The 72,089-nt window shown below is 48.1% G+C and overlaps 1 protein-coding gene across 1 annotated transcript; it reads left to right on the top strand.

Moving 5' to 3' along the window:
• The first annotated feature begins 22,187 nt into the window (after nt 1–22,187).
• TGM2 (transglutaminase 2) lies at nt 22,188–54,445 on the top strand. The gene is made up of 13 exons (XM_068524390.1): nt 22,188–22,252; nt 25,746–25,925; nt 30,727–30,969; nt 34,653–34,771; nt 37,478–37,606; nt 38,652–38,829; nt 41,143–41,278; nt 41,930–42,033; nt 43,994–44,236; nt 46,003–46,275; nt 50,575–50,735; nt 51,727–51,863; nt 52,571–54,445. Exons 1-13 carry the CDS (start codon nt 22,243–22,245, stop codon nt 52,719–52,721), a joined length of 2,064 nt encoding a protein of 687 aa, XP_068380491.1. The 5' UTR covers nt 22,188–22,242; the 3' UTR covers nt 52,722–54,445.
• Nucleotides 54,446–72,089: the final 17,644 nt, after the last annotated feature.

The raw sequence follows: 72,089 nt of genomic DNA on the forward strand, positions 1-72,089 counted from the left end.
AGCTGGACCTGAGGCACAAAAAGAGACTGGTGGGAATTGAGGCAAGTATATCCAAGCGCAAGCAGAGAGGGCAAACTAGCAGGGGTGGAGGGGTGGATGTTCCAGATACAGACACCGATTTTTGACCAAGCTACCATCACAAAATCAAGTGCACACTGTCAGAGTCAAGTGTCTCTCTGGGAGAAGCATCAGGGCTTACTTATGTAATGGTGATCAACTTGATATTCCCACTCGAAGCAACTCAAACTTCCCACGTCCCAAATCAAACTTCTGGCCAGCTCCTCCCACAGCCGTCCCATCGCAGACAGTGAAAACTTCCTCCTTCCTTAGGTCAGAACCTTTGGAATCATCTTTTCTTTTTTTTGGCTGCACCAGGTGGCATGTAGGATTTTAGCTCCCTCCGACCAGCGATTGAACCCATGCACCCTGCAGTGGAAGCGTCTTAACCACTGGACCGCCAGGGAAGTCCCCCTTGGAATCATCTTTGATGCCTGTCTCTCACAATCTGTTAGCAAATCCTACTGGCACTACTTCAAGTTATATCCAGATAGGGACTTCCCTGGTGGTCCAGTGGTTAGGACGCCACACTTCCATTGCAGGGGTCACAGGTTCGATCCCTGGTCGGGGGACTAAGATCCCGTAAGCTGCATGGTGCGGCCAAAAAAAAAAAAAAGATATATCCGAATATATCCAAGATATATCCAGATATATCACCACCTCCCGGACTACCACCATCATTTCTCACCCAGATGTTGCGGTAGCCCCCTCAGCGTCTATCGACTTCAAGCTTTCACCCCTGCAGAATCCAGAACACCTGTTAAAACCTAAGTCAGATCTCTTGTCTCCTCTGCTCAAATTCCTTCAAAGGCTCCCATCAAACCCCGGGTAAAAGACAGTGTCTTTGGAATGTTCTAGGTGGCCTAAACAGTCTGGTCCTCCTTGTTGGCTCCTTATAATACCCCTGGGAGGTAAGCAAGGGAGGAGGGATTGCTCTCACTTTACAGATAGGGAAATAGAGGACTGAAGGATGGAGACTCAGCTTGGGTCACCTGTCCTGGGACTCTGTCCACCACTCTGTCCCGGATGCCTGAGCTGGCGGCTGCTGGTGTCTGTAATCTGATGAGTGCTCACCCCACACTCTCCATGGAGCGCTGGCTCCCTGCCCATTCTCCAGAGACAAGCCAGATGCCAAAATAGACTTGCAGACACGGTGCCCTTGGCTGGGAGAGGCCCCTGGATTCCACCCCTTTTTAGGCCAGATCAGAGCAGTGCATGGTCCACCCTGGGCTGCTTAGTAGCCATTAGAGGAATGTAAATCTTCTGGAGCCTGGAGTGTGTCAGCCCTGGGGCAGCCAGCTGTACCCCGTCTCTGACCCTCATTTGCCAAGTGACCTTGGGCAAGTCAGTTCTCTGTTCTGAGTTGTGCTCTTTCCACTCCTAGGAAGTTGTAAAATGTAAACATTCTAAGAAGAAACTGATGCAATGTGGGTTGCATCCTGTGAGACCACAAATAACCAGCAGCCAGAAGATGTTAAATATCAGCTCACCTCTGGCCCGAGGTCTAGAGTAGATTGTCACAGGGTTCTGTCCCAGCCCCATCCTGTTCAACTATCTATCCGTCATTTTAAGATGGAAAGATGGCCCTTTACAGTGTGGCTGGGAAGGGCAATAGGACATTGAGTATCAGAACCAGAGTGTCCAAAGACCTTGACAAGCAGGACCAATGGGCTGAATATAAGAAGATGAAATATAATAGGGGTGAATGTCAAACCCTGTACTTGAACCCAAATACCAACAAATGAGTTTGGGATGAAGAGGACAGGATTGAGATGAAGCAGATTTAAGCCAGTAGTTCTCTAGGGGGCATTTTACAAATTCATGGGGTCATTTTGGGCTGTCACTAACAATTGGGGGGGCCCTTGTGACATTTAGGGGCAAGGGCCAGGGATCCTGGGCATCTCACAACGCACAGAATAGTCTCACCCTGTTGGTAATTGTCCTGCATCCTTCACAACTTTCAAATGTCCACCCGATGAAAACACAAGACACATATAAATAGGTCAGGCTTTAGTGCATCACAGTACTGAAAGGTTTTCATGAGACATCATGTGAAAAACTCAGTAACTTAGGAGAAGGTTGTTATTGACAGGGAAGCATAAATGGAATAAGGACAGCAACTCAGTTATTGAATAATTTTCTCTTTCGGCAGTCTGTCTAGTCAATGTATTAGACTATCACATATTGAGAGGAAAAGTTTCCAGGGCGTGGATGCAATTACAGCAAAGACAGTGAAACCAACTGTAAATATTGAATAGAAGAGATATGTAGCTCTTTTTTTTTTTTTTACAGGTTTAGAGCCAAATATTACTAAATTAGAGATGCAAGAAATCTGAGTTTCTTTAGGGACAGTTGCTTTGAATCTATGTTGTGAAAACTACACATTGAGATGCTTTATTTGGGGGTTACCTGTTGTTTTTCAGTCTTACTCAGGAACTGTCCCCATGGATGCACCACATGGTTTCTCGATAACATTGAATGGAAAGCTTCCTCTTGTGATCCATCTGCTAATCCTTAATGAGGGATGTGGTAGTAAAAGGCTTTTTTTTTTTTTTAAAGTTCTGAAGGCAGAAAGCACCCCTCTGTTGAGGAGTGAGATTCTAAGGAAGATGTGTTTTCTGCGTGGTCACACCACTCACCTGTCGTGTGCCATAAAATGGGAATTATTTATCACTACACTTAGATGTTCACCCTCCTTTTTCTCTCCACCTGACAGGTTGCGATGTGTCTTGGTGTGTTCTCCCTACTTCAATTAAGGTTATTTCTCTCTTTCTCTTATTGTATACAAATGAGTTGGGTCTGTTGTGTCTTGCCCTAACAACCGTTTTTATTTTAATTTCCACCTGCACCTCCTGCCCTGTCATTTTTCTGCACTTCTTGCGTTTATGGGTGTCTGATCTGCTTACATCTTTGGAATCCAAACTTACTCATTATGAATAGATATGGGTTATTATGTCTTTTTGGGTAGTTGTGCCCAAGAACATACGGAGATACACATGATTTTATTATAAATGACTTACCTTTTATACCTCCTTTATATTACAGACTGGGCATCGTATTGATATACATGTGTTTCGGTAGATTATCCCTTGTGAATTTCATTTCAGAAAACTAAAATGAAAGGAAGCATAAAATATTTGCTATGAAAAAGAGGCTTTGGCAATTATACTTTTGGGTTTATATCCTACTAGAATATTACAAGTTTTCACCAAAAGACATGTGCAAGAATGTTGGCAATAGCACATTCTTAATAATCCCTAACTGGAAACAACAGAATATCCATCAAAGCTGGATGGATACATAAACTGAGGTGAGCCACACAATGGAATCCTCCAGAGCAAAAAGAACGAGCTATTTACAAGTACACGCAACACTGCAGATGAATCTTACCTGAACATGCAGTTGGGTGAGAGAAGCCAGACATAAAAGAGGTTGTCCTGAGCAATGCCGTTTCTATAAAGTCCTCAAACCAGCACTAATTGATGCTATTAGAAATCAACATACTATATATATAATATAGACTAATCTATGCTATTAAAAGTCAGGATAGCGGTTACCTCTGGGGGATTAGTGACTGGATGCAAGACAGGCAGGAAGATGGTCGTGTCCTATTTCTTGATCTGTCATGTTCAGTTTGTGAAATTTCATCAAGCTGTACCTTTATGTCCACTTTCTGTATATATGCTTTTATTAGAGTTTTCCAGAGAAAGAGAACTAATAGGATATATATATAGAGAGAGACAGAGAGACAAAGACAGACAGAGACAGACAGACAGAGACAGAGACAGAGACAGACAGAGAGATCTATACATCTACAATGTCTACATATTTTGGGGGGGGGTATTTTAAGGCATTGACTCATACAATTGTGGAGGCTGGCAAGTCCTCCATCTGCAGAGGAGGCTGCAGACTCAGAGATGTGCTGGTGTTGCAGTTCGTGTCCAAAGGCCATCTGCTGGTAGAGTTCTCTCTTCCTCAGGGAAGGGCAGTTGTTTTCTATTAAAGCCTTCAACTGATTAAACGAGACCCGCCCACATTATGGAGAATAATCTGTTTTACTCAAGGTCTACTGATTTAACTGTTAATCCCATCTAAAAATATCCTCACAGAAACGTCTAGAATAATGTTGGGCCAAATACCTGGGTACTGTGGCCCAGCCAAGTTGACACATAACAATGTTTTACTTCAATAAAAAGCTATTGGGAGCGGTGTCTTTGGACTGACAGGGTTGAGAGCCACTAATTTACCTGAAGCTCATAAAGAAATCCACAATATGATTACAGTCATCAATCATAAAGGCAGTTCTACATTAAGTTCCATGAATAGGAGTATTGTAACTAGATCAAGGGCGGTGATTCATTCAGTCTCTCTCTCTCTCTCTCTCTCTCTCTTCTGATTAGTCATCACCTGGAGAGTTCTGGTCATTTCTAGAGGTTACACCTTGATGGTTACTCAGGTTTTCACTGGAATGTTGTGGCCAAGAGAGTAGCCAATGAAAAATGATTGGCATGTCAATGGAGCATGATTCATATAAAAAAGCAGAAGTCTTAAAAAATGGGTGAGTCCTCAATCTGATAAAGGGTATCTATGAAAAACCCACAGCTAACATGATATTTACTGGCAAAAGACTAGATGTTTTCATTGTAAGATCAGGAACAAGACAATGATGTCTTCTCTTGCCATTTCTATTTAATATTGTACTGGAGGTTCCAACCAGAGCAGTCAGTTAAGAAAATAAAATAAAAGGCATCCAGATTGGAAAGAAGTCAAACTATGTTTATTTGTAGATGACATAACCTTATATAGAGAAAATCCTAAGGAACCAACTGGAAAATTATTAGAATTAATAAATGATTTTAACAAGGTTCCAGTATACAAGATCGATATACAAAAATCTATTGTATTTTTATACACTAGCAATGAACAAATGAAATGCAATTAGGAAAACAATTCCACTTACAATAGTAACAAAAAGAATCAAATATTTTGGAGTACATTTAACAGAAGATGTGCAAGACTTCTATACTGAAAACTACAAAACATTGTTGAAAGAAATGGAAGATCTAAATAAATGAAGAGACATTCCACGTTTATGGACCAGAAGACTTAATACTGTTAAAATGGCAAAACTCTCCAAATTGATCTAAAGATTCAGTGCAATCTCTATCAAAATTCTAGCTGGCTTTTTTTTTTTTTTTTCAGAAATTGACAAGATTATCCTAAAATTCATGTGGTATTGCAAGGGACACCAAATATTAAAAACAATCTTGAGAAAGAAGAACTAAGTTGGAGGATTCACTCTTCCCAATTTCAAAACTAACTACAAATCTACAGCAATCAAGACAATGTTTGCTGTCATTAAAGACAGACATATAGATTAAGAGAATAGAATTGAGAGTCTAGAAATAAACCCTTACATTTGTGGTCAATTGATTTTCAACAAGGATGCCAAGACTACTCAATAGGTGAAAGAAACCTTTCAGCAAATGATGCTGGGACAACTGGATATCCACATGCACACCATACAAAAAAATCAACTCAAAATGGATCATACATCTGAATGTAAGATTTAAAACCATAGGGACTTCCCTGATGGCACAGTGGTTAAGAATCTGCCTGCCATCTCATTTAGATTTGATGGAGAAATCAAAAGCTTTACAGACAAGCAAAAGCTAAGAGAATTCAGCACCACCAAACCAGCTCTACAACAAATGCTAAAGGAACTTCTCTAAGTGGGAGACACAAGAGAAGAAAAGGACCTACAAAAACAAACCCCAAACAATTAAGAAAATGGTCAGAGGAACATACATATCGATAATTACCTTAAACGTGAATGGATTAAATGCTCCAACCAAAAGACACAGGCTTGCTGAATGGATACAAAAACAAGACCCATATATATGCTGTCTGCAAGAGACCCACTTTAGACCTAGGGACACATACAGACTGAAAGTGAGGGGATGGAAAAAGATATTCCATGCAAATGGAAATCAAAAGAAAGCTGGAGTAGCTATACTCATATCAGATAAAATAGACTTTAAAATAAAGAATGTTACAAGAGACAAGGAAGGACACTACATAATGATCAAGGGATCAATCCAAGAAGAAGATACAACAATTATAAATATATATGCACCCAACATAGGAGCACTTCAATACATAAGGCAACTGCTAACAGCTATAAAAGAGGAAATCGACGGTAACACAATAATAGTGGGGGACTTTAACACCTCACTTACACCAATGGACAGATGATCCAAAATGAAAAAAAAAAAGGAAACAGAAGCTTTAAATGACACAATAGACCAGATAGATTTAATTGATATTTATAGGACATTCCATCCAAAAACAGCAGATTACACTTTCTTCTCAAGTGCACACGGAACATTCTCCAGAACAGATCACATATGGGTCACAAATCAAGCCTCAGTAAATTTAAGAACATTGAAATCATATCAAGCATCTTTTCTGACCACAACGCTATGAGATTAGAAATGAATTACAGGGGAAAAAACGTAAAAAACACAAACACATGGAGGCTAAACAATACGTTACTAAATAACCAAGAGATCACTGAAGAAATCAAAGAGGAAATCAAAAAATACCTAGAGACAAATGACAATGAAAACACGACGACCCAAAACCTATGGGATGCAGCAAAAGCAGTTCTAAGAGGGAAGTTTATAGCTATACAAGCCTACCTAAAGAAACAAGAAAAATCTCAAGTAAACAATCTAACCTTACACCTAAAGAAACTAGAGAAAGAAGAACAAACAAAACCCAAAGTTAGCAGAAGGAAAGAAATCACAAAGATCAGAGCGGAAATAAATGAAATAGAAACAAAGAAAACAATAGCAAAGATCAATAAAACTAAAAGCTGGTTCGTTGAGAAGATAAACAAAATTGATAAGCCATTAGCCAGTACTCATCAAGAAAAAGAGGGAGAGGACTCAAATCAAGAAAATCAGAAATGAAAAAGGAGAAGTTACAACAGACACCACAGAAATACAAAGCATCCTAAGAGACTACTACAAGCAACTCTACGCAAATAAAATGGACAACCTGGAAGAAATGGACACATTCTTAGAAAGGTATAACCTTCCAAGACTGAACCAGGAAGAAACAGAAAATATGAACAGACCAAGTAATGAAATTGAAACTGTGATTAAAAATCTTCCAACAAACAAAAGTCCAGGACCAGATGGCTTCACAGGTGAATTCTATCAAACATTTAGAGAAGAGCTAACACCCATCCTTCTCAAACTCTTACAAAACTTTGCAGAGGAAGGAACACGTCCAAACTCATTCTATGAGGTCACCATCACCCTGATAAGAAAACCAGACAAAGACACTACAAAAAAACAAAATTACAGACCAACACCACTGATGAATAGAGATGCAAAAATCCTCAACAAAATACTAACAAACAGAATCCAACAACACATTAAAAGGATCATACACCATGATCAAGTGGGATTTATCCCAGGGATGCAAGCATTCTTCAACATACACAAATCAATCAATGTGATACACCATATTAACAAATTGAAGAAGAAAAACCATATGATCATCTCAATAGATGCAGAAAAAGTTTTTGACAAAATTCAACACCCATTTTTGATAAAAACTCTCCAGAAAGTGGGCATAGAGGGAACCTACCTCAACATAATAAAGGCCATATACGACAAACCCACAGCAAACATCATTCTCAATGGTGAAACACTGAAAGCATTTCCTCTAAGATCAGGAACAAGACAAGGATGTCCACTCTCGCCACTCTTACTCAACATAGTTTTGGAAGTCCTAGCCACGGCAATCAGAGAAGAAAAAGAAATAAAAGGAATACAAATTGGAAAAGAAGAAGTAAAACTGTCACTGTTTGCAGATGACATGATACTATACATAGAGAATCCTAAAGATGCCACCAGAAAACGACTAGAGCTAATCAATGAATTTGGTAACGTTGCAGGATACAAAATTAATGCACAGAAATCTCTTGCATTCCTATACACTAACGATGAAAAATCTGAAAGAGGAATTAAGGAAACACTCCCATTTACCATTACAACAAAAAGAATAAAATACCTAGGAATAAACTTGCCTAGGGAGACAAAAGGCCTGTATGCAGAAAACTATAAGACACTGATGAAAGAAATTAAAGATGATACCAACAGATGGAGAGATATACCATGTTCTTGGATTGGAAGAATCAGTATTGTGGAAATGACTATACTACCCAAAGCAATGTACAGATTCAATGCAATCCCTATCAAATTACCAGTGGCATTTTTTACAGAACTAGAACAAAAAATCTTAAAATTTGTATGGAGACACAAAAGACCCCGAATAGCCAATGCAGTCCTGAGGGAAAAAAACGGAGCTGGAGGAATCAGATTCCCTGACTTCAGACTCTACGACAAAGCTACAGTCATCAAGACAGTATGGTACTGGCACAAAAACAGAAATATAGATCAACGGAACAGGATAGAAAGCCCAGAGATAAACTCACGCACCTATGGTGAACTAATCTATGACTAAGGAGGCAAGGATATACAATGGAGAAAAGACAGTCTCTTCAATAAGTGGTGCTGGGAAAACTGGACAGCTACATGTAAAAGAATGAAATTAGAATACTCCCTAACACCATACACAAAAATAAACTCAAAATGGATTAGAGACCTAAATGTAAGACCAGAACTATAAAACTCTTAGAGGAAAACATCGGAAGAACACTCTTTGACATAAATCACAGCAAGATCTTTTTTGATCCACCTCCAAAGTAATGGAAATAAAAACAAAAATAAACAAATGGGACCTAATGAAACTTAAAACCTTTTGCAAAGCAAAGGAAACTACAAACAAGATGAAAAGATAGCCCTCAGAATGGGAGAAAATATTTGCAAATGAATCAACTGATAAAGGATTAATCTCCAAAATATATAAACAGCTCATGCAGCTCAGTATTAAGAAAACAAACAACCCAATCCAAAAATGGGCAGAAGACCTAAATAGACATTTCTCCAAAGAAGACATACAGATGGCCAAGAAGCACATGAAAAGCTGCTCAACCTCACTAATTATTAGAGAAGTGTAAATCAAAACTACAGTGAGGTATCACCTCACACCTGTTAGAATGGCTATCATCAGAAAATCTACAAACAACAAATGCTGGAGAGGGTGTGGAAAAAAGGGAACCCTCTTTCACTGTTGGTGGGAATGTAAATTGATACAGCCACTATGGAGAACAGTATGCAGGTTCCTTAAAAAACTAAAAATAGAATTACCATATGACCCAGTAATCCCTCTATTGGGCATATACCCAGAGAAAACCATAATTCAAAAAGACACATGCACCCCAATGTTCATTGCAGCACTATTTACAATAGCCAGGTCATGGAAGCAACCTAAATGCCCATCGACAGGTGAATGGATAAAGAAGATGTGGTACATATATTACAATGGAATATTACTCAGCCATGAAAAGGAACGAAATTGGGTCATTTGTAGAGATGTGGTTGGATCTAGAGACTGTCATACAGAGTGAAGTAAGTCAGAAAGAGAAAAACAAATATCGTATATTAATGCGTATATGTGGAACCTAGAGAAATGGTACAGATGAACCGGTATGCAGGGCAGAAATTGAGACACAGATATAGAGAACAAACGTATGGACACCGAGGGGGGGAAAGTGGTGGGGGGATGGTGGTGGTTGTGGGATGAATTGGGAGATTGGGATTGACATATACACACTAATATGTATAAAATGGATAACTAATAAGAACCTGCTGTATAAAAAAATAAAATAAAAATCCAAAATTCCAAAAAATAAATAAATAAACAAAAATAAATAAAATAGGGCCCAGGGATCATGATAATCACTCAATTCAAGCTCTAAAATCCCATGATTAATGATTACCTCATTATCTTCCCCAAACTCAGCCCTAACCACACCACTCCCCCATTTAAAAGCTTTCCCATGGCTCCCTTTGGCCTAAACTGAGCCTGGAATTCAAGGCCCTTCCATGTGGTCTGGGCTCTTCCATGCTTTCCAGCCTTAACATTCCTTCCAAGTACCCCTAAACTCCAGCCACTCCATTTGACATCCCCTTCCCATGAATTCTCCACACTCTTCCTCACCCCTATGACTTTGCCCCGGTATGCACAGATAGGTCCCTTTGCATGAAATGCTCCTCTTTACGGTATCTGCCTGACAAACTCCTATTCATACTGCAAAACCCAGATTAAGTGTTACCTCTTCCATGAAGCCTGCCCTGATCTGCCACATGGAGAGACTCTCTCTCCCATCTGGGTCCCCTGAGGCCCCAAGCTTTCCTCCACCACAGCCCTGAACACAGTACATGGGAATTAATGTTTACACAGTGAGTGTCTTCTAACCTTTTTCCCCCACTGACCTGAGAGTTCCTTGACAGCAGGAACTGTGTGTTATTCATGATTCACCCCATAGTAGGTGCTCAATAAGTGTTCAATAAATAAAGTATCCCATAAGTAAAGTAATCACTTTTAAAAAAACCCACAGCTTCGTCTCTAATGGTTTATGGGTCTCAAGACAATGAGAGCCCTCTCTGGGCCTGAGTGTCCTTAGCTATAAAATGACAAGGCTGAACCGGTTGGCTTCTGAGGACACGACCTCTCTCTCCCCACAAGCTGTGATGAGCCAGAGACCCCAGTGATGCTGTCAGCTCACTTAAGAACTAAAGAGGAATTGAGACAGAAGAGAGTTAAGCAATCTCCAGGGTCTTACAGCATCTAATGATGGGTTGCGGTTAGGGTTAGGGTTAGGGTTAGGGTTAGGGTTAGGGTTAGGGCCAACTCTTCACCCCTTCTTTCATTGAATTTCCTCCAAGCTTATCACCGCTCCCAATTCAGATACAGCACACCCTTCTCGGCACCCACATCGTGCCCAGGTCACCACACCAGGGAAGAGCACCTCAGACAGAGGGAACAACCAGTGCAAAAGCTCTTAGCTGGGAGCATGCCTGGCAAGCTGAAGGAGTGGCAGGGAGGCCAGCATGACGGGAGCTGAGTGAGCAGGAAGGGAATGGAGATGGTGGATGGAAAGCGCAGGTCCCTACACACAGCGAGCGCTTAGCAAATTATGGCCATGCAGATGTTGATGTGGCAGCCATTGTTGGGACATGTGACCCTGGGGTAGATGTGAAGGATAGACAAGCAGAAAGAACAGAGGGCAAAGGCACCAAGGCGTGAACAGGGCCCCACAACCTCCCTATCCTGGGCCTCCATCCTCTCCTGCCTGGACTGTAACACCAGCCTCTTCTCTGCTCTCCCCACATCCTTGCTCCCACCCCAGTGAGCAATTGGCCCCTTGACAGGGGAAAGGTATTTTGCAAAAAGCATGGGTTTCAGAGGTGGGCAGAGCTGGTCCTGGGCAAGTGCATCAGTTTCCCCATCGGTAAAAGGCGCAGCGGGGTGAGGGGCTGGCACTGAAAGGCTTTAACAAAAGCCATTGGAGGTGGCTGAGCTGCTGAGCTGGTGTTGGTGGCTCCCTGTGAACCTGGGAGGGAGGATTAATGAAGGCCAAAGTCCTGCTGGCTTCTGACTCCTCAGGGCACCGCAGTGAATGCCCTGTCTGAGCTCCAGCAAGGCAGTCCCAGTGGGTCTTGGAGCTGCTGGTCTAGAAAGATGCACTTTTTCCAGGGCTGCCAGATGGCAGCTGAGAAAGGGTGGGAGTGGGGGGTGGCGCGTGGAGGTTGTCCATTGTGTTCAGCTGGCAGGATGTGTCAGAACGCAGGGCTGGGGGACTTCCCTGGCGGCCCAGTGGTTAAGACTCTGCGCTCCGCGCTCCTAATGCAGGGGGCACAAATTTGATCCCTGGTCAGGGAACTAAGATCCCACATGCTGTGCGGTGTGGCAAAAAAAACCAAAAACATGGGGCTGGGATCCTGGGATCCACAGGGAATGGGCAGACCAAGTGTGAAACCACCCGACAGACCCCAGGGTCCAGCCCAGCTCCAGAATTTCCATCCAGTGACCGCAGGCAACCTTGCTGCTCTCTCTCAACCTCACTCTTCTCATTGGAAATTGGCGGGTGGAGCCATTCATCATGCAGACAGAGAATTAGCGGAGAGAATGACAACTTAGGGTCTTTGTGGGGCCAGATGGGACTGCAAACAAATCAACGAAAAGCAAGAAGATGCATAAGTCTTCTCCACACAGAGCCGGCACACAGTAGGTGCACAAGATGCTAGCATCCCCTCTCACCCACACCCCAGAGCTGACTTGCAGGAACAGATGGAATTGAGGCACCTGAAGCCCTTGAAAATAATAATGAGTCATTAAAACAGCCAACACTTGCGTAGCTCTCGTTGTGACCTGTGCTATCCCATGCAATGGTTCATTTATTCTCAAGTCTGGGAGGCTGGAACTGTCATTATACCCATTATCTGGGTGAGAAAATTGAGGTGCAGAGACGTGAAGTTACTTGCATGAGGTTGGGCAGCTATCGCACCCAGAAGCTCTCCATCACTCTGCCTCTGGGCTTCCTGATAAGCCTGGGTACCACCCAGGTAGAATGGGGACCTGGGAAGAAGATGGGTCTTCATGCAGGACTTGATCTGAGATGAGGCATCAGCCACTTCCCTCTTCCCACCTCTCCATCCCCCCAGCAAAGCCAACGGCCTGACTGTCACTTAGGAAAGGACAGGGTTAATCTAATTTCAGCCTCCAGACCATGCACAAGGTGATTCATTTTATTTTTAAAAGCTTAAACAAAAAAAAAGAACTCAACCTGTCAGGTCTTGTTTAGAAACCTGAACGTCCCGAAAATATTGACGAAGAGAGGGGACTGCATCCATGAGAAGATTCTCAGCGAGAGGGGTGATGCTAATCCAATGTGACGGGGTATTTTTTTTCTCAGGCCAGAAAGGCAGAGAGTGCAAATTGCTCTTCTGGGGATCAGCTAGCTGGTGTGCAAGCTCAGGAAGCCATCTGGGGTGGTTGTTGTGGGGTGAGTGCTGGGCTCCGCTCCCCTACCAGCTGCATTTCCCAGGAATCGTTTATCAGATGACCCCATCTTAGTCACAGCATGTCAAAATCACAGAATCTAGAGCATCAGAAATTCATTATTGGTCCAACCTTGTCATTTCTCAAATGGGCAAACTGAGACCAGAGAAAAGGAGTGAAGCATTTATTCTACCAACCATCAGTCAATCAACAGGTGTTAGAACCTGCATTATGAAGCTGTTCCCCTCCCACCGAGGTGACCAGAGATTTAGAAGGGCAGCTATGGCTCCCTTCATGACTTTGATTTGGATTCAAGTCTCTGCTCCGTGGTCCAGGGCAGGTTATTTAGGCTCTCTGAGCCTCGATTTCCTCCGTAAAATGAGGACAACAATCCCTAAACCCCATAGAGTCGTTGGGAGAATTAAATAAGAGAAATGTCCGTTCCAGTCTTTGGTTACATGAACAGGCACAGACTCAGGGCAGCTAAACAAATTCCAAAAAAATCACTTGGAAGGACATGGGAATGGCTTACAGGTATTTCCCCAAAGAAATGAAAATATATGTCCACACAAAGAGCTGTACCTCTATGTTTATAGCAGCTCTATCTATAATCACCCAGAAAAACCCAAATGTCCTTCAGCTGGTTAATGTAGAAATAAACTGTGATGTATTCATTCAATGGAATATTTACTACTTAGCAACACAAAGGAAGGTATGGCCAATACTTGCAACAGCTGGATGAATCTCAAATGCATTATGCTAAGTGAGAGAAGCCAGACTCAAAAGGGTATCTACTGTATGATTCCATTCATCCAGCATTCTGGAAAAGACAAAACAGTTGGAACAGTAATCAGTCAGCGGTTGCCAGGGACAGAGGAAGTGGGGAGAGAATTGCCAGGAAAAGGGCAGGAGGGAAATTTTGGGGGTAATGGAAATGTTCTATATCACGATTGTGATATAGTAACAGGACAATATATGTTTGTCAGCTCATTGAACTGTACACTCAAAAAGGTGAAATGGATTACATGTAAATTATAACTCAATAAATCTGACTTAAAAAAAAGTCAAACAAAAGCTAAAAAGCCTAGTTTCAGAAAAGACAAAAAGTGAAGTAATTTTAGGAATGAACCAGCGAACTTTAACCATCATTTAGAACTTGTGTCAGAGCCAGAAGATTCAAAGTCCCAGGAGAGCATCTGATTGGCTGAGTTTGGCTCCCAGGCCCACCTTAACTAGAGTTGGGCAGGGCCATTTGATTGACAGCCCCATCAAGCCTGTAGAAAAGGGCAGTTTACCCAGAGGCAAATGAGCTGTGTCTACAAAGAGGACTCCATCACCTGCAGAGGCCTGTAGCCTTGGGGTTTATTATCCTGGATACTGAGCTCTGCCTTTGCAGGAATGAGACTAAAAAACTTGCATCTTCTGTGACGATGGGACATGGTGATGGCAGACTCCCCTCAGATGTGAAAGTTGGGCTTCAGACTAATGGGGTCAAGCTGAGTGCTGCTTCAGACCTACAAACACTGGGTTCGGACAATCTCTTGAGTGGCTCATCAAACAGATGGGAGAAACAACGATTAGTTCAGCCACACAAGTATTCAATTTAGCTGGACAAGCTCAGCCACTGCCCTAGACAGTCATTTATTTCCATGAAAGATTCATGTTTGATTCTTATTGACTGAGCGTGGTGTGTCAAGCAGATACAACCAATGACCTAGCCTAAGTGGGGGAGATGCAGGGTAATGCTACAGAATCCAGTGGTTCATCCCCCATGTCTTCAAAGCCCCAAACGGCCATGGGGGCTTAACCAGGCCCCCATGCCAAGGCTTAACTCCCCTGGCATGAAGTTCCAGCAGTATGGATTACAGGTATGGACTTCAGAGCACTTGCTCTGCCCCTTCTAAACTGTGTGACCTTGGGCTAGTCACTTCACCTCTCTGACCCTACTTTTAACACAGTAAAAAGTTTTCAAGCACTTTCTTGGATTTCACTGGGATTAAGCGCTCCAGAAGCATTTAGAGACATAAACAGGATTGTGAAGTAAACAGAAACTCAGTGTACCATTCTCAAAATTCCAAATTTCAGATGTGGGAACACTTGTGAATTTCTTCTTTACTCATGTGCTGTGATTGTGGGTTTGGTTTTGTAAGATTGTGCCAGTACTAACAAAAGTTTCTTTTTATGGGCTGATTGTGGATTTTGTTTGGTTTTTTTGGGGGGGGGTGGGTGGGGTGCGGGCAGATTTCTTTTCTTTTTTTTATCTCGGTCTATATTTTTTCTACCTTCTTTGCCAGAATTTCTTTATTTTGGAGTATTTCCATTTTTATAAAAGCTCAATTCTAAATGTAAACAGGTTATTCTTTTTCTCTTGAAAAATTAATCTTTAATTACCAAAGGGATACATAAAAACACTTCCCTGCTTAAAACTTTTCCACCTTCCAGGAAATACTGAAACCACCTTTAATCACCACTACCTACCCCCTAATTATGGCCACAGTACTCCTCCCATCACCATCAGCAATTTGGAGAGAATTTTTCCAAACCTTCTTTGGTATACTTCTGTTTACATATTTTACATATATTTACTTATTTGTTCTCATGGGAAATGAACAGTCTTGTGGAATCATAACCTACGTAATGTCCTGCAATTTACTTTCTTTGCTCAACATCATGACTTGGAATTGCTTTCATGTCCATACACAGAGGACTACTTCGTCTGGCTTTTAACTGCCATATAATATTCCCAGGCATGGCTTATTTATTCATCCCCCTTTGCTGGGCACTTAGGTTGTGGCCAGTTTTCGCCAGAAGGAATAATGAGGTAAAGACCCTCCCTTTACAGACCCTTTGGGCACACATGCAAGTATTTCTCTTCGGTTTAATTTGAAAATGGGACAGTATTTGCAAAGGCTTTCAGAGCTTTATTCTTGTGTTTTGTTTTTTAAATCTACTCTCATTTTAAAAAACCATGTTGTTGAGATATAATTTACATTCATCCATTTATAATGTTCAATTCAATGGTGTTTAGTATATTCACATATTTGTGCAACCATCACCGCAATCTAATGGTAGAACATTTTCCTCACCCTCCCAAAGAAACCCCAAGCCCATCAGCAGTCACTCTCCATCCCCACCTCCTTTCAGTGCCTGACAACCACTCATCCACTTTCTGTCTCTGTGGAGTTGCCTATTCTGGGCATTTCATATAAATGGAATCACAGAATATGTGGTCTTCTGAGATTGGCTTCTTTTCCTGAGCGTAATGGTTTGGAAGTTCCTCCATGTTGTAGATGCATCACTACTTCATTTTTTTTAATTGTCAAATAACCCTTTTTTGAGTGTTTATTCTCTACCAGGCATGGTGTTAATCCTCACAAAAAAGCCTGAGAAGTAGGCACGATTATTATCATACGCATTTTACAGATGAGGAAACTGGGGCTTGGAAGTGCTGTGACTTAGCCAAGATCACACACAGGAAAGTAAATGGCTTTGAACCCAGGTGTGTTGAGCCCCCATACCTGTGTCCTTGCAGCTGAACTGCACTGCTGCTAAAAGAAGCAGGTGGGGGGGGAGTGAAAAGTGTCTCAGGGGCTCAGTGGGCAGAGCACAAAGTCCCTTCTACTCATAGGATGCCTCTGGGTCACTATCATGACCGCTGATGATTGCCGCATGAGGCTGGACTATTTACCCAACTCCAAATGGCCCTTAGACCTTACCAATGTCAGAGCTCCTGCGCCTGCTTGTGCAGCTTTTCTGCCGTCCCCCTCTCTCTTGGCACTTCCCACCTCTAGTGTTTATTCTCTCCGGTCCTATTGTCTTAACGTCTAACCTTTAGGGGCTGTTACTTCCCTGACAGTGTTACATCTTTGTTAGGATTGTATGCCAAGTAAGTGATAACTGGTTGTGAGTAAGGGTCTGAAGTGGGTTTTCCTATGATTAAAGCAAATCTTACTGCCTGAAATGGTAGGACTCCACTCTCCAAAAATCGTAAAACTCTCCACTCCCCGGGGTGTCTGGAGAGTTAAGAAGTGTAACCACATAACAGTGACAACAATAATAGAATCAAGTTACTCTCCTTGGGAGGGGCTTTCAGGTCTCTGGGTCTCCTCCTCTGAGCCCAGTGAGCTGGGGGTGGAGGGGAGTTGTCCCTTTTTATAGGAGATTAAGACTTGAGGCCACACAGCCAGTAAGAGGGAGAGCAGGGCTGGAGCTTAGTGCTCTCGGACCCCACGTCAGCCCCTGCCACACCAACTCACCCTGGTTCCGTTGTACAAGTCTCACGTTTCACCCCATTCCCAGTTACAACGCAATGCCCTGTTGCCAAGTTAAGTAAAAGCAGCTTTCTACCTTTTCAAAATTGAGAGTAGAGGTACAGGCCAGGACTTGTTTTTCTATTATGTTTGGAGGTCCCACTCTGACTCTGCCCTAACTTGCTGTGTGATCTGGAGAAAGCTATTTGCCCTCTCTGAGGCTCAGCAGTGAGTCTGCCTACTCCTGGGATTGTAGGAGATATGACTGGAGAGTAAGTCGGGCCCAGACCTCTCATCTCTGGTGGAGGCAACAAGAATTGAAAGATGACTCAGCACCATGCCCTGGCTCCTGGTCCTGCCCCAGGCACCACAAATCCTGCCAACCAAGGCTCTGGGGTAACCCCCTGAGTCTGGCCCAAGCTTGAACAAGTCTCTCTCTCTCTGTCTCTCTGTTTCTCTCTCTCAGCTGCAGGTCACTTATTCATTCAACAGACATTTATTGAGCAGCCACTAAGAGCCAGGTGGGCAGTGGGAGACAGACAGACAGACACACACACACACACACACACACGCACACATTGGTCCTTATACAATGCAGACTGTGACTGTGTCCTGCAGGTACTGGGCATGAGGGAAGGGAAATCCTGCTCTAGGAGGAGGTGGCCTTTGGAGGGGCGTAAAGCCTGGGTAAAATTTTGATAGGTGAAGAGGGGAGGGCATCTCAGACGGCACACCTTGAGCAAAGGCTTGGAGGTAGATAATTGCAGGGTACATTTGGGGGCCGGTAGTGTGTCTGGTGAGGCTGGAGGATACAGATGTGGGAGATGCAGTTGGAGGGTAAGCTGGGTCAGAGCTGCAGGGCCTCGAATACCAGGCTGAAGGGCTCATACTTTCCCCCAGGGGTTTCAGAAGGAGAGGGACAAGCTCAGATTACTTCTCAGAAGGCTCCCTTTGGCCCCATACCTCCTCTCATTCTCACATCAGCCCCAGGAGGGCTGGGTTGTGATTCCTGCTTTTACAGAAACAGAAACTGAAGTTTCAGAGAAATGAACTAAAGTACTCACGGTCCCTAGAGCTTAAGTGGCAGAGTTGGGGCTGAGACCCTATGCTGGGGGCAGGGAGTTGGGAGGGGGGCACATTGTAAGGGTGAAGCTGAGGACACCATGGCCAGGTCAGTTTTTCCATCTGCAAAATGGACACATTGGGAGGGCCCTCCCCAGTCAGGTGCACTGCTCTCTGCTCCCCACAGCCTGGGACACCCAGGTCCTGCCTCGGAGAGGCCACCCACCATACTCAAAGGGCCTAAAATGTCATGCCCGCCCCTTGACATTTTCCCTAAGTCCCCTGTCCTAACACCCCCTACCTCAGCCCCTCCCATCTCAGGGGATTCTGGCTCTGCCCTTCCTGGGCTTCATGCTAGACGCTGCTCATTTGCCATTAGTCACCAGCTGGTAGAAAAGCTGAGACCATGTCCTTATTACGGTCCCACCCACTACCACCTAGCCCTCCCTCCCCTCCCAGCTCAGCCATCCAGGGCCATCTCTGGTCTGGAGGTCCCTTGTCCTTAGGGAATAGCTGAGCCCAGCCAGGGCTTGGGAGCCCAGCTGTGCTGTAACCTCAGGCAGTTTCCCCAACCTCTCTGAACCTTAATCCTTTTCCTTTTCTTCCCCTCCTTCCTTCTTTCCATCCTTCCTTTTACTCTGACTCATCCCTCCCTCTCTCATGCCATAGACATTTATTGAACGTCTACAGTACACCAGACACCATGGGTCACAAGCATGGACCACTGCTCTGACCTCTGAACCCTGGAAGAGCCAGCCCAGGCTTTTGAACCAAGCCCGAGTTCCATGCCCCGACTTACTGACTGTGTGACCTCGGGCAAGTCACTTCACCTCTCTGAGCCCCAGTTTCCCCATTTAATAAACGACTAAAATCATATTGTGAGATTTAAACAGAATATCTGACTGGTAATGGGTTATTCCAAAGTTGTAAAAATTCACCTTTGTCTCCACCTCAAGGCCTGGAAATCCTTATGGAATGAAGGACTGACCCCTCGAATGGGGGAGTTCAGGCATCAATCAGTGAGCCTGGGTCCAAGACTTACTTACGAGGTAGGGAGTTCTTCTAAGAAACCCCCAAATATTGTAGAACATGCAAATATTCTACCTTGTTTGCAACCTGCTTCACCTACGCACGTCAGAATCTCCCTTTTGTGGGTGAAGGGGAGCCTTGACTCTTGATGACATCATCATAAAAAGGTTTTAGGTGACATTTACTGAGCACTTACTATGTGCCCCCCACTGCACAGACATTATCTCTAATTCCCAGAAGTGGTGATCCTTATCATACCTGCTTTATAGATGAAGAGATTGAGGTTTGGACAGGTCTAGTAATTTACCCAGGATCACACAGTCAAGAATGACCTCAGCTGTGCCCTGCCCCGCACTTCCCCTGTAAGGGATGATGAAGGGTCACCTTCTGCACTGTCTGGGGACCTTGAGCTCACAACCACCCTCCCTGGGCCTCAGTTTCCCCCTCAGTAAAATGGTTTTGAATTTTTACTCGCACAGTGAGGTAAGACAAGGCAGGGTTTCCCAACCCCTCTGAGCAGATGGGAAAACTGTGGCCCAGAGTGAGGCAAGGGCCCCCTGGTCACCAGGCCTGGAATCCTGGTCTTTGGGTTCAGCCTGTGGTCTGGTCTTTATCTGTCACTTCTTGGAAGCCAGTTCTGACTCAGACTGCCCTGGGATTGATTGCTCAAGAGCCTTAATCACTTAGGTGGTCATAGTTCTACAGAAACAGGGAGAGGAAGGAAGAGGCGGCAGCTGGCGTGGTCAGGGATGGGTCTGGGGCTCTGTACCAAGCCCCATGCAGGGCACCAGGAACAACCTGATGGGTAAAAAGCTTCCAGTGGATTCCTGCCCTCCAGGGAGCTCCCAGGTGGGGGTGATAAAGGGAGATTAGTGCCAAGTGGAGAAGAAATGTCATTTCCAAACGGAAAAGAATGAACAAAGGCAAAACCCATCCTTTCACGTGGGGCAGGTCTGACTCTTGTAAAAACGTTGAGCCTGCAGCCTTCCTTCTGCAGAGCCTGGCTGTCCCCGGGCCTCCTGTTTCTCCTTGAGGTCCCTACTCTCAGGGCCACGTTCTGGGACACATGGCATTTTTGCTCCAAAACTCAGAGGCCCCAGTTATTGAGTGCTCACTATGTACTAGGTGCCCAAACTCAGTCATTATGGTCGAGTCTTACTTCAGGCCTGTGAGGGAGGAATTCTTGTCCTCATTTTGCAGAGGGGGAAACTGAGGCCTGGAGAGCCAAAATACCTGCCCATGGCTACATAGTGGGATCTCAAACCCTGGCTTCTTGACTGATGTTCGTGCACCCCACTCCTTCCTTTGAGCTCTCGCTAGCTGTAGGGAACAGTTTCTACAACAATCTATAAGATGGGGCAATGACAAGGTTCACCCATTGGGCTATCTTATGGGTCAGCAGGGCCCAAAACTGTTGTAAGTTTGTTCGCTAAGACCTCAGGCAGGGTCCATTTGACTCAGGGACACACATCTACTAAAACAACACAGGTTTGTTCCCTGCACTGTGTCACACAGGAATGGAAACTGGGGCCAATTTTGTAGCCTAAATCCATCAATAGATATGGAACTTATTCTGGAAAAAGGGCTGGAGGAGGCTCACAGGCCCCTGCCTCTCCAAGGACCCTCCCTGTTCAGGACTTGTGGTGGGTAAGAACCATAGGAGGCTGGGGGACCAGAGGGAGAAGAATGGGTGATCCCCCCACCCACTAGGGTGCTAGGAGTGAGAGGTCAGAGGTTGAGTCCCTGGGACGTTGGTTTTGTTTCCTTCTGGCACAGGCTGGACCTGAAGGAACATCATCAGTAGAAGGAGGGAGTCGGGGAGGGGTAAGTGGATGGATGGATGGATGGATGGATGGATGGATGGGTGAGTAGATGGATGAATGAATGATTAGATGGATGGACCATTAGATGGATAGAGGGATGGATGAGATAGAGGGATGTCTCTGGATTTTGCGACAGAGACAGGTGTGTTGTGTCTCTCTTTGTGGGTGTGTCTGCATGTCTGTACGTGAGGCCATGTCTGTCTGTGTGTCCGTCTCCCAGTATCTGCACCTTTGTGTGTCTGTAAGTGCCCCAATCTGATTTTGTGTCCACCTCTGGTGGTGTGTGGTCTGTGTGTCTGTGAGCTGGGTGCATCCGGACACCTGCTTATTTGTGTGTGGCTCTTGGTGGGTACCTGTCCGTGTGTGTCTGGCTGTGTCTATGTACAGGCATGTCTCTGATTTTAATCTGATTTTCTGTCCGTGTCACCGTGTCTGTGTGTCCAGGTTTATTTGCCGTATCTGTCACAGTGTGTCTGTGTCTCTGTGCGTCCACAACCCTACGTCCCTGATTGTGTGTCTGTGTCTGCTCCATATGTATCTTTATCTGACGGTGTGTGTCTTCTTGATCCCGGGTCTGACCTGACTGGGGGTCCATGTCTGTGTATCCAAGTATGCCTGTGTATCCTGGTGCAATTGTGTGTCTGTATCTGTGTGTGTGTTTCTGTATCCAGGTGTCTCTGTTACCCAAGATCTGACTCTGTGTATCCAGGTGTGTCTGGGTGTCCCGGTCTGTGTGTCCCCGTGGCTGCCGTCCCAGCCCTGCGTTGTTTCCCCAGGGGGCGCCCTTGCCCAACCTTCACTTCCTCCCTCGTCTCCTGACCCCCGGGTGCGCCCCAGCCGGCTGGTGGAGAGGAGCGTGGACCCAGACAGGGCACCGCCGCCCCGCCAGGTCCCCGCCTTCCCGCGAGGCCCCGCCCCTAGCCCGCCCCTAAGCGGGCTATAAGTTCACCGTCGGTCTCAGCCTCTGCATCGCCGGTCGCTAGTGGTCTGCACTTGCAAAGTCCTGCCACCGGTCTGAGGAGCACAGCCACCACCCGACCATGGCCGAGGGTGAGTATCAGGGTCAGCGCCTCTGCGACCGCTCAGGGGCCCCGGGTCCAGCCATCCTTACCTGGTCTCTGTGGTCCCACCGGTGCAGTGGGGGTCAGGACCGGGCTGGGCTCAATCCCTAAGTCCCCGATTTGGAGCTCAACATGTGGGCTGGGCTGGGTGACAGGTGCTTGGCTCCCAGTCCTGGCTCTGCCTGGGGCCTCAGCTTGCCCATCCCCAGGGCATAGTCATTAACCTCTGCCTTCCTGGATCAGATGAGGCAATGGAACGCGAAGGCGTGCTATGAACGGTAAAGTACTGTGTTAGCAGACCACTGTCACTTGTCCTCCTTCAGTTAGTGGGAGCTGCCTCCCTGCTGCGTGCCAGGCGTGAAGCTGTACAGAGGGTGCTGGCCTGGACTCACGTATTTAGTTTTGGTTAGTCCATGGTGATGTGTAACCCAAGCCTGGCTGTCTCCTTGGCCTCGGGGGCCAGAGAGGAGCTCCCAGCATCCTATGGGGGAGAGGCCTGAGAGCAGATTTGCTCTCCTAGGTCCCTCCCTGCCCTCAAGTTCTGCAACCCTGGTCCTTGGCCACTGGTTGAGTCTCAGTTTCCCCTCCTGTAAAACATGGACAGTAATGCCAGTCCTCGGTACATCTGTGAGGGGACTGGAGAAGGGGCTCAGTTCATTTCCTATACACACACACACACACACACACACACACACACACACACACACACACACACACACACGGGCAGGGCTACCATTTCAGAGGAGGGATTTCTACGATGGGGGATGCGCCTGTACTAATGCTGCTGGACTCAGCATCCTGGCTGACTCTTGGGTCAAGTCCATTTGGAGGTGGCCTCTGTACCACCTCTGCAGCCCCCAGGAAGGAGGGTGGGCAGAGGGAACATGGAGAGGGACTCGGAGCACGTGGGGCAGGAACAAGCAGGAGGAACCACCGACGTGCCTGACCTGCTGTGTGATCTCGGGCCATCTTTGTCCCTCTCTGGGACCCAGCTCCCCAACACATGCGATCGAAAGCCAGCTCAGGGCTGGCTGTGACGCGTCACCTAGGTGGCCACTTGTGCCCCATGCAGTTTCCCACCCTGTCCCCAAGAGTGGGGCTCAGTAGACCTGGGGGACTCTAGAGATGCCAATTATGATGAGCCCCCTGCCCCATTGCCAGAGTGGCCACTTCCTACAGGGGTCCCGGTGGCCTGGAAGACCTCGGGTCCTTTCTCAGTGCAGAAATCCTAAGATCCTAGACCCCAGTGTTTCTGCACCTCTAGAGCTGGGCATGATTTCTGGAAATCTTTCTTCACACAATAGAGTGAGAAAGCGCTGCATCTGCCCTAGACCAGGGACTGACCATCTCTCTAAGGTCTCCTAGGGGGACAACAGTGGCCTCTTTCTTGCTTAAGCTCTCTGGAGTTGAAGTTTCCCAAAACAGTGTTTCTTCACCCCAGCAGGCCAGCAGGAAGTTCTTCCTTGTGGCTAGCGGAGGTCTCTCTTGCTGTGATTGCAGGGGCCTCAACTTCCCCCAGGTCTCCTCCTAGGCTTGAAACAACACAGGATGTGGGCGGGGAATGGGAGGAGTGGAGGGGGGCGGGGGATGGACAACAAATCCTGAGCTGTGAGCGAGGTGGTTACCAGTGTGGGCTCCCGAATCTACAGCCCTGGATTCAAACCCCAAAGCTTCAGCTTGTGCTTGCCATGAGACCTGGGGCCATGTGATGTCTTTGTCTACAAAGTGAAGATAGTGATAGTAGCTGTGTAGGTGGGTAGTTGTGAGGTTTAAGTGGAGATAATCCATGTCAAAGCCCTCGGCAGTTACTGGGCAATTTGTTTGCGCCTCATTTGGGGGATATTCCATGGCGGGAGGGAGGAGACCTGCATGTATGTCCCTGTGGAAGGACCCACTTGCTGGGTGACTTTGGCAAATCCCTGCCCCTGGGCCTCAGTGGGACCACATATTCTTAAGGGTCCAATAGTTCTGAGCATCTCCCTTGCCCACTCCTCTCACCCTACGGTCCCCCTAATCTTGACCTTGATTAGGTCAGATTGAGCTTGCCAAGGTTTATGAGATTTGACCCTCACTCTCCCATCACCCCAATCCCTCCCCTGGTCTTCAGCTCCCTCTGAAAATATGGGAAAAGAGAACTTTCACATATCAAACTTTTGCCCTGGGCTCGGCCCTGGGGAAAGGGTGTCCTCTGCTAGACCTCACAGCAGCCCTTTGACGCTTCAGAAAAGGAGGCACAGAGAGGGAGAGACACCTTCCCCGGGATCACACAGCAGAACAGCAGAACTAAAACTCAGGTCCAGAAGACTCCAAAACCTCTGTTATTGAAAAAAAAATTTTATTATGGAGAATACTGAACATACATAAAAGTAGAGAGAAGAGTAGAATAAAAGCCTATGTTCTCGTCACCTGGTCCCAACTACCACCAACTTATGGCTACTGTTGCCTCCTGCCCTCACACCCCCCAACCCATTATTTGGAAACAAATCCCAGGCAGCACATCATTTCATCTGCAAATATTTCAATATATCTTTCCAAAGAATAAGGACTTCTTTTTAGACATAAACAAATTAAAAATTCCTTAATATCACCATTATACATCAGTATTCAAATTTCTAATTGCCTCATGCATGTAATAAGTAGTTTTTAAAATCGAAATCCAAATAAGGGTCACACAGCACAGTGGGTTGTAATGTGTTTTGGGTTTCTCTTAGTCTATAGGTTATCCCTTCAACTTTTTTTTCTTGTCTTTTCTTTTTTTTTTTTTTTTTGGCAATTTCTTGGTTAAAGAAACCGAACACTTTACCTATAGTTTCCCAGAGTATGTATTTTGTTGATGGCTTCCTGGTTCTGTGTTTACATCTTCCTCAGTCCTCTGTATTTTCTGGAAATTGGAAAATTGAACCTAAAAGCAAAGCCTGTGTAACTAATCGATACCGAATACCACCCCCCTTTTTACCAAAAGAGCCCTCCAATCATAATAGACTAGCTCGTGTTTAGTAGGCATTTATTATGTGCCAGGCACCGGGCTAAGTGGCTCACCACAGCCCTGTTAGGTGGGTCCTGCTGTCCCCACTTGTGGACACACGGGGAAAAGTGAGGCCCAGAAAAGCTGAGTTGCCTGAGGGCCCACGGCTGGGAGGTGCAAAGCCTTCCCCACTTGCCACAGTGCGCGCAACCTGTGATTAAGAGCTGGGGAGGGAATTCCCCGTCGGTCCAGTGGTTAGGACTCCGGGCTTCCACTGCAGTGGGCCCAGGTTCGATCCCTGGTCGGGGAACTAAGATCCTGCAAGCTGCGCAGCACGGCCAAAAAAAAAAAAGAGTTGGGGAGATTCAGGCCCATTTAGCCCCTGGGTGACAGGGCGGGTGGGGATTGGGAAGGCTGGCTCCCGGGGGCGCCCTGAACCCGTCACGTCCAGGGAGCTCAGGGCTCACAGCTGGCTGAGGGATGGAACCACGGCTCAAGCCCCTCACTGTCTCCACAGATCTTGTTCTGGAGAGATGTGACCTGGAGCTGGAAGCCAATGGCCGTGACCACCACACAGCTGACCTGTGCAGGGAGAAGCTGGTGGTGCGACGGGGCCAGCCCTTCTGGCTGACGCTGCACTTCGAGGGCCGAAACTACGAGGCTGGCATGGACAGCCTCACCTTCTGTGCCGTGACCGGTGAGTCCCACGCCCGCACCTCCCTGTTCTGTGATTTCGTTGTCCCCTGACAGACCATGGGACAGGTGACGCCGTTCCTCTTCGCCCCCTGAGAAATTCCCAGCAGTCATACCCCATTTTACAGATGAGGGAACTGAGGCCAGAGAGCGCAGAGATGTCTCCGCAGGCCACTCAGTCTTGTAGATAAGTCTGTGCTTCTGGATGCCTGGGTTCCTGACCACCTGTTGTCACCAGGGTTGAGGAGGAGGTTTGCCGCCACACAGGTCCATCAAGGTCCTGCCTGCCTTTTCCCACATCAAAACAACTTCCCAATTCTTATCAACAGCTGCCCCCGCAAACCCACGCAACCTGACGGAGCCTCTGGGATCAGGCCCAAAGGGGGTCTGGTTGGTGGAGAGAACCCCAGCTGGCTCCAGCCCTCTGAGTGGGCAGTTTTATGTTCCCCTAGTTCTATCTCTAAGCCTTGGGAAGCTGCCTCGGGCTCAGGGGCTGGACAGACAGACCTGGGTTCTGGTGTGGACCAGACTGCCTACCCGCTGTGTGACCTTGGGCAAGTTGCTTAGCCTCTCTGAGGTAAAGCACTCCTGGTGGAAGGTCGTTAGGTGAGAAGGGCCTGACATGAGGGAGTGCTCTGCAGACGTTAGCAGCTGTTTGCTGGTCTTGCTCCAGGGACTCCAGTGATGGATGAAGGGACATTGAGGCCCCAACCACCCCGTCCCCAGATGCCCAGTGTCCAGTCTTCTTTGCTATTCCCAGGAAAGTGGCCTTAAATGCCAAATCCCTGGGTTTGGCTTCTGATGGGAACCACTCCCTTGAGGTCAGAGAGGGGCCGCCTGGCTGGGACTCTGGCCCAAGGGTGGGAAAGGTGAGCTCTAGCTCTTTCTGAGGTCTCTGAGGCCAGAGAGCAAGCAGGCTGAGGCCCATACTACCTGGGAGGCCGTTTGATAAAGCTTATCACAGCGCCTGCAGACCGGCCACGGATATCCCCTTCATCCCTTTCCTCCCTCCCCCTTCTCTTCTGGCAGGAACACACCTACTAGCCCGGGCACCCCCCCACACACATACCCAGCATCCTTGGGGTTCTTCCAATAAATCTGAGGGGCCTCCTGCAAGTCTCTGATCTTTCCAGCCTCAGTTTCCCCCTCTGTAAAGTGGAAGGCTGAATCCATGGCAGTTAAGGGCTGGGTGTGGTGCCCTGAGAAGTGTCAGGCTTGGCTTGATGAAAATCACATCTATGGTGTATGCATACTCATCCTGAATCCTTCTGTTCTGGAAGCGTAACTAGCACCCATCTTACAGATGAGAACTCTGAGGCTCAGAAAGGTCAAGTTACTTGCCCAGGTCACACAGTAAGTTAGGGACACAGCAGGATTGAAACCCTGACCCCAGAGTGATCTGAGAGCAGGGACATTTACTTGTTCACCACAAGTGCCTGCCGGCCTCAGTTTGTTCCTCTGTGAAATGGATGGTCGACGAACTGCCAGCTTGGGTATTTCCCACCTTGTTTTCCTTCTTTCACTTTCAAGGTGTCCGAATTTCTTTCTCCTTCTCCATTTGTCTAGGCAGCCTGACACTAGGTCATGAGGCCCCAAGTTCAGGGTTGGGACCACGGGGGAGGCAGGCAGCTGACCTTCTTACCCCAGCAACTAATCTCTGTTCTCCAGTCTCTGCCAACTTATCTCAAACCATAGCCAACCTGCCCTGGTAACGTCCACAGCCCCCGGGGCAGCCACAGAAGACACTGTATCTCTGGGTGCACTCAGCCTCCCTGTCTGGGCTACCAAGACCTTCCTGTGGGCTGGGGAAGCTGAGAAACAATACCAGGAAGCGGGGCCTTCTGCCTTGAGGCCTGGCTTTGGTCAGCCCCCGACCCTGGGCCTGGCCTGGGCACCCTGCCCTAGTGTTGGAACATTCTAGCTTATGATCAGCCTGTCCTACCTCTTCAGGGAAACTGAGGCCCAGAGAGGGGAGAGAGCTGGCGAAGGTCGCTCAGCAAATGGGGTGTGTGACCTGACCCCACCCATGCCCAGATGCCATGCATTTCACCCTGACAGTTCGAGGCCGGACAGGCTCTGCTGTGGGGTACAGACCACAGCGGACAAGCACCATCCTTGTTAAGGAATAAAGCTCTGCTTCCCCGCAAGGCGGGCCAGGGTTGGGAGGGTGGGTCGGGTGAGAGTGGGGTCAGACTGAAGCAGTGAAAAGAATCCTTATGCAGCTAATAGAAGGCTTGACTCTGGAAGGTTCCCCTCATCCACCCCACCCAGCCCCTCACTGCCATGGTCGGGGTAGTGGCCAGGACCCCTCAGGTCTCCAGGGTCATTTACCCAGAGGGGTCTCTGCGGCGCCTCTAGCCCCACAAAGAGTACCGTGTGGAACCGCAGCCAAGGAGTTTTCTAAGCCAGCTTATGTGAGCAGCACTGGGGCCAGGGGACAGCCCGTCCTCATCTCCTCCACCAGGACCCCTCAGAAGAAAGGGGTGTGTAAGTGCGTGTATGTACACGGCTGCCGCGGGACAGAGAGAAAGGGAAATGTGTTTCCTGGCCTGTCCCCGAGGGTGGTGTATCAATAGTGACGGTGGCTATGGTACCTGGCCCAGACCATTACCATGGAGACCAGATCATTGATCATCCAAACAGAGTCTTTTCTGAGAATGAAAGGGGTGCCATTAAGAATTATGCTGAAAAAAAAAAAAATTATGCTGCGAGAGGGAGGAGATATGGGGATTTATGTATATGTATAGCTGATTCACTTCGTTATAAAGCAGAAACTAACACACCATTGTAAAGCAATTATACTCCAATAAAGATGTTAAAAAAAAAAAAAAAGAATTATGCTGGGACCACAGGCATAAAATGGGACTATCCTGGGAAAACTGGGACGTATAGTCACCCCAACTTTACCCCTTTCGGTCTCAGTTTCTGTATCTATGAAGTGATTCAAATGAACCAGACACTTACTGCATTCCACTCCAGTCTCAAAATCTGTTATTTGGCCCGAGAACTCTGATTTGTAATGGTCTCTTTGGATGACACTGGGGATAGCTCATATTTACTGCATAATTACCATGTGCTAGTCACTGCTTTAAACTCTCACTGGTTCCTCTAAACAGCATTAGAAGGTGGTAGTGACAATAATAAATAATAACTATTATTTATTGAGCACTTACTATGTGCCAGGCATCTTGCAATGTGCTTTACAAGGGTCACCTTCTTTGAGCCTCACAATGACCTTATGAGGAGGTACTGCAATTGACCTCATTGTACAGATAAGGAAACTGAGGCACAGAGAAGCTAAATAGCTTGTCCAAGGTCACAGAGCCAGTTTCAGACCTGGAGTCGAACCTTTCCAGGCATGAAGTCTAAGCCTGTTTTCTTCTTTGATGAGAAAATCGCAGATCAGAGAGGCCTGGTGACTTAGCCCAGGTCACACAGCACTCAGGGTCTAAGTGGTGGAACCAGACCTAGGCTGGCTCTCGGGCCCCAGTGCTGCCCAACTTCTCCCCTAAATACTGACTCTGGAAGACAGGGAGCATTTAAAGGCTTACAGCTGGCTCCTGGCACTCAGACAGGGCCCCAGAGGCCTGTGTCATGCCTGTTAGTTCATATTTATATTTGGACCTGGGAGTGGGTGGGGCTGGCAGGTAGCCCTTCAGTGAGCAGGCCCCCATATTGTCAGTAGTGGGAGGGCAGAGCTGCAGGGAGGGAGATGCAAGAATAAACAGAAACCCTCCCGAGCAGCCACCCAACCAGGCAGAGAAGGTTTTGTTTCTTCTCTCCGCCGTCCAAGTCCAGAAAGGGTGACCAGCCCCCCTCACCCTCCCCATGACTCAGACCTGCCTGCATGGGCTAGGCCCTGCCCTCCACCTGAAAAAGAGCCAGTTCAAGGCAGGCTGTCACCACACTGAGCCCTGAAACCCCCCCACTAGGGAGCATCCCTTTTGGGAATGAGAGGCACCATGGGGGGCAACCCAGGGCCTAGAGATGTGGACTCGGCTGTTAGCTTTGCCGCAGACCCCTGGGATGTTCTTGGGAGAGCCCTTCTCTCTGAGCCTCAATTTCCCTCCCCAAGGGGTCTTGGGGGAAGCAGGAAGTGCCAAGGTGCTTTGTAAAGTGTAAAAGGCTGTAGGGAGGTGAGGGATAGTTCTGGCTCTTCGTGACTGCCTATGGAGATACAGAGGCAAAAAGTTGGAGGGGCTCTTGGGAGATAGACACCTAGACCTGCATTGGCCAGCACCCTCTGCTAGCCAAGAGCAAGCAGGCTTTCAGACAGGCCCCACTGGGGACATCAGAGGACCAAGGTCCCGTTCTACTCAGAGCCTCGGCTTCTTTTTCTGAAAGTTAAAGGATTTAGGCAGGAGAGGAGGACCTTCGGGGAGTATCTTGACTAATTCCTGTCCATGTTACAGATGGGCAGACTGAGCCCAGAGAAGAGAATGGTCTTCCCCAAAGTCGCGCCAGTCCAGAACAGTGTGACTGTGACCCTGTCCCAGGCCACACTGTCCCCTCTCCCAGGAGGAATCTCCCAGGAGATTGAGGACGTGCTGTGTGCCTGCAGCTTTTCATGTATTCCCACAAAACCATCCTGCACATTTTGGGGTCTGATCCCCATTTTACAGATGAAGAAGCTGAGGCTCAGAGAGATGAAACCTGTCGCCAAAGTTCCCTCAATGGTTAGTGACAGAACTAGGCCTCAAACCCAGGCCCAGGGGACCCCAGACATGTGCTCTGCTCCTGCCAGCCCTGGCTCTCACCCTTCCTCACCACCCCTGGCTCACGGCCCCTGCTTTCTCCCTCTGCAGGCCCAGCCCCCAGCGAGGATGCCGGGACCAAGGCCCGCTTCGGGCTGTCCGATACTGTGGAGGAGGGTGCCTGGGCGGCCACGGTGGTGGACCAGCAGGACAGTGCCCTCTCGCTGCAGCTCAGCAGCCCAGCCAGCTCCCCCATCGGCCTGTACCGCCTCAGCCTGGAGGCCTCCACTGGCTACCAGGGCTCCAGCTTCGTGCTGGGTCACTTCACCCTGCTCTTCAATGCCTGGTGCCCAGGTGAGCTGCGCTTCATCCGCGGGCGGGGTGGGGAGATGGGCAGGGCTGGATCCACCCATGGGAACCACTGAGGGTGGGGGGATGGGGCGGAAGAGACATCCAAGTGAATTGAGTGAGGCCTACTGTATACAGTTCCGTGCTCCAGCCTCCCAAAGACCTTGTGATGTCAGAGCTCATTATTCCCATTTACAGAGGAGGAGACAGGCTCGCGGAAGCAAAATGACTTGCCCCAGCCTACGTAGCTACCAAGGGATCTCACCCCGTGTCTGAGGCCCTGGCACTGTGAGCTGGGCCTGGAGGTGGCCCGGGTTCAGAAGCCCCGTTCAGGAAAGGGCTGCCCAGTGGATGCCCAGGGCCGTGGCTTTATGCCTGGTTGTCTTTCGTGGGGATCTGCTTTAAATCCCACCAGACTGGCTTGGGGAAGGGAAACAGGGAGGTGGAGGGGCGGGGTACCCAGGAGAGGTGGGCAGGAGCAGTTTGGTCACCTAAGTGCCTCCTTACACGCTCTTTCAATGATGTCTCTCAACAATCCCCAGGGGCAGAGGTTAGCATCCTCGTTTTACAGACGGTAAACTGAGGCTCAGAGATAAGTGGCTTTAGGCAGGTCCTTCAAGAAGCAAGTGGGCGATGCTGGACAAAACTAGAGAGTCAGGGAGAGGGCTGAGTCTGTCTTGAGCAGATGGGAGGAGACAGGGGGGCGCCACAGGCCTTCCCAGGCCTCAGTTTCCGCATGTGACTTACAAGACAGTGGGCTCTCTTTCCTTCCTGCTCCTACGTAGCCCAGCAGAGAGAGGGGCCTTGTGGGCGGGCCCAGCCTGGGAATGGGCTGTCCCTCCTCAAAGCCCGGGCCCAGGGCAGAAATTCTGGCCTCTCCAGCATCAAGACAACCAGCTTCCTACTTAGGCCACTGCTTTCTTTCTTTCTTTATTTTTTCTCCATTTTGGGGCATTTTATTTGAACAGAAAGATTTTTTTTATTTTCTCTTTTACATACTTTGGCTTTTATTTCTAATTATAACAGTAAGACATGAGAACACCCTCTTTATAAAAGCTTCAAGCACTACAGAGAGACAACCCCCCCTTGACTCTCTTCCTTGGGAAACAGCATTATTAGATGTCTTTGGGGGGTTTATCTCCTTAGATTCCAATGTATGTGCCTGGAGACGTCGCTGTATTTTTTTTTCTTCCAGTTTTATTGAGATGTAATTGACATTCAGCACTGTATAAGCTTCAGGTGTGCAGCATAGTGATCTGACTTACGTACATCGTGAAATGATTATCACAAGTTTAATGAACATCCATCATCTCATATAGATACAAAATTAAAGAAATAGAAAAAAATTTTCCTTGTATTGAGAACTTTTAGGATTTATTCTCTTAAGAACTTTCATATGTAACATACAGCAGTGTTAATTACATTCATCATGTTGTACAAGACCTCACTGCCTTATGGGTTTCCCCGTCTTTCTTAAACATAAAAGAATCTTACCATATACATCAGCCTACAACTTGGGTTGGTTTTCTTCTTCCTCTACTGTACATCTTGAGGCTCTTTCCGCATCAGGCTGCAGACATCTGCTCATCCTTTTTAAGAGCTGGGAGTGCCCTGGGTCTTGCCGGGTGGATGGTTCATTAGTCAGGCTCCCACCCACAAGCATGAGTTGGTCCCCTGTGGCTTATCAGAGGGAGGAGCACCCTTGATCACATGCCCTGTGGCCACACGGAATGGTTTCTCAGGACAGAAGTGGCCTTGCTGGACCCACTGTCCACTCATTTTGATTTTAGTCAATGTGAACTTACAGCTAGTTGGCAACCCTGCCCGCAGGGCAGGAACGTGGCAGTGCCCCTCCCTGACCCCAACACCGTGGGGTTTCAGAGTTCAGGAATGGGGAGTGAGGGTCTGGGGGATGTCCCCTTCCTGTGGCCTTGGCTCATCCCTGTCTGGAGGGTTGGGCTGACAGTCAGCCAAGCAGCACAGTGACTAAAGGGACCCACATCCCAGGCCAGGAACTGGTGATGCGGAGGCGGGAAGTTGGGCTCAGTGGGGGTGGGTGCACTAGGGAAGGAAACTGCTCTCCCTCTGGGGGGAGGGGGGATCTGCCCGTGACCTAGGGGCCTCCCGTCCCTGAGCTCCAACATGGTCGGGATCGGGATCGGGATCTAGCGGCCCCAAGGCCTCCACCTTTACCAGCTAGAGACCTGAGCGGGGACATAGTCCCGGCTTCCTGGGCTGCGGTGGGGACAATTCAACATGTGCTGACACTTTCACTGGATGTGAAAGTACCGTGGGCTTTTCCTTCTCTTAAATTCTTCCTGCCACGCTGCCCGCTGATTTACAGCCACATAGTTCATTTATCTGAAGGCTGATGTTTATTGCGCAATCTTTAGAGCCACAGGGCAGGATGCAAAAGACACCCAGCCACTTTCACATTTGCTTCCTCCAAGCTGTAAGGTTGCTGGTCGCTGTAGAGGAGCCCAGGGGTCTGAGGGGCCGGGCAGCTGCATCCCAGGCACTGGACATGTTTCCCCAAGCTGATTTCAGTAGGCACGCTGCCTGGGCCCGCCATACTTTTAGGGACCCATGAAAATGTGTTAATTTCTTTTAAAATCAGAAGAAACAAAATGAATGTTCAGGCCAGAGAATGTATTTTAACATATAATATTAATATGTTCATCATTATACCAATGCAGTCATAAAATATATTTTTGGTTTTTTATTTTTTTGTGGAGGAAGGAGCCCACGGAGGCAAAAATGCCCAGAGCCGACCAAAGTCATACCTCTGGATTTCCCCTTCCCAGCCTCAATTTCCTCACTTGTGAAGTGAGGATTAGAAAGGCCAGGCTAACCTTTGCCTTCCTGTCATCTGGCCCCACCGCCCCAGGTCCTTTTCTGTCGTCGCTAGCCACAGGGAACTAAGTGCCCTGCGTTTTCCAGCAGGCGCACCTCTGCTCTCTCTGGTCCTCTGCTTAGAATGTCATCCAGGCAACCTTCAGATGCCAGCTGACCGCCAAGCTGGACAAGGACCCTCCTCCCCTGAGCTGCAGTGACCCTTTCTCGGCTTTCTCTCCACCTGAATGATGCTTCTTCCTCGCACTGGCTCAGGGCTTTAGCTTGCAAAGCACCTTTCAGATCTCGGATCACATTTTACTCTTAGGGAACACAGTCAGGTGGCAGGAGAAGAAGTGACCTGCCCAGGGTCACACAGCAAAGGAGACTCAGAGCTAGGGGGTTCCTGACTCGTGGCCCAGCGAGTGTGCCTCTGTCTCTTGTTTTGGCATCAGTTTTCCCATCTGTAATATATTCTTGAGCCTCAGTTTTGCCATCTGTAAAATGGGATTTCCAAGGATCCCTTCCACATGGGGCTTTTATAGAGATTAAACAAGTTAATATATGTCATACATTTATCATGGGTCCTGGCACGTGGCAAGTGTTGGATAAAAGACAGACATTGTTGTCACTGATAATACCTTATCTCACCGATGTGGGATTATTAATTTTTTTTTTTTTTTTACTTTTTTTGGGGGGGGGATTATTAATTAATGATTAGTTTTTCTGATTAAAAGAGAGAAAGGCCTCTGAGAAACTGACCTGGCCCTGGGGAGTTGGCACCCCGGCTGCCATGTCTGTGGGGAACCTGGGCCTTGCCAGACCTAGAGTGGAGGCCCTTTCCTTTTCACCCACAGCGGACGCTGTGTACCTGGACTCAGATGAGGAGCGGCGGGAGTACGTCCTCACCCAACAGGGCTTCATCTACCAGGGCTCAGCCAAGTTCATCAAGAGCATACCATGGAATTTTGGGCAGGTAAGGCCACACCCTGCCCCTCCCAACCATCTTAGGCCCACTGTGTGCTGGGTCCTGAGTCTGAGACAATCAAAATCAAAGTCAGAAGTGTGAGCAGGTCTGAGTCACCCACGCCATGCTGTCAAAGATTCAAGGGCCCTGAAATGGCTAGAGGCTCAGAGAGGGCCCAGGCCAAGCCTGAGGTCACACAGCAAAGGGTGGCCCTATCCACTGTGGGAGCAGCAGCTCTGGATTCAAGGTGGGAAAGAATAGGAGGGCCTTTGAGAGTTGTGGGGCTGGCAGGTGCTCCGTGAGGGAGAAGGGGAACATTCAAGGCCATATATCAAAGTAATGGGCAGCATTCGAGAAAGCTTACGATATGCTAGGCATGTGCTGAGAGGGGCTTTAAACCATTATCTAGATCAGTGGTTCACAAACTCGAATATATGTCAGAATCACCTAAAAAAATGGGTTAAAACACAGGTTCCTGGGTCCCATCCCTAGTTTCTGATACAGTAGATCTGGGTGTGGGCTAAGAATTTGCATTTTTAACAAGTTCTCAGGTGATGCTGATGGTATTGATCCAGTGATACTTTGAGAATCACTGTTGTATCAGCTAGCTACTGCTGACTAACAAACAAGTCCAAAAATTGGAGGCTTGAAAAAACAATCATTCATTATTTCTCATAAATCTGTGGGCCAACCAGGACATGACTGTCTAGGTTGGGCTTGCCTGACCTCAGCTGGTTGGCTCATCACTGTACCATGTGATTCCTCCTCTTTCAGCAGGCCAGCCTGGGCTGGTTCTCCAAATCAATGCTCTTATTTCCTCTACTATCCAGCACCCCATAAAAATTCTTGAGATATTGCTGAGAAAACTCATGAAGCAAGAACCATCACACCCCTCGCCCTTCAACCTCCTGATGTATTAGTGAGTGTTGGCCTCCTGGGGTAGGGTTCACCTTGAGACTTCTCTTAGCAGCCCCTGGATCAGGGTCCATGTTCAGGACTAGAGAGTCCTGCCCTGGGATCATAGGATGATCCCTGAGATCTGGGGCTCTGGCCTCAGTTTCCTCTTCTGAATATTGGGGATAATAATTGCAAAACTATCTGCCTCCAAATAACTGCAGAAACCCTGTAGCCCTCTGTGGGATGTAAATGAAATGGTGATATGACTGTGATGCATAAAATACATCAAAAAATGAATTGGCTCTTATTTCCCAGGGCTCTGTATTCTCCCCTGAGAAACAGAACAAAGCCAACTCCTCCCTTTCATTTTCTGAGTTCCTGGTCTGTGTCCAGGTTGTGTGGGGCCGTGGGACATGGCCTTGCAAACTTCCGGAAGTCATCACTAGCCAGGATGATAAGACCTAAAGGAAGGAAGGGAATCAGGCAGTTCCTGAAGTAGGCAGCATTTGAGCTGAGCTTTGGAAGAAGCGGGTGCCTGGTATTCCAAGCAAAAGGAACAGCATGAGCCGAAGCTCAGAGGTGGGAAAGTTTATGTTGTACCTAAGAAGTATGTTACAGTTTGGGGAGCACTTATATGAGAAGGGGCCCCAGGAGATGACGTGGGAGAAGTCAGCAGTGTTCAGGTTGTGAACAGCCCTGAATGTCAGGCTGATGGCAATAGGGAGCCACAAAATGAATGGTTCAAGCCAGGGAGGGCTATTCTGTGTCATGGAGGGAGACCTGCGATAAGGCCTGGTTTGGGACAAGACCACAGAGACGGGGAGCAGGGGGCAGACAGGAGAGCCCTTGAACGTGACAGATGGGTGGTCCGATGGAAGGTGACAAGGAGAGATTTTGATAAAGATAACATCTGAGTTGCAATGGTGAGAAGGTGTGCGTCACACGGAGAGAGGCAGGAAGAGCATTCCAAGCAAAGGAAATCGCAAGTACAAAGGTCCTGAGGCAGTGAGCCTGGAGCAGGATGAGTATGGGTGAGAGCGGTGAGAGATGAGGTCAAAGATGGGGTGGGACACAGATCTTCTTTTTTTTTGAATTTTATTTTATTTATTTTTTATACAGCAGGTTCTTATTAGTTATCGATTTCATACACATTAGTGTATATATGTCAATCCCAATCTCCCAAGCCATCCCACCACCACCTCCCTTCCTCCGCCCCCCTGCCACTTTCCCCACCTTGGTGTCCATACGTTTGTTCTCTATGGGACACAGATCTTAATGGGCCTTGCAGGCCACAGGGAAAAGTCTAGATTTTACTCTGGGTGCAGTGGAAACAGGAGTGATGAGGTTAGATTTACATCTTTTCAGTCTATACTTTGGTTCCAATCCGAACGGTGTGTGGGGAGGGGGTGGGGAAGGAGGGGAGGCTCATCAGCTCTGCAGGGTGAGTCAGGCTTTAGGGAAGTGAAGACTTGGCGGTGGGGGAGTGCAGTGGCTGGGCCTGAGGTGACTCGGAGGGCAGGGAAACTCCAGGGACGCTGGGCTCTACTCCAAGTTCCCAGGATCCCCCAGCCTGGATGCAGTCACACCCCCTCCCCCTTTCTCACACACTCAGTCATTGTCCCACCTCACCACCCCTTTCCTGGGCCAGGAAAAGCTGGCACCACAGAGATGTGACAGACCCAGCCCGAGCCTCCGAGCCTCCGATCTGGTGTGTGAGACAGAGCAGAGGGGTCCCACAGCTGCTGGACTTCAAGGTAGGCTTCCCAGAGGAGGTGACTTCTCAGCTCCCTCATTCTCCCCTTGTTTCCTCTGACACAGTTTGAAGACGGGATTCTGGACATCTGCCTGATGCTCTTGGACGTCAACCCCAAGTTCCTGAGGGACGCTGGCCGCGACTGCTCCCGCCGCAGCAGTCCAGTCTACGTGGGCCGGGTGGTGAGTGGCATGGTGAGTGAGTAGCCAGCCCGCCCCAGGGGCCCTCCCTTCCTGTGATGATGGAGGCCAGGCCCCACGCTGGGCATGGTGGGGGGGACCCAGGAGATGGGTGAGTCCCAGCTAGGAGACCTTGTATTTGGAGAGACAAGGTACAAATGCGGGTAATGCCATGTGGTCCCTCAAGGCAATCCATTCGTTCATTCATTCACTCACTCATCCAGCAAGTATTCGTCAAGTGCCACCCACATCCTAGGCACCAGGGAAAAGCAGGTGTAAGACATGAATGGTCTCTAACTTCATAGAGCTTCCGTTCTAGGGTGTGTGTGGGAGGAGACAGGAGGAATCACAGTATCACATAAGCGCACAGTCATAAGTTACGATGCACTCGCCAAAGGGGCCAGATGTGTGACAGTGTCTGAACACAGGGCCTAAACCCAGCAAGGGGCTGGGGGACCTCCCTGAGTGATGAGTCCCGAGTTGACTTAGTAACTGGGAGGAGAAGAACATCCCAGGCAGAGGGGACAGCTTGTGCAAAGGCTCCCTGAGGAGGGACGGCTGTGGCAGGTTTGAGGAGCAAAAGGGGGGCCAGTATGGCTGGAGCAGAGCACAAGCGGGAGGGGCGGGCGCAGGTGGGCTGCAGAGGGGGCAGGGCCAGACGGTGCAGGCCTCAGGGCCACGGTCAGGAGGCTGCATTTTATTCTCGAGGTTCTGGGAGTCTGGGGGCAAATGACACAATCTGGGCAGGGGCCAGAGGGGGTCTTTGTAAAACTCAGATCACGCCGTGTCACTCCCCTGCCATCCCGGGGACAAATCCACATCTCCAGCATCGCCCTCGCTACCTTGACCCCTCTCTACCTCCTCCCTCCCTCTTCTCTCTCCGGTGCCAGCCATCTCTAACCTCCCAGTCTGTCACACCTTGGGATCTTTGCACCTGCTGTTCCTTCAACCTGGAATGCCCTTCCCTGCCTTTTCACCATGTGCGGCACTCATGCCCACCCTAGTGCAGCCGTCACCCTTTCCCCAGGCTTGGTCCCTCTGACGCTCTCGCTGGTTGCAGGTCAACTGCAACGATGACCAGGGCGTGCTGCTGGGACGCTGGGACAACAACTACAGGGATGGCATCAGCCCCATGTTCTGGATCGGCAGTGTGGACATCCTGCGTCGCTGGAAGAATGACGGCTGCCAGCGCGTCAAGTATGGCCAGTGCTGGGTCTTTGCTGCTGTGGCCTGCACTGGTGAGCGGCACGCGGGGTGTGAGAGGGCCTGGAACCGCCCTTGGCTTCTGTGAGCCTGGGGTCCCTGCAGCCTTCTCCCAGGCCTGATGTGTAACGGAGCCAGGGAGATTTGGTCAAATAAGGGGGCGTCTGATCCCCGTGGTCACGGGGTTTCTGCAGGGAGCCGAATGGTGGATCGGCCCAGGGACTCGAGACGGACTGGCCGGGTTGAATCACAGCTCTGCCTCTGACCCCTGGGAGGACTTGGGCGAGAGAACTGGTGTCTCCAAGCCTCAGTTTCCTCACATGTAAAATGGAGACAGCAGTAACTGACCCAAGTCCCAGGGAGCTCTTAGGACCCGGGGAGATGTCACTTAGCACAGTCTCTGGTTCAAGTTAGGTGGGGTTTGTGGGTTTCCGGGGCAGCTGGGATTCCTCAGCTGGATCCTGGGGCATTTTCTCTGTGTCCATAAGTCGGCTCACAGTGATTGGATGGATGTTTGCAGGGACGGGCACAGTGACACACTTCTCTGTTCGGCCAGACTGCCCATACCCATTCCTCTCTGAATCATTACAAGATCCCGACAAGCTGCTATTATTAGCTCCTCTTAGAGGAGGAAATGGAGGCACAGGAAGAGAAGTGGCTTGGCCAAGGTCGCACAGCTGGTGAGCGGCACAGCCAGGCTTGGAACGAGGTGGGCCCGGCTCTGGCACAGCCTCCTGGCCTTAGACTGTGATGATGAGGCCTCCCGGGACACCATCCCTGGGACAGGAGTGGAGCCTGGCCCCCTGGGCAGCGGGGACAGGCCTCCCCAAGCCTCAGGTCTGTGCTCTGAAGCCTGTCACATGGTGGGGCAAGGCCTGGGGTTGGGACATCAGCCCTCGCCACGGGCAGCAGAGCGTCCAGACTCTACCCAAGTTGAAAGGCACAGGAACCAGGCAAGAGGTGAAGGGTCACAGCTGCTCCTTCCTTCCTCCTCCCAGTGCCCTCACGTCTCCCGGCCAGAATCCAGGGCCATCGGGGAAGCTCTTGCCCTGGTTGATGGTGGGCACAGGGCAAAGGTCACATCCCTGTCCCCCCCACCCCGTCTCAGAGACTCAACCTCAATCAAAACTAAAAGTAGAACAGAGGTCCTACAGATTATATTTAGTAGGCCTTTCTGTTTTACTTCGTTTTTTAGATGTTACTTTCTTTACCTTACCCTGAGAATATGTTACTTTTACATTTTACATAAAAAGTAACATAAAAAAATGAAGGAGGAAAAACACCCATAATTCCCTCTGTCAGGAGCACCTAGCATCACCATTCGGGCAGGATTCGTGCCCGGGGTCTTCGTCCCTCCTCTGTGGTCTATAGATGCCACTTGACATCCTGCCTCTTTGTCACCTATCATTCCAACACCAGTCCCTTTCCCAGTTACTCCGGGCTCTCTGTAAACTGTGCTGAGGCACAAATGCAGGCCCTCCTGGCCCACGATGGAGTCCCAGTGCACCTGAACCCCGGGCTAGAGAGGCGGAAACAAGGCCCAGAGAGGCAAAGGGACTGGCCTCAGGCCACACAGCCCGAAGCAGCTGGGGCTGGAACGGAAGGGCTCCTGACCTTTCCCTCTTCTGCTTGCCCCACTGTTCACTCCTCACTCTGAATCTCTGTCATTCCTTCTTTCCTTCCCTTCCTCCTTTTCTTTCTACTTCACCCACTCCTTCATCCCATTTGACAAATTAGTCTGTGCCAGGCCTGTGCTGGGCTCTGGGGATATAAAATAAGACAGCTCGCTCACTGCCCTCAGAGGACAAATTAAAGAATCCCTCACACACCTGTATATTGGGAACGATGAGGAATCCCCAGTTTTGCTATGAATGCAAATGATGGGGTAATCTAAACCCGGCCGGGTGGCCTTCCTGGCCTAGGGAACAGCATATGCCAGTGTCCTGGGGCTGTTGGCAGCATGGAGTGCTGGAGGAGCCGCGAGGCTGGTGTGGCTGGAGCAAAGTGTGCAGGAGGTGGTCAGGGGCCAGACCCTGCAGGGCAAGGGCCACGGTGGAGGTCTGGCCTTGACCTCGAGGGCTGTGGGGAGCCATTGAGGGTTTAGCAGAGGACTGTTAATGTCAGATTTGCATTTAGAGTCTTTTGTTAGCTGTGATGTGAAAGGGAAAGAGTGGACATGGGGCAACCAGCGAGGTGGGTGCCATTGTCCGGGCAAGGGGATGGCACACCCTTACCAGTGTGCAGTGCTCCCTGGGGTACAGATGGGCACGTGGAGGCCCAAGCGGAGCAGATGTCTCTAGGGCCTCAGCTCACCCCCTAAGCTCTCTCCACTGTGTCCCCCGACCCAGTGCTGCGGTGCCTCGGCGTCCCCACCCGCGTCGTGACCAACTATAACTCGGCCCACGACCAGAACAGCAACCTGCTCATTGAGTACTTCCGCAACGAGTTTGGGGAGATCCAGAGCGACAAGAGCGAGATGATCTGGTGAGGGGGGCGCTCAGTGGGAAGGATCCCCTGGAGAGGAAACTTGGGGCGATTTCTCAGAGAAGGTCACATTTGAACTGGGTTTAAAAGTTGAACAGTGTTTGGACAAAAGGAAGCGGGCCTTGGAGAGGCTCCAGGAGGGGGAACAGCAGGAGCAAAGGCCAAGAGGAAGGAAAGTCAATGCAGGGAGCACGAAAGGGCGTCAGGGAGAACACACCGTCCGGGGTCTGCACTGCCAGCCTGGGGGTCTGGTCTTGATTCCAAAGGCTTCAGACTGGAGAGGGGTGTGCTGATGACCGTGGGGACAGATCGGAAGCAGGGGGCGGGGCTGTGGTCCAGGCGGGTGGGGGGGGGGGATCTGAATCCAGGCAGAGCCTGTGAGCTGAAAAAGAAGGAAGAGTCGAGAAATTAGCAGGTCAGGTCAGCTGGGCTTGCAGAGCCACTGAGAGGGGCAAGGAGGAGGGGAGAGGGGTTGAGGACTCCCAGTGTAGAAGGGAGCACCCGACTGGGGCCCCCAGAGGAAGAGCAAAGTGTCGGGGGGGATGTTCTGGGGTCAGCTTAGGACAAGGCGAGTGTGGACAGCCCGCAGGAGGTGACCGTGAACGTCTGCGTGAGAGTCCTGGTCCACGTTTTGTTTTGTTTCCCCAACAGGAACTTCCACTGCTGGGTGGAGTCGTGGATGACCAGGCCTGACCTGCAGCCGGGATACGAGGGGTGGCAGGCCCTGGACCCCACGCCCCAGGAGAAGAGCGAAGGTGGGTAGGCAGGTGTGGCCCCATTACCGAGATGAAGAAACAGAGGCTGGAGGGGACCCACGCAGCAGAGGGGCTCCTCAGCTGGAGAGGGACAGAGCTGGGGTGCTAACCCAGGTCTGGCTGACTCCAAAGAACATGGAGTGTTGGGGGACCTCATTGATATTTTATAAAACACCTCTTTTATAATTTGAAAAGTAATTCATGCACATTGTGGAAAACAGAAAATATGGAGAAGCACAAAGAAAAAAAGTCAAATAGCATCTTTGTCCTCTTCCCCCCAAGAAATTTCATTAACATTCACACACAGCTTCCAATAATTTCAAATGAAGCCTTCCTCAGAATAATATTTTAAATACACACAATATAACACCTAGGGTTCAATTACATTGCAATATAGTTATCAAAATTTTTAAAATAAATTTGTGATATAGTAATATATGCTTTATATAACAAGATTTATTAGTAGAGTCAATAAGTTCCATAATTTCATGGTAGAGATGAACATAATCTATATTTCCAGTTATCTGTAACAACTATAAAGAGACATAAAAATATCTGTGGTTCTTATGAGTGACAAGTCATAAGTGCACCTAAGACTGTGGTTTTTGGTCTTCTTTCACATTCGAAGGAAGTGAAAATAATGATGTAATTTTTTCCCATCCAAGTTTATGAACTCCTGAATTCTATTTGCTGCGCCTCGGGGGTTCCATGGACCTCAGGTTAAGAACTCTTCCTGCACATGGCCTTTCATCCTGGCCCTGTCACTTCTCTATATATCATTAGCATTTCTCTATCAGATAGTTTTCTGTGATTTTAATTTTAATTTAATGTTACCACATTCCATCAAATGGACGCACTGTAATATAGCTACCAAGCCTCTAGTCCTCAGCATTTAAATTTGTGACCAGTTTGAGGCAGTTGTAAACCACACCCAGATAAACACCTAGCTCTCTTGTTCATTTCGTTAGCACACACTCCCCGAGTCAGTGTCGGACACTGACTGCTACTCTCAGTCTGGGCAGGAAACCAGACAGACACACACCCTTGTAAAGTATTGCCTACAGTTGGCTCCCTCATTTCCTTAAGTGCCTTGGGATACATTTCTGTTTATCAAACACATAGCGATAAGTGTTTGCCAATCCTCATTAGGTAGGTACAAATATCCCCATGTGAAGCCAGGACTCAGAGAAGTTAAGTGACTTCTCCAAGGTCACACAGCTAATAAGAGACTGAGCTGAGATTTGAACCCCAGAAGCTGGGTTCCAGGGTCCCCTGGAATTCTTTTTTTTTTTTTTTTGTCTTGTTGCATGCCTTGTAAGATCTCAGTTTCCCAACCAGGGGTTGAACCCCAGGGCCCTGGCAGTGAAAGCACAGAGTCCTAACCACTAGACCACCAAGGAACTCCCTTCCCTGCAATTCTTTTTTTTTTTTTTTAATTTATTTATTTGTTTTTATTTTTTTTTGGCTGTGTTGGGTCTTCGTTGCTGCGCGCAGGCTTTCTCTAGTTGTGGCAAGCAGGGGCTACTCTTCGTTGTGGTGCGCGGGCTTCTCATTGCAGTGGCTTCTCTTGTTGCGGAGCACGGGCTCTAGACACGCGGGCTTCAGTAGTCGTGGCACGTGGGCTCAGTAGTTGTGGCTCGCGGGCTCTAGAGTGCAGGCTCAGTAGTTGTGGCGCATGGGCTTAGTTGCTCTGCGGCATGTGGGATCTTCCCAGACCAGGGCTCGAACCCGAGTTCCCTGCATTGGCAGGTGGATTCTTAACCACTGCGCCATCAAGGAAGCCCTCCCCTGCAATTCTTAATTCTTACCTGATGCTGCCTTTTTAGAAATGGAATCCCTGAGTCAAAGGCTATATGGTCTGTAGGTTTTCGGCTACGTGTGGTTGAATTGTGGAAGATTTTGGAGGTACCACCCTCCCCTCAGCCCAGGCTCATCTTACCCTCCTCCTACTCCCAACCAGGGACATACTGCTGTGGCCCGGTTCCCGTTCGTGCCATCAAGGTGGGCGACCTGAGCACCAAGTACGACGCCCCTTTCGTCTTTGCCGAGGTCAACGCTGACGTGGTGGACTGGATCCGGCAGGATGATGGGTCCATGCACAAGTCCATCAACCACTCCCTGGTCGTGGGGCAGAAGATCAGCACAAAGAGCGTGGGCAGAGATCAGCGGGAGGACATTACCCACACCTACAAGTACCCGGAGGGTAGGGGCCCTCGGCTCATCACTGCCTTGCAGATAAGCAGCTTGTTTACCAGCCCAGAGGACATATGTGTGTGTGTGTTTTCTGGCAGCTTGCAAACAACAGTGATCTGTAGGTTACTCTCCATTTCAAGAAATTCCTTAGAATCAGGTGCAAACTTGACAAACACACTGGGGGCAGGGGGACAGTGGTAAAGGATTATTCATTTAGGAAAAGAATTCTATATTCCACAAAAAGATTTCATTTGGTTTTTAAGCCTCACTTTCTTTGTTGGTTTGACTCAGTAAAACTGAAAGGGATGGCTGTTATACAAGAGAGGCTTTCATCTTAACAGAAAAATCATGATGTCCATGTTGTTTAACAGAGCTTATTAGTGGTGGGAGCTCCAACAATAGATGGTCAATTCCATGCTTTTTTTTTTTTTTAATCTTTATTTATTTATTTGGCTGCACTGGGTCTTAGCTGCAGCATGCGTGATCTTTAGTTGTGGCATGCGGGATCTTTAGTTGCAGCATGAGGGATCTAGTTCCCCGACCAGGGATCGAAGCCGGGCCCCTTGCATTGGGAGCACGGAATCTTAACCACTGGACCACCAGGGAGGTCCCTCCATGCTTTTTTATTGCAACGTATTTGTGCTGAAGAGGCTTGGAAGTCCGGAGGGCCCATGGAAGAGAAGTTCCTGGAACTCTGTAGTGTTAATTGTTTTAGCATTTCACACACAGGTGGGGAAGTGGGCATGAAGGTAGATTGGAAAGGTTTAAAGAGAAATGGACCAAAAGAAACTTAAAGATAATAAGATGGGCTCAATCAGACACAAAGATGAAGCTTCTTTCTGCTACCAATATTAAATCAGTAGTGGGAAAAAGATGTGGTTTATTTTAAAAATTGGATTTGAGCACATCCAATGGCCAATTCAATAGACAGATATTTTCTAAGCATCTACGATGTGCTAAGCACAGTAGGGTTCACAGAAGTGACTAAGAAACCACAGCCTTTATCTGACCCCCGTTGACTCTCCAGGGCTGACTGGGGATTGGGTATTAAGTGACCGTGCTCTAGTGGGAAGGGCTAAAACAGAAGGAAAAGATGCTTTCCCTGGCCTCTGAAAGGTCTAGAGCTGATGATTTGATAGAAGAAATAAGTAATGTACCCAACAACACTGGGGACAAAAATAAAAGGCACATGGGGAGAAGTAAATGGAATATAAAGCAGGGGGCAGTCATTCCTGCTGGAAAGCTCAACAGGTAGAGAAGGGAGGGAAAGGATTTCAGGTAGAAGTGGTCCCTGTGCAAATGCTTAGAGGTGAGAAATTTCTCATTGTATCAGTGCCTACTAGGCACCAAACACTGTTGTAGGCATTGGGTATGACTTAAGATTAAGTAACACAGTCTTAGTCCTCAAGAGGCTTGCGAGTGTAAGCATATGAACAGAAAAAAACCTGGTGGGCCAGAACACCATGACAGGCAATAGACAGCTATGAAACTCCAAAAGACATTGTGACTCTTTCATCCTGGGAAAGGAGGAGTCAGAGAAGGCGTCCTGGAAGAGGGGTCATTTGTGGATGGGTCTTGAGGGATGTATAGGAGTTCACTTGTGGAAAGTAAATAAAATACTCTTTCCTCCTCCTGGCACAGTAATGTAAAGAAGGGGCTCCCTCAGGGGTGCTCTGAGTCACCAGGACTCTGAGAAGCCAGCTTGCCCTGCTCCCAGCCTCCTTCTCATTGATCCCCCTTCCAGCTGTGATGAAGCTCTCTTCCCTGTCCCCACAGGGTCCGCAGAGGAGAGGGAAGCCTTTGCAAGGGCCAACCACCAGAACAAACTGGCTGATAAAGAGGAGACAGGGGTGGCCATGCGGATCCGTGCGGGCCAGGGCATGAACAGGGGCAGCGACTTTGACGTCTTTGCCCACATCACCAACAACACTGCCGAGGACCACACTGGCTGCCTCCTGCTCTGTGCCCGCACCGTCAGCTACAACGGGATCCTGGGACCCGAGTGTGGCACCAAGGACCTGCTCAACTTTTCCCTGGAGCCCTTCTCTGGTAAGGCCCTGTGTTCCTGGAGCAGCTGTTGACCACCCTGACGACATGCTAGGTTGTGCCCTGAGAGCTGAACGTGTGCCATCTACCTAACTCCCATCGCCCTCACTGTGGGTCAGGCCCTGTCCTCGGCACTTTATAAATAGCAACCCAGTTCCTTCTTATAACAAAAGTAGGAGGTGGATTCTTTTATGGCCCCATTTTCCAGATGAGAAGACTGAGCACAGAGAGGTTAAGTAACTTTCCCAAGGCCACACAGGAAGTGACAGGATGGAGACTTGAACCTGTACTCGCAGCAACTATTCTATTTCATTCCATCTCATCTTCGGAGGACCCTTGACTGCTTTCCCAGACTCTCTGCTGCCCCTTCCAGCAAATTCCTTTCCTCCGTCTCCAGCAACTCACACTACAGGTGCCTCTCCCCAGAGCCCCTTTGAGAACCTCTCCTATTTCTCTGGAGGTTCTCAGGCTTAGAGAGAAGAGATTCAAGACGAGCACTACCCAGAGAACTTTCTGTGATATAAGGATACCCTGTATCTGCGTTGTCCAGTGCGGTGGCCACTAGCTCCATGTGGCTATTGTGGGCTTGCAGTGTGGCTGGTGTTAATTATGGGACTAAAGTTTTAATTTCACTTAAACAGCCACATGTGGCCGGAAGCTGCCATACTGGACAGTGTGGCTCTAACAGTGATAGGAAAGGAAAAGCCCTGATCTTCTCCTCTTCCATGGCTCCAGTGCCTGGTCCAGCCTCCCTGGGAGCAGATCCCCTTCCCCTTTTGGGGCTGAAATAATGTCAGTAGCTCACCCAGCCCTCAACCCTGGGCAGAGCCTCTGTCACTCTGGCTTCTTGGTCGGACGCCTGCACAGTCATCGTCCCCTTGATCCCTTTCACTGCTGGCTTTGTCACCACACCTGGTTATCTCCCTAAAATTAAGCTGGAGGCCCTGAGAGGGATTGCAGCTGCCAAGGTCACTTAGGGAGGCAGCACGGAGCCCAGTCTCCTATCCCCACCAGCAGCCCATTCTCCGTTCCTGCACTTGGAGCCTGTGGGCATGGGGAGGGCAGGGGGGTCTTCGAGTTGGGAGAGGACCTGTGGTCAGCATGATCTGAGTAGAACATCAGTCAACCCTGGGGCCTCTATCTCAGGCCCACCTCAGGCACCCTGGGGCCACACGCCAGGACAGAGCAGACCCTCTGTCAGGGTCCCTGAGCAGAGGCAAAGCTCTAGGGGCAGAGCCACGTGGCACCAGGGCTGGGGCCCCAACACTTATGCTGCTAAAAGGGGTGTTCGGAGGCCAGACTTGGCTTTGTATCTGGCCTCTCCCACCTTCTGTTATTATTATTATTATTAATTTTGGCCACGCCATGTGGCGTGTGGGATCTTAGTTCCCCAACCCGGGATCCAACCTGTGCCCCCTGCATTGGGAGCTCAGAGTCTTAACCACTGGACCACCAGGGAAGAACCTCTCCCACCTTCTAGATGTATAACCTTGGGCCTTGAATCACTCATCCATCAAATGGGGCATTAGCATGGGCTGCGAAGGAGATGTGTGTTCAGGAAAGATCTGGAAAGTGTATAATGGTGCCTGGACACGGCAGGGCTCTTCACTGTTCGCTGAGCAAGTGCCGACAGGTGTGCGGAGGCCGAAAAGCGTCTTTCCTGAACCCTGCTGTGCCAGGCAATGGTCTCAGGGCCGGGCTCAGTGCTTCCTGAGTCACTGCCAACCTTGCTGGTGTGCAGAGGACTCGGCTCTCATCTCCACATCCAGGCCCTGAGTCAGGGGCAGGGCTCCATCCCTACAGGTGTGTGGGGTGGTTGGGATACCGAGGTCCTAGTTCCTGCAATTCTGCCCACAGGCTGTGAGCTCCTGGCTATTTCTCTTCTCCATTCCAGGCCCCGGGTTCCCCATTTATACAAAGGCTGGTTCATCTTTGAAGAGCCCTTCTAGCCCCTTTGTGTGAATGCACACGTGTCAGTTTTTCCTCACGCTCAGAACTGCTTCAAAGGGAGGAAGTGTCTTTCCTGGAATGTGTATCATAAGGTGAACTCCAATCTGAACCAGGGATGCCAGAATAACTTCCACCCAGGCTGCTGTTGAGTCACCCTTTGCCTCCCAGATACCCTCAGGCCCTTCGCAGCATTCTTCTGCTTCAGCCACAGCCCCAGTGTTTCTTCCTGGGGATGTGTTCACAGCGGAGGGGTCCCTCCTGCTACGGAGACCTCTGAGGGGCACAGCCTGTCGGGAGAGGGCAGAGGAGAGCAGTGGTCCTGCGTGTTGCCCTCAGGTGGGGCTAGGCCAGGATGCCCTACTGAGGCTTCCAAGGCCAAAGTCAACCTGAGAGTGATTCTCCCACCCTGTGAGACCCTGAACTTTGGCTGAGTTGCTGGTTATTCTCTGATGATAAGATCTGGGGGATTTCCATGTGCTAGCGGACAGGAAGCCAGGCCTAGGACAGCTGAACTGAATCCAGCTGTCCCCCACCCCGCCTCCTTGCTCTCTCCCTTCCTGCCACCCACCCCTTCTCTCTCTCTGGATACCCTCACCCCTCCAGGTGGGTCATGAGGAATGCAGGCAGCGTGATCTCTGTGATGATCAAAGGAATCATCTAAGGAATGAATAGACACTAACCGCAAACGTTTCCCTCTTTCAGCCAGCATCTGGCCCGAAGCCAAGGCCAAGGCCCCTGGCCTGTAGACAGCAATTCTCAAAGGTCCAGCCCCACGCTGACCTAAGCCTCCTGGAAAAGTTAACAGCTGGGGCCACCTCCTCCAGGCTCCTGGAGGACAATGGTTTCCTTCTTTCCTGTGGAGCTGGTCAGAGTTTCCACTCTGCTCCACCAGGTCCTGACCCAGGAATTTTCACTCCTTTTCGTCCTTTTTGGCAGAAGTTTTGGGTTTTTTTTCCCCCCACGTCATCTGAGCAGAGGTTGGGGCAGATCCACCCCAGTAATGAGTGACTAGAGGGCTGGGCACACATTTTCCAGAGAGTGGGACGGGGAACACCAATGTGCCCAGCCAGGACCTGGACCTTGACTCATGCAGAGAGAAGGTGACCGTCTGCTCGGGCCTTCACGGCCCTAGAGATGACCTCCCAGCGGGTGCTCACTGGCCCGGGCACCCCAGATCCTTGCTAATCTCCCTCTTTAACAGTAAGCTCAGGTCTCAAACTCAGAGCCCTCAGCAAATGAGAATATCGGCCTGAATTGGATAAACATGACTTTGTTTGCTGGTGTTTGTTTTTACCAGCTTCCTTCTACTTACGGTAAATGAGACAGGTTTTCTGCAAATAATGATGAAAAGGTTCCCTAAGCAAAAAAGGTTAAAAAGTGAGGGGACTGAAAGAAAAATTATTTAATGAGGAGTTACTCAGACGTGGAAAATCACATGAATGGCTGGAGTTTGGGAAACGCTGGTCTAGTGCAGGGACGGAGGGGACAGATGGCAGAAAAAGAAGAAACAGCATCTCCCATCATGGCACTGGGACAGTGAGGAGAGGTTGGCTGGGCTCCATGGAGCCCCAGGACCGTCCCTCCAACATTGTTGTTTGATGGGGGGGAAGCCCGAGGAGCAGAAGGGATTTTTCCCAAGGTTCCCTGCGACCGAGTGAACAAGCAGGTCCTGTGGAGAATCAGTCCTGTGCCCTTTTCACTGCTCCTTCCTGCCTCCTGTAAGCTGACCCCTGGTGCCCTAAGGCTTCAGTGTTCTTGTCAGAGAAATGGGGCTGCAATCCACACTTTGCTTCTCTGCAGTGGGAGGGGTTGGCCCTGCCGGCTTCTTTCTCACCCCTATCGCTTGTGTGGCTCTTGCTCTGAAATGACCTCTGATCTTAGCTCTGCCCAGCGGGTGCCAGATGTCCCAGGGAACAGAGAGGGAACAGAGGAGAAACAGAGAGGGGAGGTCATCTTCCCAGGCTCACACAGTCAGTCAGTGGCCAAGCAGGGCCAGCTCTCCTGATCTGAACACTTACTGGCAGAAGTGTTTCTTCATCTGTAAATGGGTACAATTCTACCGACCTCATGGGGGGAAATGGAGGTCCTGAGAGGTGGGGTGACTTGCCCAGCATCCCCAGTTAGCAAAGGGCAGAGGCAGGATTAAAGCCCAAGCCTCCCCTCCCCACTTCCTCCCTGGGAGCCTTGGAGCCAGGGCAGGTGAGGGAAAGTGCTGGGACATGCACATCCATTCACCAGCTGTGTGACCTCGAGTTCATTACTTGCCCTCTCTGTGCCTTGTGGAGATGCCATAGGAGAGGTGGGGGCCACGATTCAGATGTCATGAGTGCTCTCCCCTCTCCCCTCCTGCAGAGAAGAGCATTCCCCTTCGAATCCTCTACGAAAAGTATTGTGACTGCCTGACCGAGTCGAACCTCATCAAGGTGCGGGGCCTCTTCGTCGAGCCAGCTGCCAACAGCTACCTGCTGGCTGAGAGGGACATCTATCTGGAGAATCCAGAAATCAAGATCCGGGTAAGGGCTGGCTGGGTCCCCGGACAGGTCCCCACACGCGCATGCACCTCCCTCCCTGCAACCTCAAGATCTCTGATGCCTGAGGTTCCTCAGATCCTAGGTTCATCAAAGAAAAGCATCATGAAGCAGAAAGAATTTGGGACTCACAGCCTCTAGGAATGAATCCTAAAATCCCAGAGTAGTAGGATCATGGCACTTAGGGATCTCAGACTCATGGACCCTTAAAAGCTAAACTACTAATGCTAGATTCCCAGGTCCTGGGGCCCTGGTGGGGCAGGAAGGGATGTGTTGTTAAGGGCACAGACTCTGGAGTCTATTTATTCATCTATAAAATGGGTGTTGTAAGGATTAAATGTGCATCTACAGGAAGAACATAGAACCGTATCCAGCACATTATGAGGGCTCAATAAAAACTGACTATTCTTACCACCAACTTCATGGTCATCATAGTGATTCACTTGGAGGAGTCACAGCCCCAGATCCCCAAACGCTGCAGTTACAAATAAATGGTAAAGAGCAGAGCAGGAGGGAGTGGGCACTGTGTGCCAGACAGTCTGCTAGGAGCTTGCACATATTAGCTCAGTTAATCCTCATGAGAACCCTGTGGTCAGGCATGTCTCTCCTATGAAGAAACCAAGGCTCAGAGAGGGTAGTAACTTTGCCGAGGTCACACAGTGAGAAAGGGGCAGAGATCAGCCTGGCTCCAAAGACTCTGATCTTTCCACCCTAGACCCTAGAATGAGGGAGGCATTTTACACATCCTGTGGGTTGCGTGGAGCCTCACTTCAGCTCCATGAAGGAGGCCTGGGCAGGTGTCATCATCTGTGTTTTCCAGATGAGGCGAGGAATGTTAGCGGCGGAGCTGGGCAGACATTGGGCCAAATTGCAGCAAAGATGGAGATGGCCCAGTTGGGACCCTGCATGCCCTTGAGGGGCTGTGGGCTGCTCTCCCTCCGTGCTGCCCCTGACATCTGCCCCATGCCTCCTCTAGATCCTGGGAGAGCCCAAGCAGAATCGCAAGCTGGTGGCTGAGGTGTCCCTGTGGAACCCGCTCACCGTGCCGCTGTCAGGCTGCACCTTCACCGTGGAGGGGGCGGGCCTGACCGACGAGCAGAAGACCGTGGAAATGTAAGTGCTGGTCCCTCCAGCCTGGGGGCCTGGGAGCAGAGGGCAGATGCTGCGGGCGGAAGGGCGCCCTCCAGCACTGAACCCAGGCCCGTAACCCCCTCTTCATCCTTCCCACACACCCACCCACACACCCGCCTAATATTCCCCCGTGTCTACGCCCAAATACCCACACGTTAGCTGCGTTGTGTGCACATGTGTTCACAAACCTAAACAGGTACACATTCACTAAGCACCCACCTCGGGACACCCGAGTCCTCACATACACACAGGTGTACATGCGTGCCTGCGTGGTGTACCCTCATGGATACATATTTGTATATATGTACACTTACGAGCATACACACTTCTTCTTTTTCACTTTTTCACTGTAATGTAATTTACATAAAGCATACAAGTCACGTATGTACAGCTCAATGCATTTTCATGCATGTGGTCACATGAGCATCCACACTCTTACCCCCAAGCACGCCATCCACTTTCATGTACACACACACAAACACACCAGCCCCTCTACACATAGGAGGGCAGATGGCCCAGACCTTCAGAGAGTGGTGAGCGGGACCCATTTTATTCTGTCGGCACAAAGCTACACATCCATGGAGTTTCTGGGCTAAGATCTCAGTAGTCATGTGTCATCCTGGCCTGTCCCCATCGTGGGGACCAGGCCAGGGCCCTGATCTCACCCTCTTTCTCTCTCTTTCTCCCAGCCCGGACCCCGTGGAGGCAGGGGCGGAAGTCAAGGTGAGGGTGGACCTGCTGCCCCGGAACGCGGGCCGCCACAAGCTGGTGGTGAACTTCGAGAGCGACAGGCTGAAGGCCGTGAAGGGCTTCAGGAACGTCATTATTAACACCTCCTAAGGGCCCCCGTGCCAGCCCCACCTGAGCCAGCCGAGGGCCCCCAACTTGACCCCAATCTTTATCCCAAGCTAATGAGCAAAATTTGCCCCTTCTTGGGCCCCGGACCCCAGGGCAGGGTGGGCTGCCTATGGGCGCTCTTTGGAATTGAATGTACTTCCGGCCCATCTGGTCCCCCTGAGCCTGGCTCCCCACCTCCCTCACCTGTGAGGAATGTTTTGTGCCTCCACAGTAGGAGCCCTGATCTTGGCTGACTGGGCCTGGGGGGTGGGCCGGGGAGGAGGGACTCCCGCCTCCCTTCCCAGCCCAGATGCCATTTGAAAAGCCACTGACCACCCGCCATATTGTTTGATCAATTCCAGAGCCCCTTCCCTGGGAGCAGGTGAGAAAAAGTGTGCCCAGTGACCAGATCAAGGAACTGAGCTCCCTAGGGTGTCCTGAACCCCTTCCCCAGATTGTGCCCAGGCCCCAGGGGCTGTTGGCAGTGCCTGAGCAGGTGCAGATCGGGAGGGTCCCAGGAACAGTCCAGACCCAAGCTCCCCCCACATCCCAGCAGCCCCGGCCCAATAGTACCCCCGCACCCCGCAATTGTGAGGCACCTACTAAGTGCTTCCTGGGCTCACACGGCCACCAACCCATTTAATTGCCATGGGAAACTGCAGAGTGGGAGCCGCTTTCTCGATGAGAAGACTGCAGCTTGGAGAAGGGAGGTGGCCCTCCCTGCACCGCTGGATATTTGCAAGGCTGCTTAATATGAAGGTGCAGGAATGGAGCCAGGCCTTCTGGCTCTGAGTCCAGGGCCCCGTTCACCACACCAGCCCTGAGCTGACTGTCAGAGAGGCCATTTGGGGCCTGATCAAAAAGGATCCAGTTAGGATGAGGAGGTGGGGAGGAAATTGGAGGGGTTAGAGCCCTGGGTTTGAGCCCCAAGTCTGGCCAGCCACTGCCTTCCCCTCTCTGGGCCTCAGTCTGCTTCTCGGTCACAGAGTGGTGGAACCAGCTCGTCTCCAAGGCCCCTTCAGCTCTGCACTGCTGGTGCCTCATATGACTCAGCCTTGCCAATGACATTGAGTCTTACTCCCTGGCTTCACAGAGCCTTAGGTCACAGGCCAGGATGTTTCGGAGAATGAGACCATGACCATGACCACCTTCCTGCCCCCAGCCCTGTCTGAGTCCCCCACCTGTGCCCAGGCATCTTCCTTCAGAGCCCAGTTGTAGGGGAAAAGAGCCCCGGAGGCCCTTGTCCTACCCATGACCCCACCCACCACAATGCGTAGACTTCACAGGAGCCTTAAGTTGCCTGTGCTGGTCACTCACCAACAAGGCTGGCATCTCAGCCACCCCCTCTTTGAAGAGCCAGGGCCCTGGAACACAGCCCTTGCCCCTGACTAAGCTCGGGGACCCCACAGGTTGCCATCTCTGACTTTACCCCTCGCTCTCTCCATGTGACTGGGCCTCCCTCAGCCTGGAAGAGGGAAGCGGGGAGAATTCTGTATCTGGAGTGGGGTCAAAGCCTCCGGAGTCCCCCAAATCCCAGAGAGGGATTTGGGGAAAGTCACGCTGATGCACTTAGAACTTTCTGCTTTGCACAGGAAGAAGCACTTGAGCCGAAATATGTATGTTCTATATAAATATTGCTCGATTTCTCTGTGGTTTTATAAATACTTCTGGGTTCCAAGCAAGCAGTAGATGTGCTTTTGAGCCACAAAGAGCAAGTACTGAAATAAAAGAGTTTATTTTTCACATTCAAACCAGGTCTGGTCTGTTCGCTGCATGCTTTTGAGGAGGGTGGGTGGGTGAGCTCACTTAACATCTGGACCAGCCACTTCCTGCCTAAGAGCCTTTCCCTAGCCTCAGTGCCTCCCTCAGATCTAAACTTTACTGGCATTCAATGCTCTACAACTGTCCAGCTCCACCTCCAGCCCCTTCTCCAAACAAACCATGTTCAGACCAGAATGAACTGCCTGTATCTCTTCTAACATCCTGTGTACTTGTCAACCTCTTAGCTTGGAGTGCCCCTCTTTTTCCTTACCCAGCTTGTGAACTCCTATTCATCTTATAATGCTTAACACTAAAGTCACCTCTTCTGTGAAGCCTACCCAGATTTCTTCTCAGAACCCTGGAACATAGACAACTCAAACATTTATCACAGTGACTTTTAGTTCCATGTTGATATACCTGTCCCCCTCCCCATCCTGTCTGAAGTCCCCAAGGGCAGAGACCAAGAATCTCTTAAACATACACTAATAAATGCTGGATCAATGTGTTTCAACTCAGCTCACATAAGACCAGTGCTGTACAGTAGAAATATAACGTGAGCCACAAATGCAAGCCATATATGTAATTTAAATTTTCTAGTGGCCATATTAAAAAGAGAAAAAGAAACAGGTAAAATACATTTTAATAATGCATTTTATTTAAACTAATATGTCTGAGATATTGTTATTGCAACACATAATCAACATAAAAATTATGAGTGAGATATTTTACATTCTTAATTTTCATACAAAGTCTTTTAATGTGGTGTGTATTTTACACTGACAGCCTGTTTCAATTCGAACTAGCTGCCTTTCAAGTGCTGCATGGCTGCAGGTGGCTACTGGCTACTACATTGTGTTACCGAGCAAGGGCTCATGTGCCTGCCACACAGAAAGCCAAACTCTGACAGTGGGTGCTTGCAGCAAAGTCAGGTTTTATTTGCAGGGCGCCAAGCAGGGAGAATGGGCAGCTCATGCTCAAAAGACCTGAACTCCCCGATGGCTTTCAGGGGAAAGACAGTGTGAGGGGATATGGTCTGGCTTTCAGGGGAAAGACAGTGTGAGGGGATATGGTCGCAGGATGCGTGATCAGCTTGTGGAGCTTCTTCTGATTGGTTGGTGGTGAGGTAACAGGTGATGTTTCAGGAATCTCAACCTTCTGGTTCCAGCCAGTCCGGGGTACGTGCTTGTGGTCAGCATGTAGCCGCCATCCTCCACCTGCGCGGGGGGGGGGGGGGTGTCTTAGTTTCTACAGAACAACTCAAAGATACTCATCAGATCGTTATCTATATCCTTTCAGGAGGAACTGGGAGCCCTGTGACTCTATGGTCCTCATCAGTAACTGCTTGAATCTGCTCTTTGGAACTCAGGGAAGGCCTAGGAGACTAAAGCCTTTTTTTTTTTCAAACAAGAAACAGGGGACACAGAGGGACTTTTGTACCTGGGAAGTCCCCACAAGGTCCTGCTTGGTTTCAATCCCCTCTTTTCGTTGATACTCTTCAATCCTTAGGGGAACAGGGGTGGGACAAGAAAGTGAATAAAGTTTTGGACAGAGAGAGATGAATCATGGGGAACTCAGTTTCAGGGGACTCAGTTTCAGTTGAATGGTTCCAGGTCTAGACTGATTCCAGGAGTGTGGGGATTTGGTCATTCATCTCATTCCCCACCAATGAAGCACTAATCAATGTTTATTGATTGAATAGATGATGGAAGACAGTCTCTGCCTTCAGGGAACCCATGTTGAAACATCTGACATGCATGCAAAAAATAAAGCAAACTCAAAGCGTGACATCACATTTTCGGGGTGCTAAATCCTTCTGTTCCTTAAAAACTACACCTGGGTCTGGCCTTGATGGCCTGAGCATTTTATCAATTAGTGACCAGCAAGAAAATAGAAAACACTCGGCTATTTCAGGTGGAGAGGGAGTTTACAAGGGAAACTGACTCCAAAAACATCTGAGGTGCTGGAAGAGCAGAGGGAGAAGGAGTGGTACCCAGATATCGGGAAGCAGCTGCCACCCAGGATGCTCAGGGGCCCAGGAGCCGGTCCCCACCCCCCAGCTGCTGGAGGCACTGTCACTCCAGCTCTGGAACCAACAGAGCTGCCGAATCTACAAATCCTGCTGAAGTCAGCCCTGGTAGGAGCCAGAGGCAGGCTGGCATCTCTCATCCTCCTGCCTTCTCCCCACTGGCAGATCCTCAGCAGAAATAGCTGGTGAGGGGCTCTGGCAAATATCATTTTCAGGCTTCCAGCCCCTGAAAAACAGAGATGGCAAGGCAAGGGTTGGGGGGCATGGAGCTGAGTGGCCGATACCTATGGCTGCTCCCTTTGTAAGAACACCCTTCCAATCATCTCCACCTAAGGAACTCAGCTTTCAAAACCCTGCTCCAGAGAGACCTCCTCTGTGAAGCCTTCCTGGACTGCAGCCAACTGCTTCAAGCTCTGTTCCCCTTGGCATATGGAAGAGAGCCCTTTACAACACTCAGGTTAGCCTGGATTAGGACCAGCTGCTGATGTGCCTGACCCATGCTCTGGAGCACCCCAAGAGCACAGTTAGGGCACACCTCACACAAGGGGGTCACCAAGTGGACGCGGTACTGCCAACTCTAGCTCTCAGGCCTGACTGCCTCGCCTCCTGAAGAGAGACAGGGCTGCCCCGGCCAGGTCTGCCAATGCTGGACAGATTTGGAGGGCCCTCCTGACCACCCCCTAGGCCTGCCCCACCCCTGAGAGCTCACTAGCCAGGAACCCAGGAAGGAGGAAGGCTTTGCTGGTCACGTGGGCCCATTAGAGACAGGGGAAAAGAGCCTGAGCTCCTTCTCCACAAACCAGAGGCAAGGGTTGAGTCTGCGGCCCTACACAACAGTGCTGGGCACAGCTCCGCGGCAGCTCAGAGCTACTGGGCCCAGACCAAAGCTTGGCTCATAGCCTGGGTGTCAGGAGCCTGGATTCTGGAGCCAAACAGACCTGGGATCAAATCCTGGCTCTGCCACGGGTTCACAGTGTGGCTTCAGGCAGGTTCTCAAACTCTCTGTGCCTCTGCTTCCTCATCTGTCGAATGGGGATGATTTGGTGTCTACTTTCATGACTGGTGTGTAAGTTCAATGTAACAGTGCCCATAAAATATTCAGCTGGCTCCTGGCACATTCTAACCACATCAGCCAACTTTCCTCCAGGTCAGCAACATTTATATGCACTGAGTTATTCACTCCTGAAACAATCCTATCCAGTTTTTCCCCCCATTTTACAGCTGGTAAGGTGCAGAGTGGGGAGACTTGAACCCAGGCAGCCTGCCCTCCCCAGGGCACGGCCTAGCCTACAGGAGGCCCGATTTCTACTGGAACCCTCCCTTCCCACCAAGTGCTAGGGTGCACGGGGCAGAGGCCTCCACAAAAGCCCTCGTGGAGTGGAGGTCTGATCAGGTCTATCTTTCCACCCCTAAAAGTCCCTCTCCTTTCCAGCTGCTCTCGTTTACCTGGGATGCCTGCCAGCTCTGCCCCTTGGCCTCAAGTCAAACCCAGAATAACAGAACTTAGACAGAGTCCAAGAGGAGAGGCTTAAGTGGGAGGGCCAGGCAGGGGCCTCCTAGAGGCACATGTGCCTTGGGGCCAGGACAAGGTCATCACAAACACTTTCCCAGCCTCCCCACTTCCCTCCCCGACAGGCCTGAGCACACACACAGAGATTCATGCCCACGAGACCGTGAAGCCCTGTGTCTTGTTTCAAGATGCAAAGTCCAAAGGGTTCCATTAAAAGCAGAAGGAATGACAAAAAAGGTGGTGCATACAGCCTTGAGAATGCAGGATCTCTAACGACCTGAAGTTGAGCAAGAGAAGCAGACATGAAAGACCATGATCCACATAATTCCACTCGGACAAAGTTCATGAACTCATCTGTGGTGTTAGAAGTTGGGGTCGTGTTTGCCATGGCAGGGGAAAGACTGGACAGAAGCACGAGGGGGCTTTTGGGGCACTGGGATGGCTTTGATTTTTTACATCTGGGTGCTAGGTAAACAAGTACATTCAGCCTGTGAAAATGTGTCAAGTTCAAAAAATATAGTACTTGAAGTTTCTAAAATTAAGTCCAAAGTGGGGTGGAGACTTGATCCATAGACCCTGGCCACTGGGAGTAGCAAGTCTCCCATCAGCACCCCCCAAGTTCTGAGAAAGCCAGAGCTAAAAGGCTGGGCTCATAAACATAGTTACCATATGACCCAGCATTTCCATTCCTAAGTATAAACCCAAGAGAACTGAGAACATATGACCACACAAAAAGTTGTATGTAAATGTTCACAGCAGCATTATTCATAATAGCCAAAAAGTGGAAACAAACCAAATGTCCATCAGTCAACGAATGGATAAATAAAATGTGGCATATCCATACAATGGAATATTATTTGGCAAGAAAAAGGAACGATGTACTGATACATGCTCCACCATAGATGGACCTTGAAAACATTATAATCAGTGAAAAGAAGCCAGTCACAAAAGACCACATTTGTATGAGTTCATTTATATGAAATGTCCAGAAGAGGCAAATGTATGGAGATTGAAAGTAGATTAGTGACTGTCTGGGGCTGGGGAGCTGGAGGGATTGGGAGGGGGTGACAGCTAAAAAGCATGGGGTTACTTTCTGGGGTAATGAAAATGTTCTAAAATTGATTGTAATGATAGATGCACAATTTTATACTAAAAGCCATTGAATCGTACACTTTAAAAGGGTAAGTTGCAAGGTATATGTACTATATCTCAATAAAGCTGTTTAAAAATAATTAATAATGAACAAGGGGAAAAAGAAGAAGGCTGAGCCCCAGAATCTGACTTGATTCAGATTCAGGAGGTCTGCCTGGGTGTGCTGGTGACCTTGGGTAAAGCTCTTCCCTTCTCTGGGCCTTAGTTGGCCCTGCTGTCACAGGGGGAGAGGAGAGAGTAGGAGCAGAGGAGTGCTGAAACGCCACTGATGTGGGCATGTTATCCATGACCACATAGGCTCCTGGCCCAGCCTGTGGAGTCTGGGGGTCCCCCAGGGCTAGTAAACCCCTAATCGTTCATGAGATCTTTGCACTCTGGTCACAAGTGCAATGTTCCCTCAACAGCCTTTAAAAATGGGAGAAGAGATGCTTTTCCAAACATTGCTTTCAGCCACTGCTCCATGTCAAGGATACCAGAGGCGCAGTGGAAATCCCAGTTTCTCTCTAGGCCCTTAGTCAGTTCCCAACTCCACGTCAGCTCATTCCAAAGTCATCTGGAGTAAACATACAGAGAGACCAAGGAGAAATGCCAGCCAGACCAGGTGAGACAGGGATCCGCCTTCACTTGGTAAGTGAAGCCCATTTACAGATGGGGAAACAGGCACAGATGGGGCAGGGGCAGGTCCATGGTCCCAGATCCAAGGCTGAACCCAAGGACTTTTCTCTTTCCACTTGTCTCGAGCAAGCCTAAGAGCCTACTATGTGCTCAGCCTGAGGTGCTCTCCAGAAGGGATGAGAGAGGGCCTCCAACCAAGTGTGGGCAGCCCCTCCCCAGGAGTCCTGGGCCTGTGTCCCATCTCCCCTCTCTCTCTTGCTGTGTGACTTTGAGGAAGCCACTTTCCCTCTCCAGGCCTTTGTAGCGCTGGAGCTCCCAATTACTGCCCTGTCACCCAACCCAGGGTTGTGATTATGATGGGAACAGGTCTTACAAACTACATGTAAAGGGCTGTAGAGATGGAAGACAACAGGAACTCCAGCCATGTCTGAGAAAGGCAAGATGAAGGCGAGCGACTGAGGCTCATTTATTTAACCAGGGGCAGCTATGGGGTCAGCAGAGGTGGCTGTTGCCTGAAGGGAAAGGATGAGGTGGCCTGGACCAGGGTGTGGCTGTCTTGGAGTCATCGGAATGGATTTGAGATACACAGAGGAGATTCATTCACTCAACAACATCTTTTTTTGCCCCGACTGTGGGCCAGGTGCTGCGTTAGGCCCTGGGGATACAGTGGTCACCATGGCAGGCCTGTCCTACAGAGCATTCAAGCAGATCACCAGTGTGAAGTGAGATGTGTCAGAAAAAAAGACTAAGGCTCAGGATAATGGGGCCGTCAGCACAATCATAAGAGCAAGGGTGCCAAGCACCCTTTTAAATGCATCACATGCATGAACTTGCTGGGTCCTCACAACACCCTGTGAGGCGGGAGCCAGTATTACCTTCTCCACTCTGTGGGCGAGGAAACTGAGGCCCAGAGAGGTTACGTGACATGTCCAAGGTCACACAGCTAGAAAACAAGGAAGCTAGGATGCCAACCAGGAAGGCTGGGTTCACAGCAACTGCTCCTAACCTCCTGCTCTGTTGTCATCTGTCTTGTGATGTGGACTTACAAAACAAGAGGGTCTTCTTCGACAAGGAGGTCAGGGAAAGCCTTCTGAGAAGCTGATGTGGAAGCTGAAACCCTAGGGAGGAGGAGCCAGCCCAGGGAAGGGTTGGGGGCAGGTTCGGGGGTGGGGGGTGGGAGCAGAGGCCATTTCCCAGAAAGCTGATGCTCTAGGTTCTGGGACCCTCACTTGTGTGGGGCCTTGTTCACACAAAGATCACAGGCAGCTGTGGAGTATTGCAGGCAGGGAGGGGAGCCAGATTGCTATCAGGAAGCATTTCAATGTAAACATTTCTGGGAAATAGCTTGAAAAACGCCCAGAAGAAGGGAATCTGAAACTAGCAAGTCTCCAGCAATTTATGATGATTTCTTTTCACATTCTTCATAAATAATCGCTTTTGTACTCAATTTTATATTTGTAATTTTATCTTATATTCTTTTTATTAAAGATGGTCCCCCCACCCCAAATTAAAACTAAATCCATGATGTGATAACACAGCCTTCTCACTAGAATGGTTAAAATGCAAAGCAAAAGAAAAAAAAATTCGAATTGTTGGTGAAGATATGGAACAATAAGAACTTTCCTATGTGACTGTGAGGGGAATGTAAATAGTTATGACCACTTTGGAAAACTATTTGCCATATCTTCTAAATGTACAATCATTTATCTTTATGAGGCAGCAATTCCACTCATGGATGTTTACCCAACAGAAATGAATCCATATATTCTCTGAAAGACATGTGCAAGAATGTTCCTAGCAGTCTTTTTTTTTTTTTTCTTCATAATATCCCAAAGCTGAAAATAGCCTAAAAGTCCTACACTAGCAGAATGGATATATAAATTGGTATAGTCGTTCAGAGTAACACTACAAGAAAGAATGAGAAAAAAAATAAATGACACCTACATGCAACAACTTAGTTGAATCTCACAAGCATGTTAAGGAAAGATGCCAGATGCACGGTACACTGAATGATTTTATTCATATGAAGTTCAATCCCAGGCAAAACTCATCTATGATGTGAGAAGTCAGATAGTGGTTGCCTTTAGGGAATGGTTAGTAACTGGAAAGGGGCACCAGGGAGGCCTCTGGGGTGCTGGTGCTGGGCTGATTGTTCAGCTGGGGGCCGGTTTACATGGGTGTGTTCAATTTGGGGGAATTCATTCAGCCATACGCTTATGACGTATGTTTTTCTATATGCATGTTGTACTTTAATGAATGCTTCCCTCTCCAATGGTATAAGCTTCAAGCCCCTTGAAACCTTGACTTGACCTTGAGACCAGAGAAGGGTTTGGAATTTATTACCATGCGGTGGTTCCCACTGGACGGTTGTGAGCAGCAGGTGATATGATCTCCTTGATGCTTTAGGAAGCTCCCTCCAGCCACCCCAGGGAGGGAGTGATAACGCCAGGGTGGCAGAGGGGAGGCTTGGGAGGGGTTGCAGAGATGCCCAGTGATGGGGGAAGGGCAGAGAATTCTTCCTGGGCGGGACCTCAAAGGCAAGACAGGGGTGGAGGAGGTGGAGGTGGCTGGGGAGGATATTTTGGGCAAAGACAGGGAGACTGAAATAGAACAGGGACAGCCAGTGTAGGGGGCTGAGGAGGAGAGGGAGGGCTGGTCTCTGATCATTCCAGAATGAGCTTTCTTGCCCCCTGCCCGGCCAGGCTCAAGCTCCAGCCCTGCCCAAGCCTGGTACACCCAGCTCCACATGGAAGCCAAATCTCTGTCAGCCAACTCCCCCTTCATTCCTTCCTAGGCCTCGCCAGCTCTGCTCATGGAAACTCTGAGGGGCCCACAGCCAGCTCTTGGCAGCCACCCAGATGCTCACAGAGCTGACAATTTGTCTCTCCTCAGTCATGACTGGTTTTATTTCCCCTCTTCCCTGTTTTATTGACTCAAACCTTCGTGAGGGCGTCCTTGGGGCAGATTTAAAGCTCGATGATGTTGTATCTTGTATCATTGAGGCACCTGGTGGCCCTGGTGAAGTGGGTAGTACTAACCCATTTTACAGATGAGGAAAGTGAGGTCTGATGAGGTGAAGTGACTTGGGGCCAAGATCACCCACTCAATCAGGGGCAGAGCTAGATTTTAACAATAAAAGAACAATAACAGTTGCCGTGTATTAGCACTGAGGGGAGCCAGATGCTGTGCCGAGCACTGTGCAGGCATTTGCCCATTCGGTCCCCACGATGACCCAGGGGAAGAAGCTGCAATTATTATCACCCCTTAACAAAACTGTTTATTGAAGCCTTAAGTACATGTGCAGAAAAGTCCACAAATCATAAACTGAACCCAGCCATGAAACCAGCATCCAGGTTAAAAAATAGAACAATTGACACACTACCAAAAGCACAAGTGATAAAAGAGAAGATTGATAAATTGGACTTTATAAACATTTAAAACTTTTGTGTTTCAAAGGATACCATCCAGAAGTGAAAAGGCAAAACACAGGATGGGGAATATATTTGAAATCATCTATCTGATAACAGTCTAGTACCCAGAATATATAAAGAACTCTTACAACTCATTAATAAAAAGTCAAATAACCACATTTTAAAATAGGCAAAGGACTTGAAGAGACATTTCTCCAAAAAAGATATACAGATGCTAATAAACAAATGAAAAGATGTTCAATGTTATTAGACATTAAGAAATGAAGGTTAAAACCACAAAGAGATGCCACTTCAGAGCAACCAGCTGGCTATAATCAGTAAACAGATAATAAGTGTAGGCGAGGATGCGGAGAAGTTGGAACACTCATACACTGCTGCTGGAAACATGAAATAGTGCAGCTGCTTTGGAAAGCTGTTTGATGGTTCCTCAAAAGGTTAAACATAGAGTTACTATTTGATTCATCAATTGCATTCCTAGTGGAATTAGAGAAAAAAACCATATGTCCACCCAAAAAGTTGAACATGAATACTCATAGCAGCATTATTCATAGTAGCTTAAAAGTAGAAACAACACCCCCCCCCCCTCGCAAAGTAGAAACAACCTAAATGTCCACCAACTCATGAGTGGGTAAATAAAATGTGGTATATTCATACAATAGGAATATTATCCAGCAATAAAAAGGAATAGAGTACTGATACATGCTACAACATGTGAAACCTGAAAACACTATCTTAAATGAAAAGACCATATATTCTATGATTCCATTCTATATGACACGTCCAGAATAGACAAATAGACAGAAAATAGATGAGTGGTTGCCTAGAGTCAGGGGATGGGGAGGGGTGGGGTCAAGAGGATAGGGAGTGACTGCTAATGAGTATTTTCTTCTGGGGATGATGAAAATTGTTATAAAATTATATTATGACGTTGGTTGCACAACTCAAATATACTTAAAACTACTGACTTGTACACTTTAAACAGATGAACTTTATGGTATGTAAATTATATCTCAATAAAGCTGTTTAAAAATAAAAAGATACTCCATGTCTTTTTTCATGCAATACCTGGATTGCCCCTACCTTCTCCTTGCTATCTGAATGCCCCCAAAATAGCTGATTGCTAAGGCCCAACTCAAATGTCATTACAAAGATTTCCTTAATCCATTCCCATCAGAAGTAATTTCTCCCTCCTCTGAATTGCCACATTAACTCACATCATTCACTCAGAGATAATTTACAAGGCATCCATCATGTGTCTGGCACTTATTACATTTCACATGATTATTTAAGACCTCATTTCATCTCTGCTACTACACTGTAATCTTTTGGAGGGAGGAGATTGTATCTTGTTCCCTTCTGTGTACTCAGAACCCGCCAAGTGACTGGCACACAAAAGGCATTCAAGGAAGGTAATGTGGATTTCATTCTACATTTCCTTTTTCTCACATCAGCTTCCTCCCAGGACACAGCTTCGCAATGGCAGGTTCCAGGCCTGATGCATCATTGTATCCCACATAGAAATTGCCTAGCACTTAGTAGGTTTTTTTGTTGAGTAAACACAAAATGATTAAATGATGAATGTGGATTTAATTTCCATCATAACTGTCGGCCCAAGTTTTTGAAAGGAGGTGAGACTTACCTCCAGGTGTGGAGGATGGGTAGGGATAAGTGAGGATTTGCAATCCAGATAGGGAAGAGCAAGAAGGGAGGAGCGCCATCTTTCAAATATCTGCATGGTACAGGAAACCATAAATGGCGCCTAGAAGAATTAAAAGAGAACCAAACAGAACTTCTAGAAATGAAAACTATTAATAACTGAAACTTAATACTCAATGATTGAGCTTGACAGCAGATTAGACAGAACTGAAGAGAGAATTAGTGAAGCAGAAGATAAATGATCCAGAATATAGCACAGAGAAATAGATAGATGTAAAACATGAAAGAGAATTGGGAAGGCATTGAAGACAGGGTGAGAAAGTCTAAAATACGTTTATTAAGAGTTTCAGAAGGATGTAAGAGAGAAAAAGAGGCAGACACAATAACTGAAGAGATAACGACTGAGAACTTTCCAAAACTGATGAGAGCTAATAATCCACAAATTCAAGAATCCCAACAAACCCCAAGCTAAATAATAAGAATAAATCCATGTCTAAATACATAATAGTAAAGCTGAAGAACATCAAAGACAAAGAGAAAAATCTAAGGAGCATCTAGAGAATAAAATAAATTACCTTCAAAAGAGTGACAGGTTATGCTGACTTCTAAATAGCAACAGTGGAAGCCAGGTAATGGTGAAATGTTATCTTTGATGGGCCAAAAGAAAATAGCTACCCAAATAAAATTCTATACCCACCAAAATGTACTTCAAGAACAAAGTTTAAATAAAGACATTTTCAGACAAACAAAATCAGAACTTTCTACTCATAGAACCTCATTAAAGAAAATTCTAAAGGATATACTTTGTGTAAAAGGAATATTAACCCTGATGGAAGGCTTGAGATAAAAGTAGAAATGAAGAGCAAAGAAACTGATAAATACATCTGCAGGTCTATTTGAACATTAACTATATATAAACAATAATATTAATGTCTGGTAGAATTTCTTTCTCTCTTTAGTATTTGATAGAATTATAATACATGAAAACTATGGCATATATGTCAAAGTGGCATTGCAGTGGCTGGGAAAAGATAAAAGGTACTGATTATATAAATTTAAATATTCATGTTGTAATTTCAAGGACAACATTTAAAAAATAGAAAAAATGTATAATCTCCAAGCTGGTGGAGAAGGGAAATAGAATTAAAAAATAATCAATTCAGAATAGCCAAAAAGAATAGAAAAATAACATAGAAAGGGTGAGATGAAGAGAAAACACAAAATAAGCGAGTGGATATACACCCATATACATCAATAATTATATAAAATATCAAAAGACTAAATGCTCCAGTTAAAATATAAAGATCGTTGTATAGCTTGGATTTGAAAAATCCAACTATATGTGGTTTACAAGCAGCATACAGGAAACATAAGGATATATAAAGATTGAGAGTAAAAGGATGTAATAAAATATAACTTACAAAAGAATGGTGGTGTGACTATATTAACATAAAATAAAAGAGACTTTATCATTAAAAGTATTACTAGAGATAAGAAGGCTGCTGTATAATGGTAAATGCTTTAATTTATAAGAATATATAAATATTTTAATTTTATATACACCTAATGACATAGTTTCAAAACATACAAAACAAAAATTGATAGAATGATAATTCAATACATCTCTCTCAGTATTTGACAGAATATGGAGACAAGTCAGTATGGATATAAAAGATGTATTTATCAGATAGGGATAGGTTATGCCTCAGTAACAAAAAAATCCGAAGTCTCAGTGGCTTGGTACAACAAAGGTTTATTTGTCAGTCACACAAAGTCCAGTGGAGTCAGGCAGTTCTCAGGACAGTTCTCCTCCAAGGAGTGACCCAGAGATCCAGTCTGTTCTCATCACATGCCTCTGCCATCTCACTCTGTGGTTGCCACAGATGCTTCTAAAGAAGAGAAAGTGTGGAGGAAGCACACTGGCTCTTAATTGCCTTGGCCCAGAAGTTACACATATCATTTTCATTCACATCTCTTTAGCTAGAACTGGTCACATGTTCTCTCCCATCTCTAAGTATACTGAGAAGTGTAGTCTGCCTATGTCTCCAGAAGAGAGGAAAACCAGGCAGAAGTGAGAATCTATAGTCTCTACTCAGAGGATTTGAACAAAACGGTGAAAAAACTTGACCTAATAGAAATATATAGATAACTCTGTGTCCAACACCTTATCTTCAGACACATAAGACAATTTACAAAATTTGACTATAACCTGGGCTATAAAGCCAGTCTCACCAAATTTCAAAGAACCAAAATCATATAGAGCATATTAGCTAACCAGCTATTTCTTATAACTAAGGTATAAATCAATAATAAGAGATAATTAGAAATTTCCATATGCTAGGAAAATTTTAAATACACTTCTAAATAACCTATGGGTTAAAGAAGAACTGATAAAGGAAGACAGAAAATATTTTGAATGAACTGATAGCAAATTAATTCATATAAAAATTTGTGAGTGTAGGTAAATCAGTAAATAGAGGGAAATTTATAGTCTTAGATACATATGTCAGAGAAGAAAAGAAGCTGAAAATTGATAAAATAAACATCAACTCCAAGAAGTTGTAAAAAGAATGTCAAGGCATGGGACTTCCCTGGTGGTGCAATGGTTGGGAATCTGCCTGCCAATGCAGGGGACACGGGTTCGATCCCTGGTCCGGGAAGATCCCACATGCCACGGAGCAACTAAGCCCATGCGCCACAACTACTAAGCCTGCGCTCTAGAGCCCATGAGCCACAACTACTGAAGCCCCCACGGCTAGAGCCCGTGCTCCACAACGGGCAAAGCCACCATAATGAGAAGCCCGCGAGCTGCAGTGAAGAGTAGCCCCCCGCTTGCTGCAACTAGAGAAAAGCCTGCGCGCAGCAATGAAGACGGAACGCAGCCAAAAAAAAAAAAAAAAAGGAATGTCGAGACAAATCCAATAAAAGTAGGAAGAAGTAAATAATAAAGGCATGAACAGAAAATAAATAAGATAAAATAAATAAATAAATAAATAGATAAATAAATAAATAAAATAAGAAAGCAAAGATTAAAACAGAGCCAAAAGACGGTTCTTTGAAAAGGTAGTAAAATTGATAGACCCCTGAAGGAAATTGGTCTAGAGCAAAACAGAACTGGCACCAAAAAAACAATATTAGGAATAAAAAGTGGGACATCACTACAGAGGCTGCCAGCATTAAAGAAAAAAGAGGGTATTCTGAACAACTTTGAGTCAATACATTTGAAAGTTTAAACCTGGAAAGGTGTAATATACCAATTTTGACTCAAGACAAAATAGAAAACCTAGAGAATCCTCTAATAATTAAGAACACTGAAAATCCCTTTCATTAAGAAAACTTTAAGTCTAGATGGTTTCACTGGCCAGTTCTATCCAACATTCAAAGAAGAAACAATTTTAGTCTTCCAGAGAATAGAAAAACAGTAAACAATCCCCAATTCATTTTATGAGATTAACATAACCTGCCTACCAAAAACAGCAAAAGGATACAGCAAGAAAAGAAAGTTACGGGCCAATTTTACTCGTAAATATAGATGAAAAATCCTTAATAAAGTGTTAGCCACAAAAATCACTATATGAAAGGATACCACAAAAGTGGGCTAATCCCAGGAACACAAGGTTGATTTAACAATAGAAAATCTATTCATACAATTCAGCACATAAACTGATAAAAGGACAAAAACTACACGCAGAGAACCATGTGATAAAAAATTAATATTTAGTCATGACTTTAAAACCAAAAAAATGATAATCTACAACATTAGGAACAGAAGGGAATTGACATAATTTGATAAAGATTATGTCTGTGGCTACCATAATTAATGGTAAAATATTGCAAGCTTTTCCTTTTGAGATCAGGACGTCAAGGATGCCCACTGCACCCATTTTATTCAGCATTTTACTGGCAGTCTTATCCAGTGCAGTGAGGCGAGAAAAAGAAATAAAAGATGTAAGATTTGGAAAAGAAATAAAAGTCATCTTTCAAAGGTGCTATAATTAGTATGTATAGAGGAACCCCAAATGATCTACAACTATGTTATCTAAATTAACAAGAAAATTTACCATTTTTACTGGATTCAAAATAAACATATTAAAAATATGTTTCCATATAATCACCCACTGAATTATTGAAAAAAGGTACTGGGGGGAAGATTTGCACTTGGGGGACAAGAAGGTCTTCTGAACGTTCAGAGATAAACCTGTCGGAACAGGTTACCCTGTGTGTGAGTGAGCTTCCCGTCACTGGAAGGGTTCAAGCAGGGACAGGATGGGCTGCGGCCAGGGGTGCTGGAGAAAGAAACTGGGCTCAGAGTGAGAGGCTGGTTCTCCCCAGGCTGGACCTCAGCTCTTCCCACACTTGTCCCTGGGAGGCAGCCTCTCTCCTTTCTTCTGGTTCCTCTCAGAATCAACTTAATCCTTCTGGTAAAGTGGGTAAAATAAACCAGGATTTACGGCTCCAGAACATGTTGTAACAATCCCTAATCTTATCGCTTCCCACCTCCCTCTCCTAGGCTTTCCTTTCAGAGAAAAGCCACAACGGCATTTCTCTTGCCCTGCCTCCTGCCCCCGCCCCCCGCCCCACCACACTTATCTACAAAGTTCAAGTTCTGCGGCAAACGGAACAGCTCCCCCGAGGGCTGCAGGTGCTGGCCTAGGGGCTTCTCCACAAGCACAAACTTGAGTGGGTTCACCCTGTTCAAAGCCTTCAAAGTCTCCCCGCTGCCTAGAGTCATGTTTTTTTTCCAACACCACAGACCCCTTTGATAAAGGCAAATCTTTCCTTGCAAATAGCACCCCACTGAGTATTTACTCGGTGCCCAGCACCGTGCTAAGGCTTTACGGGCTTGATTCATGGAATCCCCCATGAGTCCCCATGAGGTAGGACCTATTATTAGCTCCCCAGGTCACTAAGTGGGGACTTGGGACTGGGACTTTCTCAGTTCAGGCCACACACTCTGAAACACCATGCCATGTGGTTTGGTTTGGTTTGGTTTTTGTAACTGTTTTTCAAGTGAAATTTAACATAGTCCCTTAAAGGCACAACACAAAGGCACAACACGGAACAGTAGAGCTGCTTTCACTGGAGCAGGGATGGAGGGCCTGGACTTCTCAGCTTTGCCACCTTATCCCCCAAAGCAGCTCCCCCATACCACTCAGCCACCAAATCCATAATCCTCACCAGAGGGGCCCAGGAGGTAGAGCACATAAGCATGCAGACCTGGGTCAGTCCTGTGCTCTCTAGCTACCTGACCTTGAGCCTTGGTTTTCTCACCTGCAAAATGGGGCTAATAGGCCTTCCTACTTTCGCAGGGTTATTGTGAGGATTAAACGAGATGGTGAATGTAAGGGCTCATCATCCAGAAGGTGCTGCATACATGTTGTCTGCGATTATTGGTGGTCTCTGGGGATTGGGGTAGCCCCTCGGCACCTCCCTCTGGACTCTCAACACGGCAAACCAGGGGCCATGAGCTCTGGAAGATGCTGCAACCCAGGTTCACGTCACCTGTTGAAAACTCATCCTCTGGTCATAGCACTTTCCCGGGCCCACTGTGCCTTTATCTGATTGGTCGCTGTCTGTCTCCCGCCAAGACTCTAAGTGCCATGAGGACAGGGATTGTATCTGGTTTTGCTAGCTGCATCCATAGTGCCTATCACCAGGGGGTGCTTAAGAAACACCTGTTGAATTAAAAGAAAATTAAAGTCCTTGGGAAGATGATAAAACTATAACTCTGAAACATAATTTGTTAGAATCACAGAACTCCAGGGCTCAAAGGGGGCTCAGAAACCAGCCAGCCAATTTCCTCAGAGGAAACTGAAACCCAGAGACAGAGAAGGACTTCCCGGGATGCAGAGTGAGTGAGAACAGGACAAGAAGCCAGGCCTCTGTGTGACCCCCTCACCTGCCATTTCCCATCTGTCATAAGCCCCACTTGCCTTCACCATTGGCACTTGACGAATGCTAACAGATCACCTCCATCAGCCCTAAGATCTTGGCACAAAAACTCCAGAAACTGCTGGCAAAGCCTCCTTTCCAGTAAATTCTTTTCTTAGCTCTGGAACTACTGGTTCCAAAGATGCACAACTGGTCCTGAAAATAGCCATTTCACCCCAAATTAAAAACAAGCCCTGTTTTTGAGGATTCTCAATTTGGGGTTCCTCTCAAGCGGAGCTCTAGACCATTTGAGTTGGCAGGGACCTGAGATATTCTGGGCCAATTCCAGAAGGGGAAACCGAGGCCAGAGAAGGACAGAGACTTTCCCAAGGTCACACAGGGAATCAGTGACAGGGCTGGGACCAGAACCCGGGCTCTCCACTCTCTGACCAGTGCTCCTGTCTCTACAGCAGGCTGTAAGTAGTCGGACTGGATTAACTTGAAGGTACTTGCAGGCTCTGATCTGAGGCTAACAGATTCTTCTTCGAACAGGGGTGTGGTTTTCTTCAGACTGTGGTCAGCTGTGCAAATTCCTGTCACAGGTCCTCAGCACAGAGTAACTTTCTACGTGCAAAAATGACAATATGGCATTCCAAAACAAATTGGCATTCCAAGAACAAACTGATATTCCAAAAAAACAAAATTCCAAACTGGTATTCAAATTAGTTGCCAACATTAAAAAACTAAAGTATTTTTACCTGCAAATCCAGGATTCCACATTCTCTTAGAAAAATCAGACAATCTGGTAATACTGATCTTCCCTTCCGGCGTGCGACACTTGGCTGAACTACAGAGCGGTTGTCACACATTCGCCTGTCCACAGCTGGCCAAATTGCCTCCTTCCTATTGCCTCCCCAGGTCCTGAAGGCATTTGAGTTTGCAGCCCCTGTTCTATTGAGATTTGTGAATCCCCTCTGTAACTATTCCCCAGTTAAGGGGTCACATAGGCACTGTTTGTTGCCTCCAGGGAGTTTGCTTCCAGTCTGTTCCGTGGTTGGCCACGTAGATGGTGGTGGGGAGGGACAGCTTGATTTGAACCATGGCCGATCTGAATTCATGTATAACAGGTCATGTTGTAATGTACTTCCAAAGCCTAATGAACTTTAATTACCTCAGAACCAGGACTGAACCTGCTTGTTTTGGCTGAGGCAGATAAGAAGGCCCCTCTTGGAAATGACTTCATAGACTGTCAAGCCATCGAAATGAAATCCAGATGCCATTGCATTCTGGGCAAACTAGGGGTCAAGTCTGGATGGCCCTTTGGCAGTTTTGAAGGCAACCAGTGCCGA

This window comes from Eschrichtius robustus, chromosome 16 (assembly GCF_028021215.1).
Source record: "Eschrichtius robustus isolate mEscRob2 chromosome 16, mEscRob2.pri, whole genome shotgun sequence".
NCBI lineage: Eukaryota > Metazoa > Chordata > Mammalia > Artiodactyla > Eschrichtiidae > Eschrichtius > Eschrichtius robustus.

Coding starts and splice junctions, on each gene's coding strand:
- TGM2 (XM_068524390.1), top strand. Junction 30,970..34,652: donor CTTCAATGCCTGGTGCCCAG/GTGAGCTGCGCT, acceptor TTTCACCCACAG/CGGACGCTGTGTACCTGGAC. Junction 51,864..52,570: donor GAGCAGAAGACCGTGGAAAT/GTAAGTGCTGGT, acceptor TCTTTCTCCCAG/CCCGGACCCCGTGGAGGCAG.